General features: G+C 44.4%; 1 protein-coding gene across 1 annotated transcript; it reads right to left on the bottom strand.

The window, feature by feature from the left end:
* Nucleotides 1-16,104: 16,104 nt before the first annotated feature.
* On the bottom strand, nt 16,105-62,220 carry LOC130477051 (chondroitin sulfate proteoglycan 4-like). Its single transcript, XM_056849044.1, is given in 11 exon segments — nt 16,105-16,224; nt 16,227-18,157; nt 19,238-19,421; nt 20,180-20,352; nt 27,951-28,082; nt 30,630-30,828; nt 43,264-43,440; nt 45,571-46,038; nt 48,427-51,999; nt 53,674-53,837; nt 62,151-62,220. Coding segments are annotated over 11 exon segments (7,125 nt in total). The 3' UTR covers nt 16,105-16,170.
* Nucleotides 62,221-72,089: the final 9,869 nt, after the last annotated feature.

Below are 72,089 nucleotides of genomic sequence, written 5' to 3'. Positions count from 1 at the left end.
GAAAAGCCATGCTGGATCAGACCAAGGTCCATCAAGTCCGGCATACTGTTCACACAGTGGCCAACCAGGTGCCTCCAGGAAGATGACTGCAGCAGCATCCTGCCTGTATTCCACAGCACCTACTATAATAGGCATGATGCCACCATGCCCAATGTTTCCTTGTTCTGCCCCAATTCAGTGGCTGATGTTTGCAGAGAACATGTCAGATGTGATAATATCACTCCATAGAAACATGGAATCCTTGAGTTGGAAAGGGCTATCTATATATATAAAATTTATTGTGGTCTTTGACCAGCATAACAAAAGTTATCACAAGATTTAACAAAAGTTCCAGCAAGAAAGGGCTATCAAGATAGACCATGTAACCCAACAGCCATTTTCTCCAGGGGAGCTGATCTCTGTAGCCTGGAGATCAGTTGTAATTCTGAGAGCTCTCCAGGCCCCACCTGGCAATTGGCTTCTGTTACTATAAGGCTCTGGCTGAAACTGGGCAGTTGGGAACACTACCTCTGGATATAATGGGAAACCTCCCAGAATTAGCCCTCATTTCCCGCTTCCACTTCATGGCGGCATTGATGTGATGCACCATGTCGCTTCCAGCCCAAAACCAGAAGTGACATCATCATGTTGCACTGACACTCTAGGATTTGCCCAAAACTCTATGAGTTTTGTGCTGGAAGTGATGTGGCGTGTTGCACTGGCGCTGGCACATTTGTCCCTGCCCTGTAAGATCTCTCTGCAATATGTAGGGTTGTCAAGTCTGGCCTGGAAAATCCCTGGAGATTTGGGGGTAGTGCCTGGGGAAGGCAGAATTTAGGGAGGAAAGAGAGTTCTGCAGGGATGTGATGCTGCAGGTTCTTCCCCCCAAAGCTGCCATTTCCTCCATGGGAACTGATCTCTGGAGATCAGTTGTAATTCCACAAGAACTCCAGGCCCTACCTGGCTGTTGGCAACACTAAGAGCACAACAGAGAACATGGTGTGTACCAGGCCCAAATGCCAGCTGCATCTATCTTGACCAGCCACAAGCAGCCCTGGGGTGTGCTGTCCGTGGCACCTATGGTGCTGGCCGGCCACCAATTATATAAATTATTAGCAAAATAGATGTTAAAAGATTCTGGAATAGGATACATTCCAAACCGCAATTAATAATGTCACACTCCCCTGAATTTCCTTTTTTCATGGCATACTTTCATTCATTCGTTTTTGTATTTCCTTTCTTCTTCTTTAAACACTCCTTCTTTTCCTTCAGCTAAGACTGAGAGTGGAAAGAGGATTTGCAACATGAGACCGGAAATTCTGAACTGCACATTCCAACTGTAAATTACAACAGTCTGTAGTTTGCCGTAGCCTCTGACTGCAGACTGCAAGTCCAAATTGCACAACCAGGCACATTTCTTCATAAAAGAGCAATACAAGACTATCGCAACCCGGAAAGGCTTACGCCATCAAATTGCTAACAAAGGGAACGAGAGTGTTAGTCACTGTCCATGTCGACTCCAGAGAGGCTAACACAATGTCAGCCTAATTTGGGCCAGGTTTTGTATGTGTGAAACTGATCTGTACCTCTGATCTTTCTCCTTGCTACAAACTGATTGTGTGAAAGCCAGATTTTCATTGAAAAGGATTTTGAACTTTGTTAGGATATGTGCTGCTGTACTATTTTTTTTTTAACACAGATCACGACCAAAAAAATAACATGTTATGTGTGAAACTGATCTGTACCTCTGATCTTTCTCCTTGCTACAAACTGATTGTGTGAAAGCCAGATTTTCAATGAAAAGGATTTTGAATTTTGTTAGGATGTGTGCTGCTGTACTATTTTTTTAAACACAGATCACGACCAAAAAAATAACACATGGCAGCAGATCATCTAGCATAATTTAATGGGTGCCACCAGTCAGTGGCACCTATCCGGATAATCACAAGTTCATAGGGTTGCCAACCTCCAGGTACTAGATCTCCTGCTATTACAACTGATCTCCAGGTGATAGAGATCCGTTCACCTGGAGAAAATGGCCGCTTTGGCAATTGGACTCTATGCCATTGAAGTCCCTCCCCTCCCCAAACCCCACCCTCCTCAGGCTCCGCCCCAAAAATCTCCAGGTCTTTCCCAACCTGGAGCTGGCAATCCTACAAGTTCAGCAGAAGGCCGTGTAGGCCAGGCCTAGCTTCTCAGTTTGCTTAGGAAAACTTTGCAGTTGTATTGGAGGGGGGGAATTGTGTGCAGTGCAGATCACATGAAGTAATAGAATACCGCAGAGTCACCTCACCTGTGCTTTCACAAGGTTTTGTTTGTTTATTCTAAAATGTACATTCCACATCCCCGGAGACCTGCTTGAGGCCTCTTAAGTGTTCTTGCACTGTGGAGGCGGGCTTTGTTGGCTGGCTCAGGAGGTCAGGAGCCCTATGCATTAACGTTTCAGGGGACTGGCCATAATGCCACCCACCCACGGCTACACTGCACTGCACTTATGTTCACACAGTAAGGTTGCCATCCTCCAAGTGGTGACTGGAGATCTCCCATTATTACACTTGATCTCCAGGTGACAGAGATCAGTTCCCCTTAGGCTTGCCAGGCCCCGCAGCTCCACCGGTGGGAGCTTTGTGGGGCCGTGGCATTAGTGCGCGATGTGCACGCGTGCCTGGCATGGTGCGCCCGCGCGTGATGCGCCGATGTCACTTCCGGTTTAACCCGGAAGTGACGGGGATGCTCTAGTGACCCCAGCCCAAACTCTATGGTTTCCATAGTTTTAGCCGAGGGTGCAAGAGCGTCCGCGTCACTTTCGGGTTTACCCAAAAGTGACGTGTGAGCTGCGTCTGCACGCGCATGTCCGTAATGCCCGCAGGCCCTCAGCTGGCCAGCGGGCAGCCCGGTGGATGGGCGGTAGTTTACCCGCCACCACCGGGCAATTGGCAACCCTAGTTCTCCTGGAGAAAATGGCTACATTTATTTAAATGACTAACAGTGTAGTCTTGAAGGGGGGTGCAAAATGGGAAGGAGGTGGCATGACCCATACTGTGGCATAAGAGCCACTTATGCCGTCCAAAACTGCCATGGAAGGCAGCGCAGGGGCACTTACACTGCTGCAGGGGAGCCGCGCAGCAGTGTGAGTCACGGGTGCTGGTGCAGCCTCGATGGCATCGTATTTCTGGTGTAAGTATTTGTGCTGGCACCGAATGGGGGGGCCCAGGGGCGGAGATGCCTTTAGGCAGCTTCCAAAGCCCTTTTGGCCTGGGAACACTACTTTTTGCAGGCATTGAGTTACACCTGCAAAAAGGCAGGTGTAGCCCCGTGAAACCTACGGAGAGTTTCACAGGGTTTTCTTTAAAATACCATTTTCGACTTGTTGCGCCTGGCAGCAAACTGATTGGGGGTGGCATGGCTGTGTTGTTCCCGAGCGCGCTGCAACCACCCCCCTTCAGGAATGGGCTGCCTGTCCAACCCAAAGATTCTTAAACAGCTGCATTTTTATACCTGTCAAGAGATGGTTGCTACTGTGATTGTGTGGGCTGCATGTGTGGGGAAGAAGGAAGAAAAAGGGCCTAGATTTAGTCACAGTCCTAACTTGATGATCAATATTGTCAGAAATTAAAGTTTCAAGCATCTATTTGGTGCTGTACATGTGGTCTGTGTCTAGCCAGGTAGATTGTGTGCAAAGCTTTGTATACAGAATACAGAGATCCAGAATGCCGCTTCTTGCTTTTGGCATATAAGGGCACTTTCACACATGCTGAATAATGAACTTTGTTCCATTTTCAATGCACGTTAATAATCATTTGCAAGTGGATTTTGCTGTTTCGCACAGTAAAATCCAACGGCAAAGTGCTTTGAAAGTGGATTGAAAGTGCATTATTCAGCACGTGTGAAAGTGCCTTATATCTACCTCCAAACTCTGGACATCAGGTCTACTACCCATTAAAAATAACATGTGGCATACCTAACCTCCAAACTTTAGAGGCCAAAATATTGTCGAAGGCTTTCACGGTCAGAGTACATTGGTTCTTGTAGGCGCAGATCTATTTAAAGGCCCCCCCCGCGCGCCTTCAGGGGGGAGGTGCAGAACTATTCCAAAAAAACGTCCGATCACAGCGGCGGCAGAAAAGAAACTGGGAGGCAGGGGGCTCGGCTCCTCCAAGCACGTGACGGTTTAGGCGGGGAAGCCGTCTGTGCGCTCCGAGGAGTTAGCACCCCCTGGTGTTGCGGAGCTAAAAAGTCTTATCCGGTTTAGGCGGGGAAGTCGTCCGTGCGCTCCGAGGAGTTAGCACCCCCTGGTGTTGCAGAGCTAAAAAGTCTTATCCGGCAGCAGGCCTGCGCAGGCGCAGGCCCAATGTGGGGCTGCACGAAACCGTAGATGAAAGTCGGCATACAAAAAACAACTCTTCTTCTTCTTCGCCAAGCCGGTTCTTATTTTCCACCAGACCCATAAATGTGCAACTAATTCTGTTGCATTGCTTCATGATTAACTAGTTATTAGTTTGAAGATTATAATGAGGATTGGGAGGGGAGTGTGTTCTGAAGGAGAGCAAATTCTCACTGTGTTGCTACTGAATCTGCATACTTAAATGAACTGGGCATGTGGGGCGGGGGTAGTTGTTAATTTCCAGTATTGTGCAGGGGGTTGGACTAGATGACCCTGGTGGTCCCTTCCAACTCTATGATTCTAACCCTAGCTGCTATGAGCCCCAACCTGGATAGCCCAGGCTAGCTCCATCTCATCAGAGCTTGGAAGCTAAGCCGGGTCAGCCCTGCTTAGTATTTTTTATGGGAGACCACAAAGGAAGTCCAGTGTTGCTACGCAGAAGCAGGCAATGTTACACCACCTCTGGTTTGCCTCTTCCCTTGAAATCCCCACAGAGCCACCATAAATTGGCTCTGACTTGACAGCACTTTCCACCACCACCAGCTCCAGTGATCACAAACCTTGTTAAAATTGCATTCATCCTGAAGAAGACTGACTTTTCAAGGGAGAAGAAGAGCTGTTCATAAGGCTGGGCAATAATGATGATTACAAATCAAGTAAATCTGTTTTTTCAGTTTCCAGCTGATTCACACAATAGACTCATAAGAACATAAGACCCTTGCTGGCTCAGACCAGTAGTCTATCTAGCTAGTGATCCCGTTGCACAAAGCAGCCAACCAGTTGCCCTAGCGAGCCAACAGATGGGATAGTTGTGAAGGCTGTCCCCTGATATTACCTCCTAGCCACTGGTTTTCAGAAATCTACTGCATCTCAACATGGATGCTCCCTTTGGTCATCATGTCTAGTAGCTACTGGTGGAGCTATTCACCATTAATCTGTCTAACCGCCCCCCCCCCCCCATTAAAGCTATCTATGCCAGTGGCAGTCACTATGTCTACTGGCAGCGATCTATGCCAGTAGCCATCACTATGTGTACTGGCAGTGAATTCCACAATTTAATAACCCGTTTCCTTTTGTCCTTCCTGAATCAGTTCCTCCAAAACTTCATTGGGTGCTCCCCAAGTGCTAATATTATGGGAGAGGGGAAAAATATTTACCTTGTCTACTTTCTGTACTCCAAAATTATATGAATATGTGAATCTAGAGCTGTGGAAACTGGGCACATGAGGGCCAGTGGGAAAGTCTAAAATTGAGGGAGTTGAATTTATGGATTAAAGGCCCCCTGCTTGTGGATTTATGGATTAAGGACTTTCAAGTAAGCAAGTTGGATCTGGACTAAATTTTCCAATGGCATAAGGAATTTTACTGCCTTCCCCTTCCCACTGCAGCCCACTCAGCTTCATGAAATGCTGCTCTTGGGAGATAGGAGATCCTGAAGAATGACATGAGAAGGGTCTGAAGGGAAAATGGGTTTTGATATCCAGTGTAGTCTGGATCCACCCAACATGTGAAGGACTATAGCCTTAATAGAGCTTAATTTAACTAAGTTAATTTACTTAAACTATGGTCTCATTAAATTTTGGGTTTACATTTGTCCAGAACTAGAAGTTAAGAAGTCTAAAATAGCTGTGTGATTGTTAGGGAATGAATGACAGCATCTTTCCCAAGGGTGATTGAAGCAGTTTTTGTCAGTTTGCAAATTTCTGGTTTTCTTAGTGGGTCAGCAAACCACTACTGAATTTTAGGGAAACAGCAAATAGAGAAAATCTGGAGTACAACAGTTGGGAACGAAAGGTCTGTGTGAGGGTTCCCGACCTTTCTGTGCAAACTCCATAAAATCACTTGCTCAGACAGTCATGCAGAAACAAGGAACTTTAATTGGAAGCTTCAGATGATACAGGTCACACACTGGTAAAGTTGCAAGTGAATACCATTTCACAAAGACAGAATTATAACCCCTACAGGGAAGCAGATGCCAAACGTATGTTATGGGAATCTACGAGATAACTGTGCATGGTACAAACCATCAAAGAACACAGAGCTTGTTAGTACTATCTACCCACCAAGGCCATGGCTGGTGGAAGGGAGTCAGCGAGAGCAAGGGAGGGGGCGTGGGAAGAGGGAAGACATTCCAACCTGGGGCCTGTCAGACGCTGCGCCTGAACCAAGGAAAGGCAAGAGGCCTGAACCGCTTTTACGAGTCCGGGGGGGGGGGGGGATCATACAAGGCAAAGGCCTTACCCAAGGCACGGCATACAGACCCTCACAGTCTGAAGGGATGGGGGAGATGTACTTTGAGAAGCCTCCTTGCCAAGTTCTAAGGGTCTGCCTCCTGTGTGTGCATGTCGGGGCGGGGGGAGATTTGTATGGATTTTAGGTGGTACATTTCTAGACTATCCCAGAATTGGAATTCTGGAAAAGTGCAACGCCGCCCCCCCCCCCCTTTGACCAACCCTTCTTCCAATGCTAAATTAGAATCCTTTGAAACCTCCAGGAGGGTCTCACCCCACCCGGCATTGAGCAAAGAAATGGGATTTCTTAGATATTAAATATCTTAGCAAAACCTGCAACTCCCCACCTCTAACAAGTGATAAATAAATTAACAAAATTATGGAAAGGTCTCTGTACTTCCCTTGACTAGATCCGAATTTTACAGTTTGCCTTCCACACTGTTCCTTCCTTCATTTCATGGCTCTTTTGCCCCCCTTGTTAAAAAATGTCATACTTCCCTTATAAAAGGTCTGCTTGTGGGGAGCCACTCGGTTGCATCTGAAGAAGTGGATTCTCCTCCCTCAAAGCTTACCCTGGAGTAAAATGAAGTTTGTCTTCAAGGTTTATTTTTCTTTGTCGAAGGCTTTCACGGTCAGAATTCATTGGTTCTTGTAGGTTTCCGGGCTGCGTGACCGTGGTCTTGGTATTTTCTTTCCTGACGTTTCGCCAGCAGCTGTGGCAGGCATCTTCAGAGGTGTAACACTGAAGGACAGTGTCTCTGAAGATGCCTGCCACAGCTGCTGGCGAAACGTCAAGAAAGAAAATACCAAGACCACAGTCACACAGCCCGGATAACCTACAAGAACCAATTTATTTTTCTTTCTTTGCAAGATATTTCCTAAGTCGCATTTGATTGCTCTAAGGCAGGAACACAGGCAGGATGGTGCTGCTGCAGTTGTCTTGTTTGGGGGCTTCCTATGGGGTTGCTGTAAGTCAGTTGTGACTTGACAGCAAACCACACACACACACGTCTCTAGGTGATCAAAGAGCTACTGACTGTATTTGCAGGCTACTGTCTGTATGGAGTGAGAGTCTGTCTGATCAATGGGGAAAGTGACCTCACAGGAAGTGGTGGGATGAGGTTGTCCTGGGAGTGACATCACTTGACCATTGACCTGGAAGTGACACCACAGGATGGGGCCTCACATTGTGAGGTCACATCCTTGATAAGCACCGCCCCGTTTATTCACGCATGGCCCGGCCCGACCAAGTGACATTTATGTCATATCCGGCCCTCCTAACAAATGAGTTCGACACCCCTGCCCTAAAGGCTTCTTTACGTTTTGGTATAACCCAAATCATTTGGGATTAAAGTGTGGTCTGCATGGGGTTTAACTTCAGTCGTGTGCAATGGGTTCCACTCATTTCATTTAACTCTGCAGCCATTTGTTTCTTTTCCAAGTTCTAAAAATTCCAGTAAAGCTTCATTCCAGGACTTAATCTTCACAGACTCCTTTCCTGCAGCCCTGCTTGAGGCTTAAAGTTTCTCATACTGTGTGAGGTCAAGGAAACATGACTCAGTTTAAACCTTTCAACTCTCAAGCAAACAGATTAATCAGCAGTGTGTCCCCCCCCCCCGCCCCCAGTAACTATACCATAATGCACTAAAGGAACAATGAAGACACTCCAGAAATGGGGGAAATGAACATGTTGGGGTGGGGGAGATTTTGCCACAATGTCTTTTCTCGCAAACAGTTTTATAGCCAGGGGTTCCACAGACTGCAATCAAAGGATGCTTTGTGCTGTGACTAAAGAATTTTAGATAGGCTGTTTTGGCAGGAGCTGCGTATTTCATTTGAATCTTTGAATCAAGTTTATGATTAATAACAGTACTCATTGTGCTTGCCAGGACAAGGATGTTCAGCTGGTTCAAAACATGCATTCAATTTTGTTTAAAATAGAGATATTCAGGGAAGAGTCTGTGTTTCATTTCTTTAAAGATCAAGAGATATGCCCTTTAGGAGGCTGAAATTGTCACTCTTTGATTTGCAGCCCAATAATGTTTTCTAAGAAGTTAGATGTTGAGTTCAGTGGGATCTACTTTCTCTTGGTGTGTTTAGAATTGCAGCCTTTTGGACTTAGTAAAAGGCTTTATTCAACTTCAGAAGTGATCAAGGCTGACCTTGGCTGTTTATTTGCACCAAAATTGAAAATAAAGCCATAATAAACTTTCACATCAACCTGGGCACAGAGGCAAAGGAATGTGGTGTAACTTTGTTTAGGATTGTAGTGGGAGGCTCCTAATTTGTCATTGCAACAAACAGTGAGATAGAGGGAGAGACATAATTGAAGCATCAGTGGCGTCAGAGATCTGTATGCTCCCTCATCTATTGGTTACAGGAAGACAGGTAGGGTTGCCAGGTCTGGGTTGGGAAATACCTAGAGATTTTGGGGGTGGAGCCTGAGGAGGGTGGGATTTGGAGAGGGGAGGGACTTCAATGCCATAGAGTCCAATTGCCAAAGTGGCCATTTTCTCCAGAGGAACTGATTTATGTCGCCTGGAGATCAGTTGTAATAGCGGGAGATCTTCAGCCACCTCCTGGAGGTTGGTAACCCTAAAGACAGGGTTAGAATAGCCCATGCAAGTACAACTGATTTGAATCTAGACTACAACCATTGGCACAGGATATGGTAAAATATAACTGTGACTGCATTACAGAGTAAGTTCTAGCTAGGGTTCTTTCTGTATGTCATTTGAAAAAGTCAGAGGAACTTGATATTAGAGTTTTATTTGTAACACGATAAAATAATACCGCATCTTGTTATTACAATTTTACTCGTCATAAGTTATTTAGGAACAATTTCTCTCATATAAAATATAATTTAAAAAAAAACCTGCACCACAATTCAGTGTCGCAGTTTAGTGGTAAAGCAAAGCATACCTTAAAATACCAGTACAGGGAAAAAATGTACACATACAGTTTTTTAAAAAGGCACAATCCAGCCAGTTAAACATTTTGAGGTCGCATTGATTTAATGTGCTTAACTATACAGTAGTGCATACTAGGGTGTTGTCTTTTCTTCCTGCCAGCTCTTTCCACTGCATGACAAAATATGGCTTTGAGATGCAGGAAGCTGCTTTCCTTTAAAATAGAAAAAAAGGACCAGTGAAGAAACGTTTAGCAAACCTCTCTGCTCTGCACGGTCTCCACTGCAAATTGCTATGTGTGGATCTAGCCTTGTGCAACTTTGGATGGTCACTGCCAACTGCAAAATGTTGCTTTTTTAAAAATCAGCTACTTATTTTTCAAATACTAAATTTTGCAGATCTTAGGAAATACCATCTAGGACACAGGGCTTTTATGCATGGCTGTTTCACTCGCCATCACCCCTCTGAAGACTTCGGGTCATTGTTTTGATTATGCATGCCGTTTCCGATCGTCAAGAGGTCGCCTCGCTCTCCCCCTGTGTTTTCCTGTGTTTTGCGAGACCTGTTTTACCTCGAATTTGAAAACGCGGGCAAAACATGGGGAAATGCACAGGGAGAGCAAGGCGACCTCTTACAGTCAGAAAGGGCAAGCATAATCAAAACAAAGACCTGAGGTCGTTGGAGGGGTGACGCCGAGGGAAACAGCCATGCATAAAAATAATACCAGCAAAGAGAACTCTTTGTTTACAAAACACTGTACAGTGGTTGGGTCTGGGGTCCCCACTCAGTGTCCTGTGTTAGAACTGTGGGTCCTCAGTTCCAGTGTTTGTGGTTCCCAGTTTGGATCAGGACTGTGTTATAAACGTATTTCAGAAAATACATGGGTTTCCACAACAGGACAAATACGCCCTAACAGCCCCCTGGGATCATTTCATGATACTGTTCAGTATCAATAAATTTTACGGTTTTGTTGTCTTTAAGATTTGACTCCCGGTAGTACTGCCCTGCTGTGTAATTCAGTAATGGATGACCTATGCTCAGTAGTTTAGGGGTCAGCAGGCTGGCTGTGGTTGATGTATATAAATTAATTAAATTTGCATCCCACCCTTCTTTCCCCTAAGGAGTTCAGAACCAAATTAAATTAACACTGCAGTTATATGCTGTGCTAGCCTAGCAGCTGTCTCTCCCCTGCAATATGCCCTCAAATGTGATTTGTAGCAGATAAGCAGTTGACGAGAAGTAGGGTTGCCATCCAGGTTGGGGAATTCCTGTAGATTTGGGGGTGAAGCCTGGGGAAAGGAGGGGCCTCAGCGGGATATAATGTTATAAAGTCCACCTGCCAAAGCAGCCATTTTTTCCCAGGGGAACTGTTATCTGGAGATCAACTGTAATTCCAAGAGCTCTCCAGGCCCAACCTGGAGGTTGGCAACACTAGGAGGAAAGGATTCATAACCCCTGAAATCTGCACCCAAGTTACTTCCTCACACCCTGCAGGTTCCCAAAACAGTATTGCAAGAGAGAAGCAGCCATGTACACTAGCTACATACGGTATACAGCTCCATTTTAATGTTCTCTTTGGCTGTCAGATTTCCCGCCATTCCATGAGGAAGAAGGTGGCTCTCCAAAGCCAGACAGAATTTCACAGAACAGAAAGGAAATTGGAACATGGGTTTCCCACAGGCAAATCCCAGATAAAACATAGATTCAGTGAGTAGATCCAGGCAATTTTTTCCTTCATTTAACCCACAAATGATGTCACGTTAAACACAAGAAATCACTATGAACTGAAGTATTTTAATGAAGTGTTTGGGAATGGCAAAGTGGGACTCTGGAGGGTCGGTGTGTGGTAAGGAGGTGGGACGAGGCCGAGGAATCATGCTGGACCGGCACTTTTCACATATTCTGGAATCCTCATTTCAGAATCTCAACGTTGTTGGGTTTTGTTCAAAGTTCTTGTACCAGAATTTGTGTGTGTGTGGGGGAGAGAGATTGCTGCTTCCTGCATCATTTTCTTTTCTCTCACAGCACTAACGAAGTGTCTGGAAGCAGAATGACTGCAAAAATGTGATTTCCCTCTGCCACCTTGGGTAGCAGTAACCCAACAAGAGGAAGACCCAACAAGAGATGGATTGATTCAATAAAGGAAGCCACAGCCTTCAATTTGCAAGATCTGAACAAGGCTGTCAAAGGTAGGACATTTTGGAGGACTTTCATTCACAGGGTCGCCATGAGTCGGAAGCGACTTGACGGCACTTAACACACACAGAAACCCAGGCCTATTGGCTGCTCCTTATATCCATCTTAGTTTAAAACAGTTTTTCCTGCCATTTTGCAATAATAATAATAATAATCCCTCAACCATTTACAATCCCCTGTTGTACTGGCTCTGAGCACAATCCTCTTAGCCTCAAAATCTTCCCAGTTGTGTGCTTTTTTGGTTTGTTTTTTGAGGTTAATGTGTGTGGTCCCGATTTGGATCAAGGCCATGTGGTGCTAGGAGGGGAGGTTTAACCCCGTCACCTCTACGCATTTCGCAAATCTAAAGCGGGCTCTTTGCTGTGTTGTAGAAGCCTCAAAGAAAAAGAGACGAGGGAAAGACAGACACCCATCTCCCCCCCCCCCTTAAAATGCTCCTAACAGTGCTGGGGTCTGGTTTCAGTGCATGGAACAGTGTAAGGCTGAACCTCCTCTATCTTTCCTATGTAGCCCCAATTCAAATCCCTGTCTTGAAAGGACCGGTAAAGATCTATGATCTCCATCATGTCTAGTTTGATCCCTAAACTACCAAGCAGGAAAAGCAAGGAGAAAGAAGCCCCCTCTCCTCATACTTCACTCTCTTAGGGGCATCTGGACAGGTGCTCAAGTTGTGGAAAATTCTCCATTGCCTCTAATCTCTGAAGCTCTCAGATTCAGATTTACCTGCTAGAAATGCTACCTACCATGCTTCCTAAATTAGTGCTGCTCTGATCAGCTCTGAATTCTCACATCTGTGTACAAAAATGTAAAAGGTCATGCCTCATAAGGAGCATCTTAACTCTCACACACTTATGAAAATCTGAGCATGTCTGGCCACAAAATGGGAGTTCCTTTTATTCTTCATCTTCTCATTCAACACAGACAGATGCCTCCTACTAAGTATGACCAATCAGTTGACTGTTGAAAAACTGTCCCTCCTTGCACATATTCTGACATTTTATTGATTGATAGAACACATGAAGCTGCCTTATACTGAATCAGACCATCAAAGTTCATCAAAGTCATTATTGTCTACTCTGAACGGCAGCGGCTCTCCAGGGTCTCAGGCAGAGGTCTTTCACATCACCTACTTGCCTAGTCCCTTTAACTGGAGACGCTGGGGATTGAACCTGGGACCTTCTGCATGCCAAGCAGATGCTCTACCACTGAGCCACAGCCCCTCCCCAAAGAACACTTTGTATGTAGACAGAAGCACCTCTGCTTGTTTCTGCTCCTTTTGAAACCAGTGCAAATTTTGTCATTAGCTAAATGAGAGTGAGAGACTGGACTCTTCAAGCTATACTGGCCTGAATGTTTCCTTTAAAAATCTATTTGTCTTAGAAAGGATAATTACTGCAAGTTTGCAAATTTAACCAAGCTAGAATTAAATAAAATTGCTGTGCTATACAGGGAGGTGGCTCTAGCCAGCTTTTCCACTTGTGAAAAAGGAGAGAGGGAGCCCCTGTGGCTACCCAAAATGGGACCTGCATGGACAGGGGCCACGTAGGACAGGGGCTGCAGTAAGGGGGAAATTGAACAAAACTGGGAAAGACTTAGCGAAAAAATAAGCTGGATCTAACCCAACTGTTTCACAGCCTTTTAAACACTAATGTTAAGTCAGGCCTACACAGGTTGTGGCTCACCAAGCTGCACATAGCCCCCCAAGCATCAGTGGTAACCTACCAAGACTTGGTAAACCTTTCATTTTAGTTTATAGGTTCGGACTCCAAAAATGCAAAAGGTTATCAAACACCAGGCAGGTCCCAATATATAACTGGAGGGGTGCCTTCAGCGTCATGATTTTACAGGCCTGTGGTAAGTTATGAATTACTTCCATAGTATCTTTCCTTTTCAGGTTTGTTTTAATTTTTTCCCCCAGTAGTCTAATGAAGCAAATTCTGTGACGGAGCGACAGGTCGAAATTTCCGCTCCCGGACCTGCTAGGGAGGTCACAGACTTCCAACTGCATCAATTCTACTTGTGTAACCCAGGCAGAATTTTGGTTGGACTCAGTGACAGACTAGAGGATACATTTCTCGTGACAAGACCGTAAACATAAAGATAATGCTTCAGACTGGCTGGCAGCCACACAGATTTTACCATATGGATGAGAGGTGAAGCATGCATCCTTCAACGAAACTGTCCATGTCCCACAGTTTAAAACGGTAAGTAAGGGGAAAGTTACCGTTCAAGGTAGCAAGTGTTTACATCATCCATTTTAAATGCTCAAGGGAATAATAGATTTCTTGCTCAGTGACCCAGACAAAATAATCACAGCTTTGTTTGTCTTACCACTTGCCTTCAAACGGTGCTGAGGTCAAATTGACATTGTAGAGATTAGCACCTTTTCAGTTATTTGGAACAGCATTAACATCCGTTTGAGAGCAAGTGGGCACAGGAAGCGACAGATGATTTAAAATCCCCCATATCAAATTTGACTTTTTAAAGTAATGTTGTTGCCTGGACATATATGCACACATTCCCATATTATTGCAGAAGTAAGCAAATCTTCTATAAATGCATAATTTTAAGCCCCAAACTGCACAATTACCCTTTGCATTCTCATTCCAAAAATATACATAAACACCACAGGACCCAAATTGATATACACTGACATTGCACCAAGGAAAGGCCAGAGTATTTGAGTCCAGACCTGACATTTTTGTTTGTTTGTTTCAAACTAGAGTCCCTTTATCTGTTGCTGGAAGTAGTCAGCATGAGAGCCAGCGTGGTGTAGTGGTTACAAGCAGCGGTTTGGAGCGGCGGTCTCTAATCTGGAGAACCTGGTTTGATTCCCCACTCCTCCACATGAGCGGTGAACACTAATCTGGTGAACCAGGTTGGTTTCCCCACTCCTACGCGTGAAGACAGCTGGGTAACCTTGGGCTAGTTACAGCTCTCTTAGAGCCCTCTCAGCCCCACCTACCTCACAGGGTGTCTGTTGTGGGGAGGGGAAGGTGATTGTAAGCCGGTTGATTCTTCCTTAAGTGGTAGATAAAAACCAACTCTTCTTCTTCTAGTCTTGAGACAGACCTGAAGCTGGGATTCAAAGTGCAGTAGGCAGACCCCAGTGCTCTGTCGACCATAAAACCAAACTTGGTCAACCCAAAAGCTTTATACAAATAAGATCTGCAAGAACTGAGGTTGCACCCGTTCTCTTATGTACTTTAGGAGAGCTCCAAGGCCGGAACCTACACTGGCCCACTTATATCAGTGGCCTAACCTCAAGCCTTAACCCAAGTGTTCTGGTTCAAGGCCTGGAATCCTTAACCCTTTACAGATGATATTATGGCTGCTGAAATCAATGCACAAAGAAGGGTAATGGGCATGCTGACCCTGCCTCCCACCTATATGTGACCACTGGCTCGTAAACACAGAATCTGTGAACACACGAAGATTATACGTGTAGAATCCTTCTCCATGCTTGGGAACATTTGAAAAAGCAGCACTCCCAATCAGGGGGACGCTGCCTATACACATATGTGTATGTAGATTATGCTCCCAGGCTGGTGATCGCATGTTGGCAGGAGGCGGAGCCAGCATGCTTATGTCTGCTCCCCCTCTATGCCATTGATTTCAGGGTGTGCAACATCATCACTAGAGGGCTTCATACAAAGTACCATCCTAAGTAAAGCAAGTGGGACAAAATCCATTGTGCTCTATTGCAGTTTCAATCCTATTTTAATTCCACTGTTCGGGCACTGGCCCTTTCTACAGTGTGTAGAAAACTACATTTGGAAACAGCAGCTATTCCAGGTAAAACAACATGAAAACAGAGTGGGTGCAGCATTCCTGTTTCCACACCAACAAAAGTCGACATAGCCGTAGCTGTATATCCTATTTGCTGGACAGTGACCAACAAAACTGGTCCTCACATTGAGACTGAAACTCCACTAAAGCTAGAAGAAGAAGAGTTGGTTTTTACATGCTGACTTTCTCAACCACTTAAGGAAGAATCAAACTTGCTTACAATAACCTTCCCCTCCCCTCCCCTCCCCACAACAGACACCCTGTGAGGTAGGTGAGGCTGAGAGAGTGTGAATGGCCCAAGGTCACCCAGCTGGCTTCATGTGTAGGAGTGGGGAAACAAATCCAGTTCACCAGATTAGCATCTGCTGCTCATGTGAAGGAGTAGGGAATCAAACCCGGTTCTCCAGATCAGCGTCCACCGCCCCAAATCTCCACTCTTAACCACTACACCATGCTGGCTCTCATGGTGTAGTCAGCTACTACGGACTTCCCCAGGCTTCTAATGTTGGAAATGTCAACAAAGGCTGGTCTTAACTCAAAATAAACACGCATTACAAAGAACATTCCCATGTCGAAATCACAGTTCATATATCTTTCCATTGCGGAAGTGGCACACTACACCCAATACTGATTGCGTTTCAGAGTTGGGTTGGTTGTTCGACAGTGCTGGATCATTTCTGGGTCAAGTCTGGACCAACTGCTTTGCAGAGGACATTCTGCAGCTGGATTTGGTGGAATAGGATGAAGCTGTTCCTGTCTGATAGCCACAAACGGGACAGTCACCGTATTACTGGAGGCTTTTAACAGGGGTGTCACTGTGACGGTAGGAACAGTTAAGCTCCTTTCGGGACAAAAACTTGGGCTACTGAGAACAGCTGGTGGCTGGTCTGCGATGAGAGGTTTTGCCTTTTGGGGCTTATGGCACATGAGGAAGATGCAAACAGTGATGGCAGTCACAATGAATAAAACAGCAACTGAGATCAGTGGTATAATGATGAACAGTCGGTTACTGTTGCTATCCTGAAGCTGAACCACGGCGCTTTTGGAATTTGCTTGTGTAGTGGTCTCAGCCCATGCAGATCTGCCATGTGCAACTTCTGCCTTAAGCGAGGCATCTTTTTCCTTCTGCTGCTCCCAGAGATTCCACTTGCGCCCCAGAGTCGGAGCTGTCTGTCCTGGTGTTTCAGTGCACGTATTGTACTTCGTAAAAAGCAGAGGTTCATTCTTTGTGACGGTATAGCTCTTTAAAATGTTTGTGCTAGTTAAGAGGGTCACTTCTGGTGTAAATGTCTGGATCGGTAAAGGATTGTGTGGCACGATGACATAACGAAAGTGACCAACCGCGGGCTGGACATCATCTGCCCGCAACATAAACGTCAAGGAGTCGTTTAATACTTCAACACCTGTCAAGTTGGCATCTGCCTCAAGAAATATAACTCCATTCTCGATGTCCCTCTGTGTGAACGCAGACAGCTCTTTGCTTTTAACGGTGGTTAGTGGCTCCCTGACCACTCTGCCGTGAGCTGGAGGCACAATCACTTCAAATCTGGGATTGCTATTTGTTAAGATTGCTAGATCGGTAGCATCCAAGTCACTAGGTTTTAGCTTGTAAGCTATCTTATTTGGAATGTTTAGGCCAAGTGTCATCTGCACAAGAGGCTGTATTGTAAGGTTCAGAACCTGTCCTGTTAGATTACTGTCTGAGTTAAACACTGTGAACTCCAGAGTATCTCTAGATGTGGTGAGATCCATCATTCTATACAACAGTCTTCCTGCATATAAATCTGCTTGCCGGAACTTGGTTACCTGTTCATTGCCGATCAGTACTTCCCCATAACTGAACGGCCGTGTTACTTCAAAGCCAATCTCTGTGTTTTTTCCATTGGTTGTAGCTGAAAGGTGTGCGTTTGTAATAGCAACAGTATTCTGTCCCTGTGGAAGCACCACCTCAGATAGGTTGACCAGCATGACAGATGTGGGCGTTACTTCAAGAGTAAAGAGTTTGTATAGGGGATGATGTTTTCCATCTGTCACACTGAAGTAGAAAACCCCAGAGGAGGAACTTCCATCTTGTACGAACCAAACTCTGCCAGCATCAACATCAGCTTGTGTGAAATCACTGATGGATTCATTCAAATGAGTCCACCATGCTAGGTAGCCATTTTGGGGATTTCTGATAATGTTGTATTTGATCTCTTCTGGGATGTTATCTAAGTCTTCTACTTTCAGGCTTTCTGGTCCCACAACTGCTGTATCCCCTTGTAAAACATTCAAATACAGCATTTTGGTCTTCAGCTCTGGAGGCTGATCATTCACTGGAACAACAGTGATATTAAATATCTCTTCCAAAAAGTCATTTTCAGGTTTTGTTGAAGATTTGCTCTTTTGATTTAGCCACACAGCAAAAGTAAAGTGATCGGCGAGTGATTCAGAGTCATCATGGATATAAGTGATTCCAAATTTGTTGATAATGTATTGAGAGAAGTTGGGCTTCTCTCTAGTAATGTTTCTTTCTCCCACAACGATTCTGCCATGTTGTGGCAATGACGTGACTTGATACCATACTTCGTACTTAGAACGTTGTGCCCCAGGCAATTTAAACAACAGGTTTGATCCATCCAGGTTTGTTTTGTCAATTAAAGCTTTGCCTCCCTCCTGGACAACAATGCCTGCCAATAATGGAAAACAATGATTTCAAAAAGTATTCAGTGGCAATAATAAGAATACTTACCATTTATATAGTGCTTTCAGTGTTCAAAGTGTTTTCATGTGCATTATCTTGTTGCAATCTTTAAAACATCCCTGTAAGGTAGTCTGGTACCATTACCCACGTATTGCGCATGGGTGTCTGAACCTGAGGAGTTTACCTCACTAACAGTGCAATCCTAAGCAGAGTTACACCCTTTTAAAAACATTTATTTAGAGGAGTAAGGAGCCCTGTGGTGCAGAGTGGTAAGCTGCAGTAGTGCAGTCCAAGCTCTGCTCACGACCTGAGTTCGATCCCAACGGAAGTTGGTTTCAGGTAGCCGGCTCGAGGTTGACTCAGCCTTCCATCCTTCCGAGGTCGGTAAAATGAGTACCCAGCTTGCTGGGGGTAAAGGGAAGATGACTGGGGAAGGCCCTGGCAAACCACCCCATAAACAAAGTCTGCCTAGTAAATGTCGGGATGTGACGTCACCCCATAGGTTGGGAATGACCCAATGCTTGCACAGGGGACCTTTACCTTTTTATTTAGAGGGGTATAACTGTTTAGGATTGCACTGTGTGTTCACAGTGGACTTAAGTTTTGAACCTGGACTTTATTTATTTAAAATACTTATATCTCACCTTTTCACAATTCCCAAGGTAGCTTACAAAATGTAAACATACACAATTATAAAACATAGTTGACACATGAACTAATATATATCAAGTTAAAACACTGTCACTACAAGCTGCCAGAGACATTCATTAGTTACTTTCACTAAAGACTGGTTTAAATAATTCTGCTTTGCACCTTTTATGGAAATAAGAGAGTATACGAGCTTTCCATACCATGTCTGGCAGTCTAATCCAAAGTGTGGGAACAGCTGCTGAAAATGAGCATGCATGGGCTATAGTGGAACGAACCTTTTGCACAGGGGACCTTTACCTTTACCTTTTTTTCTTACTTGGACTCAAGGTGGATTACAGCACTGTATATATTCTGCCTGGACTTTATGGAGAAATTGTGAGATACACGTATGATTAAAAATTGTACAGTATTTTACCTGTGTTTGCAAGTAGCTGACTGTAATGACCATACCCTTTAAGTTCATAAGAAATATTAATATCAAACACTTGGGAACCCAAGACTGCTGGTGGGGAGGAGACTGTAAAAGTAAAACTATCTTGTGCGTTCCATCCAATGTCCTCCTTCTTGGTGTGCTCATAAACAATCAAACGTTCATCTACCTGCCCAGAGGAGAACAAAATGTGCAGCATGGCAGAAAATTAGACACATTCTCTGTTAAATCTTTGGCTTGCAGAAAAAAAGAATTACTTCACAGATGGAATTTAGCCAAACCTCAGGGTTAAAACCTATAATCCTGTGCAAGTACTATGGGAACTCTACAAACCGCAACATCTTAATTCTGTGTTATCCAAGAGATTTAGCCTTCATTTTGGCTGACAAATACAATGACTTACAAGAGATGAGTGCTTGGAGACCTTGGAGATTTAATCAAAGGGTGCTTTCAGAAGTGATTTAAATAAATCTATACAAAGTTGCATTTGACATACTGTGTACAATTCTGGTTGCCCTATCTCAAAGGCAGCATCAGGATCTGAATGACCATGTGCAAACTGAATCTTAGTTTCACAAAGTAACCATACTTAAAATAGATCTGTTTACAGCATTGTGTCTTAGCTGGGTCAGTTTCTGTATCTTTAGTGACTTTCTCTAACTTAACCTTGTACTCCACTAATTTTCTTGGATCCAGTCACTATTTACAATAGCCCAACCTACCCTTTATGTTATACTTGGAATACTACATGATATTATTCCTGGTTAGTTTCCTCCCATATTGATCAAACACAAACCATAACAACTTTTCTTTCAAAATATGGTCAAAACCCTCCTTATAAACCCTAAACTTATAAAAAATAATGGAAAGTATGATACAAATACATAAAGGCATTTTACCAACACTAATCATAAAACAAACACTTACCATAGATTGCGTAAAACTGGAAATATTCTGGGTGCTGTTATCGGAGAGTATTCTGATGAGTTTTCCAAGCTTTGGAGAAACTGCCACTGTAAAAATTATAGTTCTGTTTTCTGCCCCAACCACATCATTGGTGATGGCTTTCAGATTGTGGGATGCAATTTGTTTCCTAGATCCTGGATGGGAATACCAGGGTGCATTAGTTGTTTATTCATTCATTTATTTATTTTATTAACCAGATTTATACCCTGCCTTTCTGCCTTCATCAGGGCCACGAAGGCGGCTAACAGATTAAAAACGTACATAATGAAACACATCTTAAAAACCATTAAAACAAAACAAAAACATATAATTCAAATAATTAAAACCGAGTTAAAATACAATACAATAAATACACATATAGAAAAACAACATTTAAAAACAGGGCAGGAAAAAGGGATCACTGAGAGAACACCAGATGAAACAAACAACTATGGAGACTGAAAAACAGATAAAGTATTGGGAGACAAGCTGACCTACTTTGTACTTTATCTTTGTCCTTAGAACGATGATGCTTCAAATGTACGATGGATCGTCTTACGGAGGCATGGAAGCCTTGTGGAAGGCACATAACTTTCTTCCATATCCCCCTCCCCATACTATTTCCTTTCCCCCTCCTCCTGGAAACCCCCACATCCTCTCCCCTTCCCCTGATTCCTTCTCTCCTTCCAATCCACCTACCAATCTACCTTTCATCTGTCCCCATATTTTCAGTTATACTTATTTACTTCATTTATAACCCTCCTTACTCTGTAATGGGGACACAAAGCAGTTTAAATCATTCTCTCCGCTTCCATGTTATTCTCACAACAACCATGTGAGGTAGGTTAGGGTGAGAGAGAGTGACTTCTCCAACGTCACCCAGCAAACTTCCATGGCAGAGTGAGGACTCAAACCTGGGTCACCCAGATTTTAGTTTCACACTCTAACCACTACACCACTCTTTCAATTGTGTGGTAGCTGCTGTTGAACAGTAGGAAGTCACTGGGCTTGGGTAAATCTTGCAGGTTGAATAGTAGTGAGTTGTAAAGGCCAAAATACCTCTGGAAAGGGTCCCCCCCCCACTGCCTTTTACTGCCAGAAACCCAAGGCTTGAAGGCTGGCAATACAGCTATGGTTATCTAGTAGGGTTGCCAACTGCCAGGCAGTAGCAGGAGATCTTCTGCTAATTCAACTGATCTCCAACCGACAGAGATCAGATCACCTGGAGAAAAATGGCCTCTTTGGCAATTGAACTCTATGGCATTGAAGCCCCTCCCCTCCCCAAACCCTGCCCTCTTCAGGCTCAAAATATCCCGCCGGTTGCGAAGAGGGACCTGGCAACCCTATTGTCTAGCAACCCCCACAAGGATCACTGAGATTCTTAAGGTTACAGGCACTGCTTCTAATATTTTGTTTTTTTAACACTCACCCCAGTGGTTTTTTCTTTTTTTATATTTCACATTTTTCTGCAAACCTGAGACTTTTCCCAGGCTTGTAGAAAGATCTGCCTTGTCTGGTCATTGCCACAAACTCTGAATGTAAGTATCCACAGGTGGGACATTGAGAATTAGGTATATTGTTGCTTCCCTCTGTAAAAACTTTCCATGCATGGAAAGTTAGTATGTCAGATACAAAAGCTGTAGCTTAGCCCCATCCCTGATGTACTAGCTTTCCATACACAGGGCATTTATAGAGCACTAGAAGTAGGATTTTCTTCACCTAACAGTATAGACCAGAAAGGACTATATCATATTCTATTTCTACATGTCTGAATTAAACTTTTGTAACTGTTCAAACAGTCATTATTAGCAGAGGCTCGCCATGTTGGGAACAGATCAACAGGAGAGCTATTAAATACCTTAACTTTTATTCTGCCACTAAGTTCAGAGTATTAACAGGACAATCACCAAACAAGTAACTTGGTCTAGGATTGCACTGTGATCATAGTCTAAAAATGGGATGGCCAAAATCAAAGTTACAGAACTGACTAATGCACTGTTTCCAGGAAAATATAAATATAATCCACAATGATGTGTTTCACCAATAATAACATACGTGTTTGTGTGGTTAACAATTAAAACTTCTTTTTTGCTATGTCATGCACTCAACAGATGGTGGTTACATAATGCGCCAAACAGCCCAACCAGGAACCCATCCAAACTTACAGAAAAGTCAGCAAGAACAAAGAAAAGTAAAAGAAAACAATTTCTTAACTATCTAATCTTCAATAAGTATGAAAAAAGAAAACCCAAGTAATCCAGTATTGCCCCAAACAGCTTATATGAATCTTCACCGTTAAATGATGGACTGTTTACCTTTATCATATAAATTTCATCAGATACCAGAAGTTAAGCAGGATCGGCCCTGGTTAGTTCTCTGTCATCTCTTATCTTACCTTGAAAACCCTACAGGGTTGCCATAAGTCAACTATGACTTGATGGCACCTTCTACCAACAGTATAAATGAACAAGGAACAACTAAATGACAAAATATTGTCGAAGGCTTTCACGCTCAGAGTTCATTGGTTCTTGTAGGTTATCCGGGCTGTGTAACCGTGGTCTTGGTTGTAGGTTATCCAGGCTGTGTAACCAAGACCACGGTTACACAGCCCGGATAACCTACAAGAACCAACTAAATGACAGTTCAGAACATCTAAACTTTGTTCCCTTTCTTTCAACCTAAACTACTTCACAGGGTTTTTGGAAAGACAATAGGTGGGAGGGGGATCATATATAGCAACCTGAGCCCATAGGAAGCACAATATAAAATGTAACAATGGATAAATAAAATGTAGGCTATGCTGGGAAATTAAGGAAAGAAATGTAATGTTTTCCACATGTTAGACTTGTTATCTCACCTACAATTTTCTCAGATGGAAAATTTCCATCAATGGGAGCGTGACTTCCCCCTCCCGCTACAGCCTGAAATGTCCCGCATCCTGCTCCTGGGAGATGGGGCACCCCCATGAATAGATTGAGGAGGAAATCGATTATTTGCTGTGGAAGGGGAGGAATAAGTGGGGGGGGGAACCTTCCGCATAGTTGGAAATATCAGGTGGGATCCTCCCCACTGGTTTTAAAAAGCATCTATTTACTCAGAGTTTAAAATTCCAAAAGTTTCCCTTTGTGTATGCTGATAATTTAGATTGCTTGATTAGGGCACTGGACAAAATTCACAGAAACCGACACAGTGATCTCAGCTACAATTGCTCAATTTTTATTTTAAAACAGCCACTTCCCCTCAGGCAGGGCCAGAAAGATCAGAGTCAGGACAGAATATGGTGAGTCATGGGCATCGTCGGTAGTCTGTTGGCTTTAAAACCCCAATCATGCTACTTGATAGAAAACAGATTTGCTGTCCAAGCAATAAGAATACTATCTAGTTGGCAGTCTTAATCACAATAGGCCCAGAATCTCAGAAGCTTAGGGTTGCCAACTGCCAGGTAGTAGCAGGAGATCTCCTGCTAATTCAATTGATCTCCAGCCGACAGAGATCAGATCACCTGGAGAAAAATGGCCACTCTGGCAATTGAACTCTATGGCATTGAAGTCCCTCCCCCCAAAACCCCGCCCTCTTCAGGATCCACCCCCAAAATCTCCTGCCGGTTGCAAAGAGGGACCTGGCAACCCTACAGAAGCTGCAGTTCTTGATGAGCTGAGAGCCATCTTTTTTTTCCTCCTGGGCCTTTAACAGAGGCATAAAAAGTGGAAATTCAACAGGAGTTTCCTGGCATGAAGGGAAGCTCTGCCTGTTTGATTTCTGCCAGTCACATAGCTATTAAAAACATAGGACCCCTGCCAGGAAGAGACAGCAATATTGAGCAGAGCTGCTGAAAGCCAGACAAAGATTTCCCCTCTCATTCCACCCAGACCCAACACCAACATCATGTGAAAATAAATCACATGACTTGCCGGGTTCTTTGGACGACACACAGCAGCACAGGCCCACAGAAATTTCATCCTAACAAATACTAGAATATTAACATCACAGAACATCAACTCTAGCATATCCACTGACTAGAGTACCAGAAAACAAATGCTGTCCCCCGCACCTCAATGCTTGGAAACACCATCAGGAAATGGCTGTTCCATATCTGTAAACAGAAGCAATGCATACTGAAAGCCAGCGCTAATCCAGCGCAGAGAACTGCAAGAAGAATCTGCTGGACTCAGATTGGGGAAGTCCAGACTCTGGCCCCCACTCAACCACAAAGATTACTGGGTAAATCTGGTCTAGTCCGGGGAGGTACTCACTCAGTGCTTCACAGATAGCCACGTTCACGGTTGCCATCATCCAAAAGAGCCACAGTGACTTCCATTCCTGCCAAGGGGCCTGCACCTCAGGGAGACTTGCAGCTTACCTGTTCCTCCAGTAGTAGCTGTCTCAAGGTAAGAAGCACCTGCCAACCTGAAGTTCCCTTGGGCAAGGGCCTTGCCTGCTTTCCTGAAACATGGGGCAGGTACCACATTGGGAAGAGGTGCTCAGAAGATCCACAGGTTGCATGTCAAAGATCCACATGTGGTTCCAAGCCACTGAATGAGTCTCACTGGTCTAGTCATTCTCTCACAGTCCAATCTACCTCACAGGGTTGTCACAAGGATAAAATGGAGGTGGAGAGAATCACTATATGGCTGCCCTGAGCTCCTTGAAAGAACGAACACACACACACACACACAATTAAAATCAGCTTTAAAGAATACATCTTCAGCTGCTTATGGATCTTAGTACAGACTTGCATTCCCAACAATGTGACCTGCCGTGTGACTTGCAGAATCAAGGTCAATAACTCAGCAGAATTATTTTATGTAGAGACATGATAATAAGGAAACATGATTAGGGTGGGAACTCATCAGCACATTTTAGTGTTTAAGGACAAGATTTCCCTTTGCAAAAAACAAAAATTTAAAACAATCAAGGAGGAAAGGGGAGGGAATGAAGGCAGTTAAGAAGCCCCAAAAAATCCAGGACAACATAAGGTGAATTGTGTAGCCTAAGCTGTTTTTAATTTATATAAGCAATTTTCTAACTCAAAGGGAGAGAAAAAGCTCAGCAGCTATTGCAGGCTTGGCAGAGCATAATTTAAGGCGCTGAGAGAAATAGTATTCTTTTAATGTGGGAGAACTGGCAGAAAAAAAGGAATGACTCTGCCTTCAAAAATGCATCCAGCATCATTTGCCTAAAATTGTCTTTGGCTAACTATAAAAATTCCTAACAAAAGCTCATGCCTGAATCTTATGCACTGTGGGGACAGTGGTTTCAACTGAAAATCCTTGCAAGTGCATTGCAACTGGATCTCATTTATTCAAAAGGAAATCAAAGCCTCAAACTTGCTTTCTTTCAACTGCTGCAAAATCCAGTATTATTTTTTTTTAAAAGCCCCAAACATCTAAATTCCAAATACACTTGCTTTTGGCAACAAAGAAGCAGTTTACTTTTTCTTTCATAACAATGTAATGAGCCATATCGTGTGCGCTGGAGGTACATACATTTGGATGTGTTTTTATGTTGTGTGGAATCTTGATGCTTTGTGCGCTTAAGTATACATCAGTTCAGGCACTCTTATGGGAGTGGAGAACATGACTAATCACCAGGTAGTTTGGATAAAAAGATGTAGAGATGAGTGTCATCATATTGACAACAGTCTACTCTGAAACTGCAAATGATTTCTCATTAGGTCTGTACATGGAGATTGAATAGCATGGGGGATAAAGAATGAGCCTTGTGAAACCCTACAAGCAAATCCCACAGTGGTGACAGCTGATCTCCAAAGGTATCCCTCTGAGTCCTACTCATAAGGAACAATTTAAGCAATTCAAAGTGTGGTAGAACAGTTCTGTTCTGACCTGCAGGCCCTATTCCATGCCCTCCCAAGTTTTTCCCAGCACCTGGAGGGGCTGTTCTCTTTCTCTCTGTTCACCCGCTGCCACCACCTGGCATTTGTAGGAATTGCCCTCTGAGAGGGCCGGGGGTCCCAACTTCCCTTCCGTGTTCTGAGGCCTTGCCTCTATGTCTCTCACTATCCAGTGTCTGGTTACCACAGGGATAGCTTACTGCCTTGCATGTCACTGAGGGAGTACCCACTTTACAACTGACTGCCCCTCCTCTTCTTTCTGGAACTTCTTTTAAAAACAGCATGCCCAGAACGATGGAGGTCTGAGGTGGTACAGCGTTATATGGAAGTTATAAAGTATTTATTAAAAAGAAAATGTCCACATGCATACTTGCAGCACAGCACCAGATTGAGCAAGGGGTCCAAATGAAAAGGGTAAAATGCAATTCCTCTGTACCTGTCCCTGTACATGCCCTAGTTAGTATTCAACCTTGGGCAGGCTCTTTAGCTTTAAAGGTCACAGTTAAGCTAAAGGGTTCTCATTACTTTGAAGTCTCGGCTCAGTGCGGCAATGGCCGCCACCTACAGACCTCAGGTAAAAGTTTGCTGTTACTCTATCCGTAGTTTATTATTTAATGGCCACTTTGAAGATACACTGAAAGTTATCATCAAGTTATGCCTAAATGCTCATTTGCATACAGGTACTCTTTTTGCACTGGAATTGGAACAAAAGAGACCCTCCTCCTCGCTCATGGGACTTTATCATCCCTCTTTCTCCCCCCCCCCCCACTGACCAGGTCAGGCCAGGCCAAGGAAGCTTTTCCTGAAGTCTCCAGGAAAACTTCCCCAAAGCCTTTCTAGCACCTTAAGTCCTCTAAAACTCTGTTCCCTTTCTAGCACCTTAAGTCCTCTAAAACTCTGTTCCCTCTAAAACTCTGTTCCCTGGTAGACATCACCTGACTAGCATGTGGGAGTGGGTGGGTGCTTGACCATCCCATTGTATCTTGTTAGACCTTTTAGTATATCTAAAAGGGTGGCTAAGGTGAGGGTGGAAAGCACTTTGATTGACTCCTCCCACCCACGCACCCTGCTTATTCTCTGCCAAGAGAGAGAAAAACTTTGCAAGACTTAAGGTGAAGGTTCTGCTCAGTTCACACCTCCAAAGAAAAACGCATTTCTTCACATCAAGGTACATCCCTCAATCCAACTTTCTTCCTCCACGCAGTAAGAAGGCATGATCCATTGTATCAAAGGCTGCCGGCAGATCCAGTAAGAGCAACAGAGAGGCACAGCTTTTGACTGCAGTTAAACAGACATAATCAACTAAAGCCACAAAGGTTTTCTTCATTCCTTAGCATAGTCTGTGTCAGGCTTCAGCAAATGCACGGCGTTTCAGGCAATAGAACTCAAATCCAGACTGAAAGGCGTTTAGGACAGATGAGTTATCCATGTAGGCCTGGCTTTGCTGTGCTACCATCTCTCAGTCAGTTGGATCCATTAATCTACATCAGCAGACCAATTTGACCAGCGCACCTGCAGCGCGCCAGTGCCACATTTACCTGTGTCTTGAACAGGCAGTGGTCAGGCTGTGATACACACTGAACCTAATCCTAACCTCAACATGTGATTAGGAACCAGTTTCTTTGGGAGTAAGTTAACATTGCTTTTAATATTGTAAGCTGCTTTGGATATATATTAGTGAGAGAACAAGCAAATAAATAAGTTCTCCTGAGGTGAAACACCATGGCAGAATATTCATCATGGAAACATTAAACAACAGACAACACAAACTTTGGCAAATGCACATTTAAGGCATTTTATGCCCTGGCACGTGTTCTCTACCTAATACTGGTAGACACTCTAGTCCACAATTCTATTTTCCTATTTCCTGAATAAAAGTGAAATACAAATATGAAGTCCTACCTGGAAAGACTTCCAGCCCATTGTTATTTTCTAGGTGGATTACGAGCGCTTGAGCCGTGATACTGAAAATTTGTCGTGGCGCAAAGTTTACACCATCCGTCACCTGGAAATTGAAGCCTCCAGACATGGCTCCTAAAAGGGTAACAGCAATGAATTCTCGTAAGGCTATTGTTCCACTGAAAGGCTTGACAGTGCGAGTTAAGATGTTTACAAAAAGTAACATTATGTAGCCCATTTGAAATAAATCCAGGCGAGTTTCAATGAAGACTATGCATAGAATCTTGCATAGAATAGTTTCTTTTTTAAAGATGGACTCAGATGCCATTTTCCTTACTTTATAGGGACATTTTCAAGCACTGTGAAAACAGGCCTACTCAGAAGCAAGTGCCATGTGGTGCAATGGGGCTTATAACAGGAGTGCGCCCTTACAGCAGTAGCCTGTATCATGTTATCCATGGGGGATCTGAATAGGCCATGCTGCACTGCAGCTTTGGTATCATGACATTAGAGGCCATAATTAATTGTGCCGCCTTTCTACCTGATCAGGGCCCCTAAGGCAGCGAACATGAAAACATTAAAATATCTGAACAATTTAAAATGACATTTTAAATTATAAAATAATTTGATAAAAGTGCATAGACGTACAACACCAGAACGAGGAAGGAGGGCCAATAACCGTTATTGAGGGGTATGCCAAATGAAACACAAAGTCTTCACCCACTGGAAAGACACCCATATAGGGAGACAGTCGAATCTCCCTGGGGAGGGAGTTCCAAAGTTTTATCTATTATTAATAATTAGACATTTCCAAACAGAGATTTTTAAAGCAAAAGTCAGTACGCACAGCAGGAAGAGAATGTGGCTGGATTCTGCATACCTCTGATGTCATGTTGATGAGGGAACTAGCTTGTTCTTTGTTGTTCCAGAGACTAGGACACGGAATAATGGATTTAAACTAAGAGAAAAGCGATTCCACCTAAACATTAGGAAGAACTTTCTGACTGTGAGGGCGGTTCGACGGTGGAATGCGCTGCCTCTAAAGGTAATGGAGTCCCCATCTTTGGAGGTCTTAAACAGAGGCTGGATGGCCATCTGTCAGGAGTGCTTTGATTGTGGGATCCTGCATGGCAGGGGGTTGGACTGGATGGCCCTTGTGGTCTCTTCCAACCTTGTGAACTTGTGACTGTAGTCAGTCACTCTCAGAGATTCAGAGATTATGGTTGTCAACTGGCCTGGAGAAAAACGTCCTCCTTCTTTAACAGAGGCTTAACAGGATAATATGCACCAGGTAGTGTGATTTACCTCTATGCCATGAAAAACTTCAGCTACCAATTTCCATACATTCAGCCTCTGTTAAAGGGACAGAGCATTTTTCTCCAGGCCTGTTGGCAACCAACCAGACAGGAAAGGCCATTTCCAGCCTTTGCTCCCCACCATGGACCCTAATCTCAACTAGTCCAACTATTCATTCCAACTCTGCATGCCATTCTCTTTTTTTAAAGAGTGCTTCATAAGAGCAAATTGGCCAACAGTATGACGGCAAGGAAGGCCAGGAAGCATATAGATTCTGCTGTGGCATATCTGGGCAGTTGTGTCGTGTGAGTGGAAAAACACAATCTGATTCGGTCATGTGAATCAAGTCAGTGCAGCCTAGCCAACAACTTGGAAGGCCGTAACTATTTTATCATCCCCATTTTGCTTTCATTAAAGTAGCTTGAACAGTAGGGTCTGACAATACGGTTGCCAGGTCCCTCTTCACCACTGGCGGGAAGTTTTTGGGGTGGAAGCCTGAGGAGGGCGGGGTTTGGTGAGGGGAGGGACTTCAATGCCAAAGAGTCCAATTGCCAAAGCGGCCATTTCCTCCAGGTGAACTGATCTCTGTCGGCTGGAGATCAGTTGTAATAGCAGGAGATCTCCAGAATATGACTAATGGCTATGATATCTGGAACCTGAGCACCCAATGAAGTTGATGGCAGTAGATGTTGGACAGACAGAAGGAAGTACTTCCCCACACTACACATAATGAAGTACCTACTGGATTTTGTGATGGTCACACACTTTTTTTTATTGGGCCAGCAGCAGCTGAGGGAAACGTCCACTTAAAATTGAGTGGGGAGGGGGGCAATTTGGCTTTGGACCATGGTGTGGAGGGAGGAGCTCCTGCTTCTCCCCCACTTTGTCTTCTGGAGCCAAAGTGGCCTGGAGAGGGAGGAATGGGGTCATTTCAGCATGGGAAAACAGCCCAGAGGGAAGGCAGGAACCCTTCTTTCCTCCACACTGTGCTCTCAAGACGAATAGGGACCATGCAGAGCTTAAATGGATTTTCTCCACAGCTGCTGAGTGGCTATGAGTAAAGCAAGTCTGCTCTGGGCTCATTAAAAATGTCTTGAGTAGTTTGGCCCTCAAGTGGTTTTAAAAAGGGATTCTTCAACTTATATGTAAGATAGGTCCACCGATGCCTACCAACCAAAATGACTAAAAGAAACACCCATGTTCATAGGAAGTAAACCTCTCAGTTGCAAATTGCTGGTGGGTGGCAGAAGCTGGTGGGTGGCTTTGGCCTCTCTCTGTTGGAAACAGGATGCTGGACTACATCTACCAAAACTCTTATGTTCTCAGTTGTTACAACAGAATTAAAAACCTTCATATCATCTTCATATGAGCATTTCACTTACGTACCACTATGGACAAACACTAACTGGCCTTCTTCAATGTGAGCTTGGGTAAAATTGAGGATATTTTTGTTTGGAGAAGACTTGAGAGCTAGATGACCATTATTTGGAGGTGAAACAGAGTATATTAGTTCGGCAGGAGAGGAATCTTGATCTTCTGCACAGAGATCATTCACAGTTATTTCAGTGATTGATCCCACCCAGACCTTAGAGAAGAGAAAGAACAGGAAAATATTACACATACTGATTCTGGTTGCTGGAAGTTGTTAAATGTAAAACTTTGTAGTTGAAATGAGTGGATGAAGCTTTATAATTCACAGTGCAATCCTAACTAGAGTTGCACCCTTCTAACTCCATTGAAGTCAATGGGCTAAGACAGATGAACACATGAAGCTGCCTTATACTGAACCAGACCCTTGGTCCATCAAAGTCAGTATTGTCTACTCAGGATGGTAGTGGCTCTCCAGGGTCTCGGGCGGAGGTCTTTCACATCACCTACTTGCCTAGTCCCTTTAACTATAGATGCCGGGGATTGAACCTGGGACCGCCTGCATGCCAAGCAGAGGCTCTACCACTGAGCCACAGCCCCTCCCAGATGTAACTCTGTTTAAGACTGCACTGTTGGAATTTCAAATACATCAAAGCACACGCTGCAAGAATTGGTATTTGAAGGAACAGTACAAGAAATTGCATAGCCTGGGAGCATTTGAATTCTTGCTAAGATATTTGTATTACTCACTCTGGGAGCACTTACATAGCTACTTGTCTCAGCACTGACCGTGGTTTCATTGCAGTCTTGGATAGCAGACTGATCTATGACTGAAAGAAGCAGCACAAGAAATGGACCACTGCTAATGCTCTGGACTTCACAGAACAGGTCATAAGAAAGACGCCATGTTAAAAAGGCTCGGCAGGATTCCAAAACCAGTAAAGCCTCAAGAAATTTTCTTTCAACTTGATCCAGTTTTAAAAACCAATGAAGAAGAAGAAGAGTTGGTTTTTATATGCTGACTTTCTCTACCGCTTAAGGAAGAATCAAACTGGCTTACAATCACCATCCTTTCCCCTCCCCACAACAGACACCCTGTGAGGTAGGTGGGGCTGAGAGAGTGTGACTAGCCCAAGGTCACCCAGCGGGCTTCATGTGCAGGAGTAGGGAAACCAACCCAGTTCGCCAGATTAGCATCTGCAGCTCATGTGGAGGAGTGGGGAATCAAACCTGGTTCTCCAGATTAAAGTCCACCGCTCCAAACCACAGCTCTTAACCACTACGCCACACTGGTTCTCAGATTTTTACTGTAACTCAACATATTCTCACTATCCATCCCTTATACCCCTTTTTATCCCAATTCACCACTCCCTCTATAAACTTTACGGCAGAGATGTCCACCTTTTGAATTCTTTCGGACTGTTGTCTTCTTCAGACAGTCATCTGGGAGCTAGGAGAGTATTTTTGTCACACTACAAGAATTCTTGGGGTGGAGAAAACTGATAGGGAGAGCTTTTTCTCCCTTTCCCATAAAACTAGAACTCAGGAAATAGGTTCAAGACAGTCAAAAGGAAACACTTCTTTAACTTAACGAGTAATCAAACTGTGGGATTCACACCCAATGGAGATAAGTGATGGCCTTGAGCGCAGATGGCTTTAAAGGGGGATTAAATAGATTCAAGGACAGGAGCTACATCAGTGCCTTACTAGCCATGGTGACTGAAAGGAGCCTCCATCTACAGAGGCAGCAAAGCTCAGAATACCAGTGCTGGGGAGGGGGCAGCAGCAGGGGAGTGCCTCCGCCTCTATGCCTTGTTCGTTTGGCCCTCCAATGCAGGTTGGCCTCTGTGTGAAACACAGTGGAAGATCTACATTTTTGGGGCCCTGAAGCTTGAACTGTTATGGGGGCCCTTTTGCAACCAGAAACAATAGGGCAACATCTACAGTGAGGGGAAAAAGTATTTGATCAAGCCAGTAAGGGCTACAATAAATCATTTCAGGAGGCAGATCTGGCATTCTGGACACCACATAGCCATCTCTACAGGATACCTAAATTCTTCCTAGTAGTTCTTAGCAGAGATCCAGCCTTCTCTTTCTTCCCAAATAAAAGATCTGAACTGGCTGTCTAAAAATACAATTCTTCACAGCTTAAGTAATTCTATCATTGGCTGAAGCAGTTGCTGAGGTTTGCTCACGACTGCCTGTGTGTCCAGCATGGAGCAGCTGTTCTTCATTCGGCATGTTGATCCTCACAAAGGTGGGGAATAAATGAAGTTAATTCATTAATTAATTAATGTAGGGAAGGTGGACATCCAAAGCCAGATGCCACACATTCATCACACTTCTTCATGCAACTCTAATGGAAGATCAACCAGGGTTGTGGTTCTTTCACTGGCATTTGTATGCAACACATTGATGAATACAAAGGTGTTAACAGTGGGAATGCACCTTTATTGGCAGTGTGCAAAAAGAAAAAATCAAATACCACTTCAAAAGTGCACGTGCAAAAGACAAATTTGTTACAGTTTGACCTGGTAAACTACAAGCAAAGGAGAGCTTTTACACTAGCGAGATGCTAACGCCTGACCTTTGGCGATTTTACAATGCAGATTTAAGAAGCTTCAAATAACAGAATGGGTGTGCCCTTGTAAGTCGGGGGAATTGGAGTCTATAGAGCATGTTTTGTTCAGGTGTTCCTTCTACGAAGAAACTCGTTGTAAGCTAATCATTCCCCTGCTCAGCCAAATCACAGTCAGCTCAGATGAAGGGAGAATGAAAAGTCTCCTCTGGGAAGGGAATGCCCAGATGGCAAAACAGGTAGCCAAATTTTGTGCAATAGCATATAAAGTTCGACCCCTAATGTTGGGCAATTGCAATCATAATTTGGTCAATTTTATCTATTATAAATTATTTGGAAATTTTAATTAGGAATGTTTTTGCTTGAACTGCTATAATTTTTTACCTTTTGTATAAATGACACGTGTTTTAATGGCTTATGCTGTATTAATAATAAATCTGAATCTGAAATCTGACCTGGCAAACTCACTGCAAAAGGATTTCAGAGGAATAGCCCCTTTAGAGTGCAGAGGGCTTTGACTGGAGTAAGTTTGCATAGATGGCACTGAAACCTTGCAATCCTAAGAAGAGTTACTCTCTTCTATGTCCATCAAAGCCATCCTAAGCAAGTCCACTCATAAACCTACTGAAGTCTGCTAAGTGGGACTTTCTGTCAGGCAAAGGCTCTTAGGATCACACGGTTGGCCTGGCACAGCAAAAACCTAAAGGACACTTGTGGCACTAAAAGACTGGCACATTCTTTGTGGCAGATGCCCCTATCTCAGTGGCATACCGATGCTAAACAGCTGACAGCATATGACATGCCCTGTGCAAGGCACCATTTCCCATTCATCGGCCACGCTTGCCACTGCGTTGGATCTGCCAAACCCTGAACTCATCCAAGGAGAATATGACAAAAGAGGGAGACATTTTCAATGTGCTTCCCATTAAAACCAATTGAAAACTAAACTAAAATGCAATAACGAAGACCAACATGTATATTGACAAATGTAATGAAAACGAATGAAGCTGGGGGGGGGGAGCAAAGAGAACCGCATATTCCTATAACCGATCTCCACCCCATCAGCATGCTCCATATCAGAAACTGCTTTTGACACGTCTCTCAGTTGTGTGGTCTGGTGGAAGTACTGGATTGCTGTCTGAGCAACTCAAGTTAAAAGCCCCCATTTTCTTTGGCCATAATCTTTTGAATATAAAGCGTGGTGTAGTGGTTAAGAGCGGGTGGTTAGGAGTAGTGGACTCTAATCTGGAGAACCGGGTTTGATTCCCCACTACTCCACATGAAGCCAGCTGGGTGACCTTGGGTTAGTCACAGCTCCCTTAGAGCTCTCTCAGCCCCACCTACCTTACAGGGTGTCTGTTGCGGGGAGGGAAAGGGAAGGGAAAGTGATCGTAAGCCGGTCTGATTCTTCCTTAAATGGTAGAGAAAGTCAGCATATAAAAACCAACTCTTCTTCTTCTTCCCTATAGCAGAAAAGGATCAGACATCTAAGGAAACACTGTCAATGTCTGCAATCCACTTTCTTGAGAATAAACCTTATTGAATAAATGAGGCCTTACTTCTGAGTAGGCCTGTTTAGGATTGCTTCGACTATCTCCGTCTATATCTTTTTGTGTGTTTATTCCATCACATTTTATCCTATTGATCTCCTTCCCTCTAAGTAACAAAACAGATTTTAAAGGGCTGTTGGGTAATAAATGTTACATTGAACATTTAGATGGATCTGGTTATCTGATGGAGCCTTTGCTTTGGGAAAACAGATACTTAAGCGGTGAAATTCAATCACATAAGTGTGTTTTGGGGTAATATATTAAAGAACAAAGGAAATGGATATAGGGTGTTCCACAGAAATCAGACAGCCGGAGAGCTCATTTAATTTTGCAGTGCCGTCTCTCGACAGGAATCTGGTTTCTTGTTGCAGTGGGAAGCATTTGCTTCCCTCAAGAAGGGCTGTAGCTGGACTGTTCAATGACCTGAGCAGGCTTAAAAATCCATATATGCTACTGCTTCATAAGAACATAGGAAAGGCCCACCAAGTCCAGCAGTCTGTTCACACAGTGGCCAACCAGGTGCCTCTAGGAAGCCCACAAACAAGACGACTGCAGCAGCATTATCCTGCCTGTGTTCCACAGCACCTGATATAATAGGCATGCTCCTTTGATCCTGGAGCAAATAGGTATGCAGGGTCCTTCGATTTGTGAGCAAAAATGACGCTGTAATTCATTTGGATTCAATCCCACATATAAAATATTTATGACATTTTGAAAGGATGACTTTTTCATACTTGCAGGTGGAAAGGCCAGTACTTGGTCCCCCCAAGCAGTAAACAGGGTGTGGCCCATTTACCTGTGCTTCCCATTAAAACTAATGGAAAACAAATGGTGGGGCCATGGCTCAGTGGTAGAGCATCTGCTTTGCATGCAGAAGGTCCCAAGTTCTATCCCCAGCATCTCCAGCTAAAAAATGGTTAAAATAACATGAAATACCTCTAAATGATACTCTGTCTAGAGAGAGGCTGCTTGTCAAAGAAGATAGGGGCTTGGTAGACTAACATGGTAGATTTATATCTACCTTACCGCTGAACAAAACACAGACACTTTTTTCTTTCCACCCTTTGCTCTGTCTCATAAGCCAGACAGTAATGGGAACTGCGGAAGTGTGGTTTTTCTCTAACCACTGCCAATACAAAAGCTGTTTGAGAATCTACGAAGTTGTCGAGCACTTTATTTTAGCCTTCCTCTTTCTTAACAACAGCGTTTGTCTACCATAAAAGGGACAGAGGAATATTTTGCCATGTGGAAGACATCCAAGATAGTGGACCACTTATACAGAAGTTATTGTACACCCTAAGACACTACCCAATCCTGAATGCATCCTGACAAGGCATTCTGCACCAGCAAAGAGAAATGGTTAGTGTTGGACTGGGATCTGGGATACCCATGTTCAAATCTGCACTCTGCTATGAAGCACACTGAGCAACCAAAAAGCAGGCACCTGCTCTCAGCCTAACCTACCTCACAGGGATGTTGTGAGGAAACTGGGAGGGGAGAAACAAGTATGTTACTCTGAGTTCCTTGGAGGAGGGGCAGGATAAAAGCATAACAAACAGATTTTCTGAACAAGAACTCACCTATTAGGTATTGGGTTATTTTAATAAAGTCAAATTTTCATATTTAGCTCTGTTAGGTACCTAAATTGTTAGGCATTGATAATTTGTTAGGGATTGAATGTTCCGACCAGGAGTACCATGTAGATGGTGCTGTTTCTCCCTCTCATGCTAGCTTTAGAGAGAAGACCCCTGCAGAGAGAAACCTGCTTACACTCACAGATTGCTCTTGCTGGATCATAAACAGCCATTTCTCTGTCCACCTATGGTAAGAATTGCTTCCAGGTGACTGAAGAAGAGAAATGGTCGTAACCAGGAAAGATTTTCTTTTTCCAGATAGTTCAGCTGCAAAGGCCCTACTTTAATATGCACCAGATGGAGGGCTAATAAAAGATTTTGTAGGCTGGTTAACTTTTGTAAGCATAACTGCAAAGCTGCAGGGTGCAACCCCCTTTATCAATATCTGCACTTTGTTAAATATAACGAGGCTATCTTAGAAACTGTTTCATAAGTAAGATTTGGGGGTAAGCTGTGTTTAAGATAAATTAATCGTTTCCCTCCAAATTTCAAATAATCTCCAAAACAACAAAAAAGATACTTGTTGCACCTGACAAATGAACACATTTATTGTGTTGTGTGGCCTAAAGCCTACTCCACCAAATGGGGCAATTCTACAAAAGCCTATGGCATCATGAATCCATTATTCTTTAAAGAGTTATAAGAATCTTTGGGCTGGATCCAGAGGTGTGCTTCCACTTACAGACGAAGTCCTTCTGTGATCTGAATGCTACCTTTGGAACGAACCCTATTGGCTTGGATCCAATCTACAGTTGTTTCCTCTGAAACACTTCGATTAATGCTGTGCAATTTTGTACAATCCCAACAGAAGTCAGTTTCAGGTAGCTGGCTCAAGGTTGACTCAGCCTTCTATCCTTCTGAGGTTGGTAAAATGAGTACCCAGCTTGCTGGGGGTAAAGTGTAGATGACTGGGGAAGGCTATGGCAAACCACCCCATAAATGCAGTCTGCCTAGTAAACGTCGGGATGTGATTTCACCCCATGGGTCAGTAATAACCTGGGGCTTGCACAGGGGACTACCTTTACCTTTATGGACATAAAGCTTCAGGTACTAAATCCTCTGGCAAACTGGAAGACGTGTGACCTGGCAGTTTTGCTGAAGCTAAGTGGGTCAGAACCTCAGTGGGAGACCTTCTGGGAACCTTATTTATACCACCCGGAGTTCCACAATGGGAGAAAGGCAGAGTACCAATAAAATACAAACATGGCTTGGTACTAGAAAAGGATCTAGGTAAGCAGTAGGAAAAAAGAAGAAATTGACTAGGGATCCCTGAAATATTGGGAATATTGGGAATGATGGGCTACTTTCTGACTCCATCCGCATTATATAGGGTGGCGGTCTAAACATCTGTATGAAGAACAGAATGAAAAATGCATAGACAGCATCTGCTGTCCTTTATGCTTATTCTTCTTTGCTGCTCACTTTGGTCAAATACAATAATTGGGCATCTAAAAACATCACATGTTATGCCATGGTACAAAGGTTGTTTTGGGACCTTGTTTGTGAGGGTCTAAAATGCACTAAACAGCATGTCACAGTATATGCACAGTCCAATTAACTGATCAGTTTACACTTTAAATTGTCAGGTCATTACTTCCAAGCAAGCCCCCTGCTCCGAATGGAATTTGTTTATACACAAACGCTTGTAGATTACCATTTTAGCTGTGTGCAATTTTTGTAATTCCTCTCTACTGGGCAATTAAATTAAATGCTATAAGAACCTGAACAATTTTTAATGAATGGAAATGCTTCCACACAAATGAAAATATGGCCCCCTTGTGGTTATAGCTCTGTACAGTAGCTGAACTACAGTTCTTTGTACCGTACTTAAAGATTGTAAATGATGGCCAGAAAGAAAGAATTGGCATTTTTGCTAAATTGAAGCAAGATGGACATGAAAAAACAACTCTGGTATGGAAGCATTCAATGTTTTAATAATCCAAAACACAAGCCGAATATATTAATCACTCCACAAGAGGCCCATTCATCGAGAACTTAAGATGATGTGGTCCATTTAGTTACAATGGTTCACTTAAACATTCCCTAAGACTGATTATTCCTCCAATACGTCTCTCAGTGAGGGGGAGGTTTAGTTACTACAATTCTGAGCACTGATAAAAGGACAGAGACAAACCCATCCATTACCTAGCCCCTGGGTAGCTCACCTATGTGCCACAAAAGCTAATAAGGTGGGGAGAGCTGTGGAAACACCCAGAGAATGGTAAGGGGACCTATAGCATAGAGACAGTCCTATAACCCTTTCACCCATCATTGGTTGAGTAGAAGAAAAGCCATGCCAATATGTGTGGAGGGGCCAGGGAGGGGTGTTATGTACATACACTGTACTCTAGATTGACTTGTGCTTGACTTATTACATGTTTTCTGTTACACTATTCTTCCAATGAGCTCACTGTAGCATATACAGTTCTCCCTTGCTCCAATTTATCCTAATACCAACTAGGTTAGGTACCATAATCTGAGAGAAAATGACTTTCTCAAGGTCACCCAGTGAGCTTCATGGCAAGAGGAGATTTGAACCAGGGATATATCCATTCCTGACGCTTAGTCAAGTCACAACACAATATCAGCTCTAAAATACTGGTGGCACCCATTCAAAACAGGTCACAATTTATCTAGCCAGAACTTCAAAATATCAGAATGGATGCAAAGCAAGTTGGAAAGGATTCAGGAGAAAGTTAGAAAAATTATGAAGGGTTAGGAGGGCAAATCCTATGGATAGGGCTGTTGATTCGGTTCGGCCCGAACTGAAAAACAGCCGAATTTCCCCTGATTCGGTGGTTTTTAGTTCGGGACGAACCAAACTCAAAAATGGCGGGCAACCGGGGGGGCCGAATTCAGCGAGTTCGGGAGTTCACGAATAAATCCGGCAAATTCGGGCCGTCAGTAAGCAGCATAACCGTCAGTAAGCCGCATTCTCCTCCCCCGGCCAATCGGTGGCCAAGCTGGGTCTTCTTCTGGCCAATCAGTCAGGATTGAGTACTGGAGGAATCAGCTGATGTGCGGCCCGGCCGGGGAGAGAGAGAGAGAGGGAAATCCTTGTGTGTGTGGGGGGGTGCTTGTGCACATTCACTCCTTTCTGTGGCTGCAGGGGGCGTATTCTTTGGACTACAGACCCCAAACTTTCAGCAGAGATTCAGACAAGCCTTCTTAAGAGACCACCCAAGTTTTGCAAACATTGGGTCAGGGGGTCCCGAGATATGGGCTCCCCCCTTTTTTCTTTCCATGGCTGCAGGGGGTGCGTTTTTGGGGGTACAAACCCCAAACTTTCAGTGGAGCTTCAGAAGAGACTTCTTAAGATGCCCCCCCAAGTTTTGTAAACATTGGGTCAGGGGGTCCCGAGATATGGGCTCCCCCCTTTTTTCTTTCCATGGCTGCAGGGGGTGCATTTTTGGGGATACAGCCCCAAAACTTTCAGCATAGCTTCAAACAATCCTTCTTAAGATACCACCCAAGCTTTGTAAAGATGGGTTCAGTGGGGGCAGAAATATCGGCTCCCCCCCTTTTCTCTTTCCGTGGCTGCAGGGGGCGCATTTTTGGGGGTGCAGATCCCAAACTTTGAGCGGAGCTTCAGACAAGCCTTCTTAAGAGACCACCCAAGTTTTGTAAACATTGGGTCAGGGGGTCCCGAGATATGGGCTTTCCCCTTTCCCCTTTCCCCTATTGGGATGAATGGGATCCTGTATGCATCTCCTTCAGAGCAAAACGTCCCGTGCCTAAATGGAAACGTCTTGGATTACCCAGTCCTCCCCAGCCCCTCCTGATGGAACAGAAGACAGCCACAGTAAGACCCCTTTGGGGGCTTTAATCTATAATTTTTCTCCTGTGTGTGTGTGGGGGGGGGGAAGCAGAGTCTGTGTGTGTGTGGGGAGGGAGCAGTTTCTGTGGGTGGGGGGGGACGCCAAAGGGGGCTTTTGCCGGTTCTGCCTGGGGTGTGTGTTCCCCCTTGAGTCTCTCTCTCCCTGGTTTGAGGGGGAGTTTCAGTTGTGTGTCTTCAGGTTTTCCCTCATTCATAAAAAACTTCTCAGCTGTTTGTCGGGGCTGGGAGCTTTGTGCGTGGGCGGCAAGCTCTGCTCAGAGATGCACATTAAGGGTGGGGGGACCCCTTTCGGGGCCAATATCTCAGCCCCCCCCCGACCCAATCTTTACAAAACTTGGGGGGTCTTTCAAGAAACGTCCTTTGAAGCTCTGCTGAAAGTTTGGGACCTCTACCCCAAAAAATGCCCCCCCCAGAGCCGCGGAAAGGCGCGGTTGTGTTTTTAATGGCTTTATTCGGCCGAATTTTTTTCCCGAACTTTGAATTCCCGCCGAATTGCATGGACCCGAAGTGGGGGAGTTCGGACTTCGGCATATGCCGAATCTAAACAGGCCGAATTCAGCCGAATCCGAACTATACCGAATTTTTTTTAATTCAACAGCCCTACCTATGGAAACTGATCGGAGAGCCAAGAAGGATATTCTTAAATTTTATCATTTTTAACTGTGAAAAGAAGGAGAACAGCTCTTTGTCTTATCCATTGTTGTTATAACAAGGTGCAATCATTTCGTGACTACAAGGAAACAGGCTCAGTTGAAAAGGAGAAGAGGGAAATTTGCCGCAGTCTCATTCAAATCCGCTCTCCCAGCATTAGGCAAGCGAGATAATTCATGATTATTTGCATGACTGAGCCAGCTAAGAAGTTTAAACCACATCGCCTTGCATATCGAAAAGGTGTGATGACTGTTGGTGCACATAAGATCTAGGAAGCAGCAGGGGCCGAGGAAGGTGGCTGGTGTAGATGAATCTGGTGTTACTGGAGAAGTGTTACACATGCAAACATGATCACATTTTTTAAAAATGCAAGACGTAATAAAGTAGTACAGCCTTCTCGCTCAGTCTTTTAGAGAGCAATCCTAAGCAGATCTACCCAGAAGTAAATCCCATTTTATTCAATGGAGCTTACTCCCAGGAAAGTGTTCTTAGCATTGTAGGGTAAATCAGAACACACTGCAGTCTCAGTTCTCCCAGCATATTTAAAAGGTAAATGTCAGGTGCACCGGATGCTTGTATGAATTGGTGCAGATGGTGAAGGGAGAGGGAAGTTAATGCTTTTTAGAAGAAGAAGAGGAGGAGGAGGAGGAGATGGCTGTGGCTGTGGCTGTGGGGGGAGGGGCTGTGGCTCAGTGGTAGAACATCTGCTTGGCATGTAGAAAGTCCAAGGTTCAATCCCTGGCGTCTCCAGTTAAAGGGACTAGGCAAGTAGGTAATGTGAAAGACCTTTGCCTGAGATCCTGGAGAGCTGCTGCCGGTCTGAGTAGACAATACTGTCTTTGATGGACCGATTCAGTATAACGCAGCTTCATGTGTTCATGGTTTTTATACCCTGCTTTTAGGAATTCTCAAAGTGGTTTACAATCACCTTCCCTTCCTCTCCCCACAACAGACATCTTGTGAGGTAGGTGGGGCTGAGAGAATTCTGAGAGAACTGTGACTGGCCCAAGGTCACCCAGCAGGCTTCATGTGGAGGAGAGGGAAATCAAACCCAGTTCTCTAGATTAGAGCCCACCTCTTTTAACCACTACCCCACACTGGCTCATTAGCCCTGCACATTCTATCAAAACTGTTCCCTCCACTCTTTATATACCGGGGGGGGGGGGAATACTGAGCAGCATCCTTTGCCTACTTTTGAAGGCTTAACAGGAGAGCCGGTGCTGGTTTCAATGAACAAAACTGCACATGGATGGAAAGCAGGATTAAACTGGGTACAGATGGCAGCCCCACACTCATTCACTGAAGGCATGGGGAGGGAGGGCAGGCACAAGTGCCCTGGTCCTGCCCCCTGCCTCCATATGATTGCCTCGTCCATCTGCAGGAGTGACCAAGCAGAGGAAGCGGCCACATGAACTCTCCCTCTTTGTGATCAGCAACATTCAGAAAGCAGCATCACTGATCACTGGGAGGGGGCTTTCATGTGGCTACTTCCTCTGCACAGCTGCAGATGGCCAGAGGACTATAGAGAGGTACCACCTCACTCATGAACACGTGAAGCTGCCTTATACTGAATCAGACGCTTGGTCCATAAAAGTCAGTACTGTCTATTCAGACTGGCAGCAGCTCTCCAGGGTCTCAGGCAGAGGTCTTTCACATCACCTACTTGCCTAGTTCCTTTAACTGGAGATGCCGGGGATTGAACCTGGGACCTTGTGCATGCCAAGCAGGTGCTCTACCACTGAGCCACGGCCCCTCCCCACACTCATGCTTGCTGTCTCTCCCTGCAAGTTCAGTGACTGCATGGGACGGTCGTATGCATTACCCTGGAATCTTTAAGGTACTACAAGATTCCTGGTTTACTTCTGCTGCAGCAGGCTCATGTGGCTGTACTTCTATAAAAGAAGAAGAGTTGGTTTTGATATGCCAACTTTCTCTACCACTTAAGGCAGAATCAAACCGGCTTACAATCACCTTCCCTTCCCCTCCTCACAACAGACACTTTGTGAGGTAAGTGGGGCTGAGAGAGTGTGACTAGCCCAAGGTCACTCATCTGGCTTCATGTGTAGGAGTGGGGAAACCAATCCAGTTCACTAGATTAGCCTCCGCCGCTCACGTAGAAGAGTGGGGAATCAAGCCTGGTTCTCCAGATCAGTCCACCACTCCAAACCACCACTTTTAACCACTGCACCAGTCTGATACAAAGGAAGTTCAAGCTCTCTGAGGCAAAAACAATACTGATGTGAGCTGCGGTATTATGCTATCTGCACAGGCAAGTAATGTTTTCATACATGTGAAATAATTCTAAGGGACTTACAAAGGCCAGATCGCAACGCTATAAACATGCATTTTATGTACAGTCAGGAATTATGCCGTTGGAAATTTAGGTTTTAAATTTACTTACCCTGAGTACTTTGTTTCTCTTTATACGAGGAGACTCGTCATTTATTGGTCTTATAGTCACAAATATCATCCGAGGCAAGCTCTGTTTCCACAGTTCTGTGCTGTTTGCAACCATGGTGAAATTGTCAAGCAGCTGTTCGCTATCATCATGAATGTAGGAGATTAATCCTTGTTCCACCTAGAAAGGGAAAGCGGAGAAACTGAGAATCCTGTACATACTGCAAAGATTAAAAGCGTAAGAACTCAACCAGTTCGTTTGCTCAATAATCCTTATTTTACCTTTGCGCACAGTTCTTGTCCCACATACACACAACCCCTCTTCTCTCAGCGTCTACATGTGGTTGTTCAGCTTAGCTAGCTCTTAAAAGAAACAAACATAAAGCATAGGAAATTAAGGAGCAATGGATCTGGTCGGTGCCTGGATAGATCTTCTGGGAAACGCTGTACGCCATCTTGAATTCCAATATGGAAAAAGGTGGGATGTAAATAAACAGAATAACCACCAGCTTCACGTTTCCTAAAGCTTCAAGGTTAAGGGCTACGGGCAAGTCTGGCTGGGAAGGCCATTTCAAATCTACATCACTACAAAATGGCAGTACTGTAACACACTTAAGGCTGAGTTATCTCATATACAGTGGACCTTTTTTCTGAAGAGGCAAATTGGGGAGGGAATTGTTTGAGGCAGAGGAATGTATGGGAGGTCCATGTGGATGTTTAACCCTTTTCACACCCAACTCTTCTACTCTCGTAGTTGTACCCCCTCCACACACACACACACACTTCTCCTGCTGCGAGGTTGCAAATGTGTTTTCTTTCCTTGGGATGGAATTTGGTCAAAAAGGTTAAGCCCCACTGTTTATCTCCTTCTCCAAAGCTGCTTGGGGAGGCCCATTGGGGGTGAGTTACGCGTGTTTGAGTGAAATGTCTAGTTGTGCCCTAAATCCTCCAGGGAGACTGACAATACAATAAAGGCAGGGTTGAGCTTTCAGCTTCCAGCACAAACTCATCTTACAATCTCGACAGATGGGAGGTTCTTAGGAAAGTCCCAAAGCATTGCACAGTAAGACCAGAGAAGATATTGCAAAGCAAAGAAAAGGAGACATTAATTTAGAAAATACTAACATTTTATCAGAATCTAAGATAATACATTGTGTAGATCAGGGGTCCCCAACCTTGATGAACCTGCAGGCACCTTTGGAATTCTGACACAGTGCGGTGGGCACAGCTACAAAATGGCCGTCACAAGAGGCGGAGCATGCCATAAAATGGCTGCTACAGCTGACCCTCAGTCACATAGTGAAGATCTTTATGCTGTGATGCCAGACGCTGCCAAAGCAATATTTTAAAAATTGTGCAGTCAATCAACTTTCTAATGGCCAATCAGAAGCCCTGCTTGGCAAAAAAAACCCACCTGGCCCCACCCAATTTCTAAAAATACTTGGCAGGGACCAGGAAAGGTGTCAGTGGGCGCCATAGCGCCCACAGTCACCACGCTGAGGACCCCTGATGTAGATCAGTGGTTCCCAAACTGTGGGCTAGGGACCCCTGGGAGCTGAAGAGTTATTGCAAGGGGTTCATGAATCCATCCAGGCTGGGAAGATTCTGCTTTCCCCTACCTGGGCTTCATCTGCCACCCTGCTTGCCACAGTTTGGCCATGCCTCCCCAACTGCCTCCTCCATCCAGGCAGGCGGCATCGGGCCAGCCTCAGCCAGAGGTCCCCAAGCATGCTCCTACTTGTGAGGAGAGCTGCTTCTGATGTAAATAAGTGCTGTTGCTAAGTCCATGTTGGGGGAAGCAACCAGGCATCCTTTGATCACGCCTGGACCAGCACAATTGAGCATTACCTCCAAAAGGAACATTTTGTATTGCACTTTAATGACACCTGTATTGCACTCTAATGATACCTGTATTGCACTTTAATGGTACCTGCGAGCTCCTTTGGAAGCCAACTTACCAATGAAAAGCAGGGTATATATAAAAAAATAAAGATTAACTGTTATGCCAGTAACTCCAAACTGTACAAACCTATGAAAGCATCTGGAATGAACTTTAATATATCTCTCGCATATATGTATTACTAGTTTTTTAAATGTACGTAGATGCTGCTGGGATTAATAAAACACAAATTCATTTGAAAGAGTTATTACTGAATTCATAGTAGCTTTTTGCCATTCAGTATTTTCTCAATCAACAGATACTAATAGTACAACTGCTACCAAGTGGGTGATTGTGAAATTTTTTGCTATTAAAAAGGGGTCTTCGGGGGGGGGGGGAGAAGAAGCAGAATTACATTTTGAACAAGCTTACCTGTTGCCTGCTAAATTTAGTTAGTGCCAATCCAGGAAAATGGGAATTAGCAATACGCCCATGTTTTGGTGGTTCAAGTAAATCAAATTCACAATTGAGCCCTACGAAATGGCTAGTAGGAATTTTTAGAAAATCTTCATCCAGTACTTTTGAACCCCCTTCAGCAACTGTGAAGTTCTGTACTTCCAATGGGATGAGCTTTGGAATGATGTCTACAGCAATTTCTATTCCACTGATTGCCTGGATGCCATTGGTCACGTCCAATGAAAACTGATCTTGCAGCCGGTTGGGAGTAGTCTGCACATACTGGATATTACCGTCATTGATATCTTGCTGGGTAAAACTCAGAACTGGATTTTCTTCTCCGAGATAACCTTCCTCTGAAGTAAACTTCCGAAAGAACCCAAAGACTGGAGGTGACCTTACTGTGAACTTCATTTCTGATGGCAAACTGTTTTCATGAACAACCTTAACAAGGTATAACAATACTTCATTAAAAACATATGACAGGTATCATCTTTTAGTTTTCCACAATTAACCCTTAAGTGCAGCCAGAGTATTCATTATTATATGAGTTTGTCTGGACTCCCTTCAGAGTGGTGCAAATATTGCATCTGCGCCATTGTAGAAACATGGGACACATCACCTTGACAAATGGGATGTTGGTGCTGCTTTGTTTATCACTACTCTGCCATTTGGAGAAGGCTTTGATGGACATCAGTCTAGATCAGTGGTTCCCAAAGTAGGCAGTACCCACACCACCCCGGGGGGGGGGCGGTGAGATTACCTAGGGGGGCACTAAGAGGCAAGGGGGCAGCAGGGGGCACTAGAGGTGGGCCCCTTCAATTGTGTTGTTGGATAGGGTAGGGGGCGCTGGGGTTGAGTTTGTGGAACTCAGGGGGAGGTGGCCCAAAACGTTTGGGAACCACTGGTCTAGATCTTCCACGTATATGGAGGTTACATGTACTGTCCATTGCTGTCCATTCATCACATACAATCTACATTCCAGCACAGATTATACTATCATATCAAGCAGTCTTATATTGAGTTAGATTACTGGTCCATTTAACCCAGTACTGTCTACTCTGACTGGCAGGGTTTCAATCAGGGTTCGTTTCTCAGCACAGCTACCTGAGAGCCATTTAAAAAAGGAATACCACGATCTGGAGATGCCAAGGCTGAATATACTCTGCAAGCAAAGCATGTGCTTTACCACTGAGCTGTGACCTTTATGGTACTAGAAACACTAATAACAACTTGGGGGTTGTTGCATGGGAACCCCCAGAGTGTAGGGTCCAAGATCCCCTATCACATAACCAAGTCATAGCTTGGCTCAGGGTTACAAAAAGATTTCCAGCTGCAAAGGGAAGCCTACAGGCTAAGGATAAGATTGCTAAATTGCACATTACTGGAAGATGCTCTGGTTAGGTATCTGGACACAAGTGATGTTGAGCAATTTGTGGTTAAACTGGGCAGAGTTCAGAAGTTTATTCTTAGGGGTTCTTCTGCATGATCGTCTGGGAAATTGGGGAAGCTCTTGTGCAAAGGATTACTCAGAACAGAACTGCTGATTGAAGCAACATGCAAAAATAGTCAGGGACATGTGAAAATTAAGTATGCTGTGTGGTTGAAGCACATGCAGAAGAGACAATGGCAAGAAGATTGTGTCATTGACCTTTTGCCTTGCTCTTTGACACAATAGAAACATCATCCTTTAAATTTGGACCGCTATGCTAATGGAAGCTCAGCATAGCTGAAGCAAAGCTAGTCACAACTGCATCTGCTAGACTTGTGCATGGGAGTTTGCTTCATTTCTTTCATTTTTGTTATTTATTAAAGTTTGTTATTAATTTGTTAGTAATTCTTTCATTATTGTTTCTTTCCTTATTATTGCTCTATTTTAGTAATTCCATTTCTTTATTATTTTCCACTAGTTTCGAAGGAAGGCCCCCACCCTTTTTCTTGGGTCTGCACCTTACGGTTTTCCATCCAAATTGGACAAAACTCAGAGGGATTTTAGCACACCCCCCCCCCAAGACATCCACACTGGCAAATTTCAGACAGATAGAATAACCTCTCCCCTTCTTTGAAACAGTAAAAGGCATTGAGTTTAATGTTAGTCTATGGAAAAATTGATAGGAAAGCTTTCAAACAGCACTGCAGTCACGTAGCTTTGAAGAAGAGTAGCATAAGAAAGAGGCAGACTGACAAAGCAGGGACATTTAGTGGTCAAAGGAGGTAAGGTTGCCAGGCCCAGCAGGAGGTACATGGAGGCTGTCAGTGATGGTGTGACATCACTTTTGGATTTTCCCCAGAAGTGATGTCATGTATCTCTAGAAATCACCTGAGACTCTATGGTAAAGCCACAGAGTCTCAGGTGATTCCTAGAGAGGACTGAGGTCACTTCCAGGGGAAACCCATCAGTCCCCTCTAGAAATCTCTGGGAACTTACCATAGAGTTTCCAGCAATTCCTAAAGAGGTGTGATGTCACTTCTGTTAGTAATAGTATTTTTATGGATGTACACCATAAAACAAAATTAACAGAATTTCATTTTCTTATTTGTAAGTCCTTCTTTCCTCCATTCAAACAAGAGAAAAAGCACCTTTAAAACTGGCTATTATTTAGAAATGAGAACACATTGTGAAAACAATTATCCTGCCAAAAGTCAGTATTTAAAACCCATTAATTAGCAACTTCAGCATGAACTCTAAATTCCCATCTTGAATTGGATATAAATGAATGATACTTTAAAATGCTTGGTTTTGATTGTACCATCCCTACAGTACACAAAAGAAAATATATTTGAAGTACAATGCTATAAATAACCCAAGAACACATGAAAACCTAGGCTTACCAGCAATTTTCCATTAGTGATTTTAACTGGTTTTCCTTCTTCGACCAAAAGGTTGCCATTCTGTACAATTGTAGGTGGGCGCTGATGGCTTTCTAAGTACATTCGAACATGTATTCCAGCATTCAACTGGACGTCTTTCACATAAACTGTAAAGTTAAATGTGTCAATCAAATTGTTACTGTCATCGTGCTTATAAGTTACCTGTCCAATATTGAGATCATGCTGAGTGAAAGTGCCCAGTGCTGAATTATTTACAAAGACTTGCCCATACTTCGGAAACAAAAACATCTCAAATATAATTTCACAATCACTTCTAATGTCTTGGTTTGTGGTAGCACTCAAGTTAGCAGCCGTGATTATTCCGTCTCTTCCTTTCTGGATCAATAAACCCGTATTGTTTACCAGATGAACGTAGGGATCTGAAGCACTTACTTCTAGCAATGATGATGTATAGTGCTTCCCATCAGTTACGAACAACACAAAGCGACCATAGTCTGCCCCACGGTGAGTAAACAGGACTCGGTTTTGGGCCAGGTCTTCTTGTTTGAACTGATAGAGTCTGTGAGAGGTTTCATTGGCAAGAACCAAATCCCCATTAGGAATGCCACGCCTGGTATACAACAGCTTCTCATCATCAAAATCAGTATCAGGATCATGGTAGCAAAGATCAGCTAGGGTCAAGAGTCTCTTCCCATACTTCACTACATGAAACACCTTATCTACCACACGTACTGGTTTCTCATCATTTTTCAGCTGGATAGAGATGTTAAATTTGATCTCTGCTGATAAAGGGGGTTCCATTTCTGCACTTGAACTCATCTGTGCCTCAGACTCTAAAGCCACTGCTGTAATATAAATCTCATCACACAGAGTCTCAGAGTCATCGTGTATATACATAAGACGTCTACCAATTATATCCTTATTTGTGAAACTACTTAGATTACCGTTACTTGCCAGAGAATCTGAAAAATTAATAAGCGATAATTTCCCATGACGAGGGCTCCGTGTAACTTTATATTGGAAGGTCTTATTGTTGAGGGTCTGTGCAAACAATTCTGATCTTGTTATCAATTTTCCTTCACCCTCTGTAACAGTGAGGCCATTGTTTGTCAAAAGAATCTGTCGTGGGTCTGTTTTAATGTTGATTTTGAAGTCATAGATATTTGAGATCACGTATTTTGTAGAAATGAGGAATCTAAATGTATCCTGAGTTTCCTCGTGGGGCCTACTGATTAAATGATATTCTACTTTATAATCAGAAATATCCTGTCGGCTGAAGGTTGAATTGATTTGCAAAGGTATGTCATTAAGCAGAATATTTCCTTTCTCAGGCAAGGATTGCAACTTGTAATAAAATTCATTTTCTGGTACCTCTACTTCCTCTATCACAGCAAGAAGTTTATCTGAAGTAAGGTACTCTTTCTTGGTTTTATCAATTACTAGTGGTACATTTCTCTGTAGATTATACCTCAACCATTTCACTGTAACTAGGAACAGAAACTCTTCACTTGTTTTGTTGAGAATGTTGACTTTAAACATGAAATGTTCTAGGGCATGATCTTGCTGCATCCCTTTGAAGGTACAAGCATATCTCACACGACCACGTCCAACGGAACGCTGAGAAAAAGAGTATGTTTTTTTCCATTCTCCACCAGCATGGCGCCTCTGAATTTCTCCATATCGGGGTGACTGTGTGATCTCATACCGTATCTCCAGGTCTTGTTGGAACGCATCGGTTTCAACAGCCAAATGGCTGAGTGTGATCAAAACTGTATCACCCTGCAGAACCTCAACCCCTGTGTTGTTGACCAATTTATAATTCAAAGGAACAGCCATGATACGCAACACAACTGTGTTGCTGACTTTCTCGCGGTCGCTTGCTCGCAGGACAATTCTGGAGTTCTTTACACCAGTGTGGACAAAGAAAATATTGCCATGTTTTAAGTCTTCATAAGAAAAGTCAGTGATAGCCTTTCCAGGGCTCTGGGAATTTTCTAAAAATCCTGCATCTGTATTCAGATTTCCAAGGACTGAAATACTGAGGTCTGCAAAACTTGTATCTGTGTCTGAAATATTTACTGAATTCACATTCAGACATTTCTTGGAGTGTTCTAACAAAGTAAACAAGTTTCCATTTGGGAGGGTGAGTTCTGGGGCATCATTTATCGGTCTGACCGTAATGGTAAACATGTAGTCCTTCCTGCCTTGCAGATATAGAGGCATCTCTTTTTTACTGCTTGTAGAAATAGAAAAAGTGAAGTAATCATAGCTTTCTTCAGAGCCATCATGCATATATAGAACTCTACCTTGCCACAAATCTAGCATGGTAAATGTGGACTCCTGCTCCTGCTCTGGTTCAACATCCAACCTCAACAGGCCATGAGAAGGGTGTTCTTTAATTATAAAAAGTATCTGTGACTGACGAATCCCTAATTTCTTGAATTCCACATTTACTTTAATGTGCTTAGATTCAAGTGTAGCCTGCCCACCTTCTGGAACAATCAAATTGTTTACCACCAAAAAATGGCCATAACTGTCTTTCTTATGGCGTTTGGAGTCCACAGGACCAACGACAGAAGCAGGCCCTACTGTTCCAGCAAGTTGTTTTTCAGGGGCTACGACAGGATTTTTATCAAAGGTACTCTCAGTTCTGCATCCCACTGAAATATCCTTAGTCACAAGAACATTCTTCAAGGATTTCTTTTCCATGTTTATTTGCAAATCTCTCATGCAGCCTCTGAAGGATCCTCCTTGTGCATATTTCCCAGATAACGAAGTTAATCCTAGTTTCATAACTTCTACCCGGATATGATCATCTACTCCACCTATATAAACGGGGCCTTTAAGAATAGGAAGCTTACTGTTCAACGGCAGTAACTTTTTCACTGTTTGTTTTTCTATTGTGAGTTCAATGTATTTTGCAGAAAATTTTAGTTTGACAGAATGCCACTGGTTACCATGAACAGGACTAAGAGAAGAAAGCTGAATTGTACTCTTCCCCTTTCCAATGTGAGCTTTAATCAGACCATTTTCAATCTCCATTGCGACAAAGTCTCCCCCTTGCCCAGAACTGTAAAGCAGCAAGCCTCTTGGAGCTGTGGGTTGCACTGTACAATCCCAGATTCCTTCCTCCTGAAGATCCCATGAAGGAAAAGAAATATAGGACTTGGAACTGAAGAAACTAATGGGATCGTCTTCACTAGCAAAAAATTCATCATTGCAGCTCTCTGAAACTTCGTGAACATTTTTTAATCTCGGAGAAGGTCTGAGGGATGCTAGGAGGTTGAGCTTGTTAAATATCACATCTTCAATGCATCCTCGGAAGTTAGCTTGCCCACTGTGAAGGTAAGAGACATTAAGGCTGCCACTGCCACCAATATAGAGGCCATGTTGGGTGTTCAGATCAAATAGAACACCTGGCAATTTTGTCCTAGTTTGATGATGCTTGTCAATTGCCAGTGTGACGTCATCGGTTTCATGACGAACTTCCACGAGGTGCCATGCCAAATTATTCAGCTGGGAATTCCTCTGGGAATGCAAAACTCTCTCACCAGCTCCGAGGTTCATTCTCACCTGCAAAAATTATTTTTAAAAGTCACTGCATGCAAGAATGAAATACATCTATGAATGAAAAGACAATGAAAAGAAATGGAATGCTCCAAACAAAATACTTTAGGGCTAGATTGAAATACTCGGTTTTGCTAAGTGAGAGCCTTTCTTTAATGAAGGAAGTTTTCCTCTTTTAGAGACAATTCTTTTGCTTGGCAGCTTTTGGATCTCATTCATTTATTTATTTTTTCATCCAATACTTTTGGGAAAGATGAAAACCAAGAATACAGACTCTGCAGAATTTGATATACATTGGATATGGGCATCTTAGCCTGACCACTTAGTCTAAAGCTTCGTTAACTGCAATTTAAACCCTGATTTCTTTATCTTTATTATATTAACTATATATTACCTAAACTCTGGATCTCTTAATTGTCTTTTCTGTTGCTGTTACCATGGTTTTGATCTGTAAAATAATAATACTTTTAAGACTTTGAAAAATAAATCTTCCTGTACAGTTACTCTGCAAATTGCTGTATGTATCATTGTCGTTGAATAAATATGTCACAAAATCAGCTCTATGTTTCCCCCAAAGTCATTCAAAATCATTCAAGCAGCACCATTTCATCCAGCCAATACATCATCTCAGGATGTCACTTGATACAGCTCACTCGACCAAGGTGCTTGCTCTGTGGCAATGGCTATAATTCTATCCACTTGCAGAGCAAGCCCTGACCACAAATACAATTACACTTCTGTTATAGAAGAACAAAACCTAGTATAATTGGTGAAAAGTGCCATAAAACTGCAGCTGACTTATAGTAGCCCTGTAGGGTTTTCAAGGCAAGAGACGTACAGTGGTGGTTTGCCACCTCCCGTCTTTGGGTAGCAATTCAGGACTTCCTTGGTGGTCTCCCATCCAAACGCTAACTGGGGCTGACCCTGCTTAGCTTCTGAGATCTGACGAGATTGGGCTAGCATGGGACACCCAGGTCAAGGTTTAGCATAGTTAGGGAGGAAGGGTGGTTAAAAGATGTCAGGGATGGCATTGAATGACTTTATCCGCCTGCAGAAATGACAGATGGTTTACTTTTTGCTTGTCTATCATGAATGTATACATAAATTGCAGAGAGGAGGAGGAGATAGTTTTTATATGCCAACTTTCTCTACCACTTAAGGGAGACTCAGACCAGCTTACAATCACCTTCCCTTCCCCTCCCCACAACAGACTCCCTGTGAGGTATGTGGGGCTGAAAGAGCTCTAACAGAGCAGTGACTTGCCCAAGGTCACCCAACTGGCTATGTGTGGAGGACTGGGGAAACAAATCCAGTTCACCAGATTAGCCTCCGCCGCTCATGTTGAGGAGTGGGGAATCAAACCTGGTTCTCCAGATCAGACTTCCACCACTCCAAACCACAGGTCTTAACCACTACACCACACTGGCTGTTTAATCGCAGAATAAAGGAGCCGTCAACTTTAATGGAGACGAGCACAGGGCTCAGTATCAGAGCAAATGCTTTGCACGCACGTAGTCCCAGATTCAGTCTCCAGCATGTTCAGTTAAACAGGATCTCAGAGGCACAAATGGGAGGCTGCACAGTGTGAGAACCTGGACAGCCACTGACAGCAGGCTGTTCTGGGCCAGAAGGATCAACAATGCAACCATTAAAGGCCGATTCATCGGCTTATAATCTTACCTGTATATTTCCAGAATGTAATTCCACCAAAAAGTAACTTTCTGTTCCTGCTGCAAGAAAAAGCAATCCGGTTGGTATACCTGTTCGAAATCGTAATTGTAACGATGTCGTGGAGGATGACTCAGCAATACCGAAGTGTACATAGCTTGTACCATAAAAGAATACTGAAAAGAAAGAAACGATTAACTTATTGAATGTTTGCTTATAAAACATGCTTTCTTGATATTTCGCTTCGATGGAGAGTCTAGCACTCTGTTTCCCTCGCTTGTCTACCAGAATTACTATTCTGAACTCAGAATTTCTAGTCTCAGATAATCTTACAAGAAATAGCACCATTGGTCACTGATGATGTGCAAAATCATTTTATCGACAGGCTAATGACAAAAAAAACCTTTTTCCGTAACCACTCAAAAGAGGTTGGGGCTATGGCTGCCTATTTAGCATTTGTGTCAAAAGTCAAAAAATTGCTGACAATGGGCCCTTCGTTAGCTTTGTATGGGCTACTGGTCCCATCCCTGCTTTCTTCCTAACCTACTCGAGGTCATCAAGTACCACATGATGAGGTGCTCAAGGATGTGGTACAGTCTTCCCAGGACTGTCATTTTAAAACACTGGTCATCTGAATGCACGCACATAAAAATCCAGTGGAAAGAAAAAGAGTTGGTTTTTATACCCCACTTTTCTCTACCTTTAAGGAGTCTCAAAGAGGCTCACAATCAGCTTCCCTTCCCCTCCCCACAAGACACCTTGTGAGGTAGATGGGGCTGTGAGAGGTCTGAGAGAACTGTAAGTAGCCCAAGGTCACCCAGCCGGCTTCATGTGGAGGAGTGGAGAAACAAACCCGGTTCTTCAGATTAGAGTCCACCACTCTTAACCACAACGCTGGCTAGAATGCTTTGATATCGTTACTCCACATAAGCAAGAGATTTTAGGCACAGGGCACTTTTATTCATGCAATCCAACACTTGTTTTCTTTTGTAATAATACTTTATTATGTTTTTATTATATGGAGAAATTACCATAAAATGCTGCTGCAAACTTATGAAATTTAAACAAAATGAATAAAATAATGATTCTGTATGGAAAGGGTAATGTTTAGGAATAAGATTTGTTAAAGTTACGAGGGACAAGTGGGTTTCATTTTACTTCCAGGAGTAATTTTCAATGCTATAAAGTTATGGAGGCAACCTGAGAAGTAGTGGAGCTGCTTAATCAAAGGAACTGTTCTCTTTGGGATTTACAATAGTATAATTTATGTATATATGTGGGATCAGAGAAAATCCAAATGAGTCACAAATGAGCGGCAAATCCACTGCTCTCATTGGTCTATCACTAAGAACCAGTGGTTCTAAGAGTTGGTGGCCTAGTGGTTACGGTTGCAAACCTCCAGGTACTAGCTGGAGATCTCCTGCTCTTACAACTGATCTCCAGCTGTTAGAGATCAGTTCCCCTGGAGAAAATGGCCACTTTGGCAATTGCACTCTATGGCATTGAAGTCCCTCCCCAAACCCCACCCTCCTCAGGCTCCGCCCCAAAAACCTCCAGCTGGTGGTGAAGAGGGACCTGGCAACCCTACTAGTGGTACTGCAGTACTGAACAAGGCTAGTACACATGTGTGTCTCATAAACACATCTCAAGAAGGCAGCCATTGCCCTATGTCCTTCCAGATCAGGGGTTCCCAATGTGGCACCCATGGGTGCCTATCAAGTGCTTTTGGAAAGTGGGTGGGGCCACGTTGGGCTCGTGCCAAGCAGGGCTACCAATTGGCCACTGGAAATTTGATCGGCTATGAAGATTAAAACAACCTTGTTTCAGCGGCAGCTGCCACCACACTGTTGATATTCTCTCTCTCTCTCTCACTCCTGTTTCCAGGTGTTTCTAAAATTACCTGCCTTCTCCCTGCACTTGGGTTTCCTCTGTGTGTAAGTTTATCTACGTGGCTCCGCCTCCCACGGCAGCCCTTTTGTGGGTGCGCCCACCACCCTGTGTCAGAATTCCAAATGTGCCCACCGGCTCAAGAAGGTTGGGGGGCCCTGTTCTACAAGGATCCCCTCCTATATTCTGAAATGATAGTCAATAGGTAGGCAGCCGTTTTGGCCTAAGTGCCCCCTTTCCAAATGCAACATCAAACTATGAAGATATTGGTGTGTCAGCAAACAAAACGGAGATGGGAGACAAGGTCCTGACACCCCAATCCCAGCAGCTCTAGCAGTCTCTCGGGGATTCACCTTGGACTTGGCTGGTGGCGGTGGAGATCTGGGAGGCAATGAGAAACATGGGACATGGTGTACCTGCCAGCGTGCACGCTGGGAGCTGCCTGCTCCTGTGATTGTACCACATCTCTAAATGTTAAATCCGTTCCGTGTGAATTATAAGCTGAGGAGTGGTATTTCTCAAGAGGAGGGTAACAGTGGCTTTAAACATTAATGGATCCCAACGCTATTTCTGAACGATGATAAGCATCTTTGGCGATGTGTTCACACCGCTAGTCAAAACATTGCCAGGAATGTTTATATCTCAAGTGGGAGCCAATCTATGCTAGGAATTAGCTACTGGTGCTCACTTGTGGCAGCAAAATATCCAATGTATTTTCCCTACCAGCAACCCCCTTCCTTCTTTCTACAGTGAAGCCCCTCCTAAACTGCTTTTTTTATCCCTGTAGCCTATGAAGCTGTTTGGAGGCTGGTGTCGGGTTGCCAACCTCCAGGTGGTAGCTGGAGATCGCTTGCTATTACAACTGATCTCCAGGTGACAGAGATCAGTTCACCTGGAGAAAATGCCCGCTTTGGAAGGTGGACTCTACAGCATTGTACCCTGCTGAAGTCCCTCCCCTCCCCAAGCCCTGCCCTCCTCGGGCTCCACCCCCAAAATCTCCAGGTATTTCCTAATCCGGAGCTGGCAACCCTACGTGAACAGTTGAAACATCCGTTCCCATGAACAGTTTCCCTACCAGTAACTCTTTGGACAGAAGATCACACTGCTCTCCTTAAAATTAGTGGAGTTTTAAAAACTCAAATTGGGGATGCTTTTGAGACAGGTAATGCTGGTAAGAAAATACTGCAAACAACTTCTGTGAACTGTTGGCATGTCCTTCTGAATCATGCCCAAGAGTGCAATCCAAATCTTATTATGGTCAATGGTGGGGGGGAACCTACCAATGACTGTAATGTTTTGGATTGTTTCCCAAGTCTTTTAATTATGTATGAAATTAGAGACAGCAGATGCACTAAGTTGCCTACTATATCTTAGCCTACAAGTGGCAACAGATCTTCCACCCTTTGCAGGCAGATGTTAGTGAGTCATTCATAATACCATAAGGGCTATATCCGGCATGATTTAATTTAGAATCTCATTACGTAGAAAGCTGATCTTGTGCATTCTTTGCCCAGAATGGAGAACTGCCTCACAAATAGCTCAATTCACAACCAGTTTGAACAAAGTACTTGCTTTTCAACTGACACCATCTTATCAAAGGAGCCAAACTGGTCCAACGATGCATTTTATAGAACCAACTATGCCAGTGAGGTTAGCACGCTTTTGAAATACACAAAATTCAGGGAAATTGTGTGAATTCTGCCTTCTATCACACCAATGCAGCTTGACCAATAATAGGATACGAGCTGGGGGGGAAATCGGTTGAAACATCTCACCTTGTTTCATGAAAATGTAACCTCTCATACTATGCTCTCCCTCTCTCATGAAGATAAGTGGAAGACCTAAACTCAGATGCAAGGCACCAAGTGGATACTTCACACACACACCCCGAAACTGTAAAAGCAAAAGCATCTCCCAGGAAGACGAATCCACTTCAAATGGGTGACAGTACAGAGGAATTCTAAGTGGGAACTTGAAAATGTGGATCTCCCACTTGGGCTGTAGACAGTGAGACAATACAGTGGGGGCAATTTAAAACACACTTTACTAATGTGTGCATGCCATGAACCAATTGTGCTATATGCAATGGATACAGTATATGTATATTGTGGAATTGGTGTACTATGTATGCACAGCATACACAAGCTGGCACACTGGTGGCACTTGTGGCTTCCCAATACATGCACAGTATGCAAAATAAAGTGGACTTCTGTTACAAATGGCAATCAAAATGTGGCTCACACGGTTTATTTTCTACAGATAAATATCCTCTGTGAAGGCAAAATCCTATCTGAAGTGGCCCCAAGTGCTGAGGATGCTGAAGCCCCAAAACTTGGAACATAACCTGGTCACCTGTTTGTTTGTTTGTTTATTTACTTAATTCATTTGTACCTTGCCTTCCCAAAGCGGCTTACATCATTCTCCTCTCCTCCATTTTATCCTCACAACAACCCTGTGAGGTAGGTTAGGCTGAGACAGTGTGACTGGCCCAAGGTCACCCAGCAAGCTTCCATGGCAGAATAGGGATTCATACCTGAGGCCATTTACGCAGGGTCAATTTTGTGACCTTTACAATGCCTGTTTAAGGTCCTGATGCAAAAGGAGAAATTTCACCCCCCCCACACACACACACACACACACACTCGCCTGTTCCTTCTCTCCTTCATTTGCATAGACACTGGCAATGGTCGTTTGCATAGCTAAGCCGCGTTTGTGACTTTTCATGGTTCCTTCAGTAAATGCTTAGGTGCAGGGGCGGAGCAAATACAAAATGTTGTGTTAAAGGGGCTCTTAAGAAATGCGAAGCAGGTATGCGCTGGCTTCGCAGTCACTTCCTAAATGACGGTTCAGCATGAAAAACTCAAAAAAAATATGCGGGGCACTTTAGCCTGGAATGCTCTGCTAATTACCTAGCATAAATGGTTTCTGTCTCTTGGATACTAGTCCGACACTCTTAACCACTACACAACACTAGCTCTCTGCGCACTTGTGGTTCACTCCAGTTACCAGCAATCTAATGACACCGAAACGAAACAAAAAATGGTTCCTTTTTCTTCTTCTAAATTACAAATATAAGAATGTGAGGGCACACAGATTCAATTGCATAGCTGTGGTTAAAGGTGGACTACAAATAATATAAATAAATATTAAGTTGTGTATACAAATTGATCTGCGGTATTTATACAGGATGAATATCCCTTATCCGGACATCTGATATCCGGACTGATCCAAATACCCGACCCTTTTGAGCCGGCATGCAGGCATTACTCACAGGCCCTCAGCAGTGCCACTGATGTTTCAACGCACACAAAATGAATTAAAATATTTTCTAAAATTACATGGCTATGTGTATAAAGTATATGTCAAACATATATAAAACATAAATGAATTTTGAGTTTAGACTTGGGCCCCATCCTCTCAGATATCTCATTATGTATATGCAAAAATTCCAAAATATTCCAAAAGACAGAAAGATCGGAAATACAGAGCACTTCCGGTCCCAAGCAGTCCGGATAAGGGATACTCAACCTGTACTACAATTAGAGTTGCCAGGTCCCTCTTCACCACTGGCGGAAGTTTTTGGGGTGGAGCCTAAGGAGGGCGCAGTTTAGGGAAGGGAGGGACTTCAATGCCATAGAATAGAATTGCCAAAGCGGCCATTTTCTCCAGGTGAACTGATCTCTATTGGCTGGAGATCAGTTGTAATGGCAGGAGATCGCCTGCTACTACCTGGAGGTTGGCAACCCTAACTACAATGCACTTTATGAAGTGAGCTTTGGCTCATGAAAGCTTATGTTAGAAGAAATGTTGCTAGTCTTTAAAGCAGCACTGGACTCATTTTATTCTTTTACAGACTAACAGGACTACCCATCTGGAATTAGGACTGTAACAGTGCAGTCCCATTGGTTTCAACGGATTTGGTTGGGTTTAACTCTGTTTAGGAATGCACTGTAGGTACCTCTTAAAGAACTACCCTTAATTATTATCAATAGAATCATAGAGTTGGAAGGGACCACCAGGGGAGAGATGGGTGTGGAGAAATCAGCATTGGCAATGAGCCATGAATGCAAGGTCTTTATTCAGCCCAGGTAAATGCATTGTCTTTAGTTTGAATATCAACTGTAATTCAGCAGTTTCTCTTTCCAATCTCCCTTTGAAATTCCTGCTACTCCTAAATCTGCAACAGAATGTCCTGGAAGGTTGAAATGTTCTCCCACTGGTTTTTGAATATTGTGGTTTCTGATGTCAGACTTATGTCCATTTAATCTTTGTCTAAGAGACTGACCTGTTTGTCCAATGTAGATTGTGGAAGAGCATTGCTGGCATGTGATGGCATAAATCACATTAGAAGATGAGCAGGAGTATGAACCTGAGATAGTATGGCTGACATTGGTGGGTCCAGAGATGATGTTCCTAGAATCTATATGAGGGCAAAGTTGGCACCTTGGTTTGTTGCAGGCCTTGGTGCCAGAGTCCATGTTCCTGTTAAGTAGTTTATCATCATGGGTGAGAAGTTGTTTTAAGTTAGCCGGCTGACTGTAAGCAAGAAAGGGACACCCCCCCAGTGCTTCAGCGAGGGAAGTGTCACAACCAAGGACCTACAGCCAATGCTGGATTGTGACCCCTCGCTGAAGCACTGGGGGGGGGGCGTCCCTTTCTTTCTTACAGTCAGCCGAATTACAGTTGATATTCAAACTAAAGACTCCCCTAGACATCACAGACTCTTCTGCATACCACACCTAATCCCATCATGCCTGCTATTCACATTTACATACTGTTAACATTTACATACTAATGCTTGTCTGAATTCACTCTCCTCTACTTAAAGACAGATGGATTCGCATTCTAGCTGTATCTGAAGAAGTGTGCTCTGGCTCACGAAAGCTCATACCCTGCCAGAAAATATTTTTGTTAGTCTTTAAGGTGCTACTGAACTCTTGCTCTTTTCTACTATTAAGGTCATAGAATCAACATTGCTGACAGATGGCCATCTAACCTCTTCTTAAAAACCTCCAGGGAAGGAGTGTTTACCACCCCCCGAGGAAGCCTGTTCCACTGAGGAACTGCTATAACTATAACCCTGATACCCGCAACTACATAGTAATGCACAGAATAGCTGCAGGGTTCTAATTAAACATTTGCTAAGGCATGCCTAAACGTTCGAGGGCTTCTCAACAATTATTCAATCGGGGTTTAATTTCTAGGCTAATTCTACCAGGAATAATTTGAAAATCTGTTTTCAAATTCACGGCTCACTCAAGCACAAGAAGCAATAGCCAGGAACGCCTCTGTGCCTTTGCACAGTACGTTTTTCCAACTGCTGAATTTGATCCAAACACCTGGGATTAAAAAACAAAAGCTCTGCATTTTGGAACCCCCCCGCTCGCAAGCACCTCTGTTATTACAAAAGTTCAGCTACTAAGCCAGCCCACTTTATTTTGACGCCCTTTAGCACCAAAGCTCATTTGCAAAATGTTTGCGGGGGGGGGGGGGCGTTGTTCCAGAAAAGATCGCAGGAAAGACTCGTGTTGAGATTTTGGCCAATTATGCATGGGAGGTTTTGCCTCGGATTTGCCACTGATGCACATTTCCCCCATCCCAATTCTCAAAACTCTTAGTGCCATTTATGCACGGGAGGTTGTGCCTCGGATCTGCCACTCTTTAGATCACTGGTTTCCAACCAGGGGTCAATGGACCCCCAGGGGTCCACGAGAACTAAATTAAGGTCCGCAAAACAAAGTTCTAAACCCATAATAAATTAATATTTTCATTTAAAAGTTCTCTATTATAATATATATATATATATATATATATATATATATATATATATATATATATATATATATATATATATATATATATATATATATTCAAATATCATTCTAGGTTTAATGTTTAACTAACAGTTATGATAACAGTTTATTTTCAAATTCTCGGAATTTTTATGTTGAACCTTGGGGTCCCTGCACCGAACAAAAAAGTCCTAGTGGTCCCTGGTCAAAAAAAGGTTGGGAACCACTGCTTTAGATGCACTTCCCCCCACCCACCCCCATCCATATTCTCAAAACTCAACCATAAGCCCCCATGCAGAGTTTTGAGACTCTGGCTGGGGAAAATGCGCATCTAGTGAGCGGCAACTCCAAGGTAAAACCTCCTGTGCCTAAACGGCCTGTTTGTTTCGTTCGCCTTCGTGACGCTTTCGTTCAATTCAGAGCTCCACCTGGCCCGGCCGCCGCGACAAGCATGCATTATGCCCGAATCGTCATTATTATTATTTTGCCTTTCCCCAGCTGTCTCCAGCTGCCAGGCCACAGCTGGCACGAGCCAACCCAGGCACCGCAACGCCGTTCCAAGCGCTGCATTCCTGCAAGGGGCAACCGCGACCGGCCAATCCCCTCCAGGCTGGTGGGGGGGGGGGGAGGGAAGGAGAGGGGGGGAGGGAAGGAGAGAGAGAGGGAGGGGCGAGGAAGCAAGGCGGCCCTCCCCATAGAGGGGCGGCAAGATGGCCAAAGCGCCGCGCCCGCCCGCCTGCCTTCCCTCTGCGGCTGCAGCCCAGACGGCCCGGGCGGTTTTCTGTCCCGCCGCAGGATTTCACGCCCTACCTGCGAGCGCCTCTGGGCTGATGGCGACGAGCAGGAGCAGGGCGGCGGGGTGGGCGCGGTGCGGGGCCATGCCGCCCCGGCCCCGGGGAAGGAGAGCAGGCAGCGGGCGGCCGCCGGCGAGCTCAGCCCGTTTGCGGCGCCAGGGCTGGAGCTCCGCCCGCCGACAGCTGCTGGCGCGCTTGGCTCAGGTCGGGTTACACGGAGGGGGGAGAGCAGGCTGGGCAGGAGTGAGGTTTTGCAGAAGCAGGCGGTGATGCTGGTGATTTCTGCCGTCGCCTCTTTTTTTGCACCGCTTTTAACTTCTTGGCCCACTTGAACTGGTTTTGTTTTGTTTTGTTTTTAATTTTTTTCTTTCTTTTTTTTAATGAACTGTAATAGGCACCTAGGGTTGCCAACCTCCATGCATTTGTCCACTTTGAGACCTACATGAATTTTTTTCTGGTCCTGTTTGAGACTGTGTGTTTTTCCCTTGCGCTTTACGGATACATATAGCTGATGAAGCCATGAGCGAAACGTGATTTGGATCTAGACAACGTGTCCTGACAGCTTCCCTCTGTGGCTCTCGCCTGGGACATCGCTTTCTAGCAATCTACAACACATAGAGAAGTCTATATTTGATTATTAAGACTGACTTACCTGTTACACAGGATGTTCAGAATTAAATACTGACTTACCTGGATATTTATATATTGAATTTGTTCTTCTGCTGGACTGCCATTTATATTCATATGTGTATCTTATTGTTACCTTGTTGTATATATTGTTCACTTTTGCACCTACTGTCACCTTTATAAATTATTACTTTATTATATTGTGTAAGTGCTGTCTGGATTCTTTCCAACCTCCAGGTGTTAGCTGGGGATCTGCTGCTATCACAACTGCTTTCCAGGCGATAGAGATCAGTTCACCTGGAGAAGATGGCTGCTTTGGTCATTGGACTCGATGGCGTTGAAGTCCCTCCCCAAACCCCACCCTCCTCAGGCTCTGCCCCAAAAACCTCCCGCCAGTGGCGAAGAGGGACCTGGCAACCCTATATGCATGGGAGGGTTTGCCTTGGGTTTGCTGCTCTCTAGATGCACATTTTCCCCATACGAATTCTCAGAACTCCCCATGCAGAGTTTTGAGAAATTGGATGGGGGAAACGTGCATCTAGAGAGCAGCAAACCCAAGGCAAATCTTCCCATGCATAAAAAAAAAATCTCAGCACCCCTTTTCACCTTTTGATGCCCTCTTAAGGCATCAACTCCCACTCCTCCCTCTCCGGTCAAGACTTTGGCTGTTACCACACTAGGTATTCCCAGCGATGTATTAAGAGTTTGAAAATGTTATAAAAAATACTGTTCGCACTTTCTATGTATTCCCACCGATGTATTACGAGTTTGAAACTGTTATAAAAAAATACTGTTCGCACTTTGTTTGGCCCCTTTAGCTGTGAAGACGTCTTCCAACCATTTTTTTGCTGTGGCATCCAAAAACCCTTTTAATGCGATGTTTTTTATAACATTTCCAAACTCTTGATACATCGCTGGAAATACCTAGTGCAGTAACAGCCTTTGACTCATTCGTCAATAAATAATAAAACGGGGGGGGGGACCATTTGGGATCCCTCTTTCACCATTTTCCTTTTCTTGCAGCTCTTCTTATACCTCCTTCAACTCTTTCCTCCGTGTTTTTCTTAAATATATATTTACTTAATTTGTACCACACTTTTCTCCCCAATAGGGATGCGAAGCCGCTTAACATCCTTCGCTAGTGTTTTCTCATAACAACCCTGTGAGGTAGGCTAGGCTGTGAGTATGTAATTGGCCCAAGATCAAGCTTCCATAGGGATTTGAACCTAGTCCTTCCAGATCCTGGAAGAAAGGTCAGAGGAATTATTTTAATGGTAGAAGAAAGGTGGGGTACGAATGAAGTAAATATATAATTAAGAAAGACACAGAGGAAAGAGTTGAAGGAGGTATAAGAAGAGCTGGTTAGAAGATTCTAACCACTGCACCACACTAGAATTGCTAACTGCTTGGAGAGAGAAAATGCTCTGCCCTTTTAATAGTTGCTTTAATATGATGTTATTTACCAGGTGATGCCCCCTGTACCTGTATTCTACCATTAAAATAATTCCTCTGACGATGCAAAACTCCCTTCTAAATCCTTACACTGGCTCTCTGTGTACAGAGCACAAACTCATAAGAACATAAGAAAAGCCATGCTGGATCAAGGCACATCAAGTCTGTTCACACAGTGGCCAACCAGGTGCCTTTACAAAGGCCACGAGCAAGACGACAGCAGCAGCATCCTGCCTGTATTCCACAGCACTTAATATAATAGGCATGCTCCTCTGAGACTGTAGAGAACAGGTATGCATAATTACTAGTATTCATTTTGACTAGTAGCTATGGATAGCCCTGTCCTCCATGAACATGTCCACTGCCCTCTTAAAGCCTTCCAAATTGGCAGCCATCACCACATCCTGGGGCAGGGAATTCCCCAATTTAACTATGCGTTGTTATCTCCAAAGCCCCCTAGTGCCTTCTCCACCCCTTGCCTCTCCACTCTTATATCCCCATACATCCCAGTTCATGGCTTTTGTTCCTCCAGTTCTGTTACCCTCAGCAACCTAAAGGTCACCTGCGCTCTCAGATTACTCCTGGTACCTGGATCTCAGAACACCTGCATGATGCTACATGTGTCACTTCCCTTAAAATCTTTCTTTGAAATACATCTTTTCCTTGAAGTATTTGCTACTCCTCCCTCCACTTCCCCTGCTGCAGCTAAGCACCTCTCTCCCTGTTTATCCCCACTTCATTATTGGTGTGCTACTACTGTGTTTGCTCAGGAAGACACATACTCACATCTATGTGAATGAGGCCCACTTACTGCCAGCATAGAGTGCTGCACTGAAGGGCTGAGCTAAAATCTAGGATACCTGGGTTCAGATCCCCGTTCTGCTATAGAGGCTCCCTGGATAACCTTGGGACGGTCATTCTTCTTCTGCCAATGTACCTCTCAGGGTTGTTGTGATGATAACATGGAGGAGAGAAGAATGATTTTGTAAGCTGCTTTGGGTCCCTGTGAAGGAGAAAAGTGGGATATAAGTATCTGAGGTTAAATAAATTCCTCATTCCGGGAAAGCTGAGCATAAGAGAAAAACCTCTGCAATCTCGCACTCTTGTTCTAAAGAAGCCACAAGTTTCGTTTTAGTACCTGGTTAACAGGAACGGCATGAGAGCCAGTGTGGTATAGTGATTAAGGTGTCAGACTAGGATCTGGGAAACCCAGGTTCGAATTCCCACTCTGCCATGGAAACTTGCTGGGTGACCTTGGGCCAGTCATTCACTCTCTGCCTTGATCCTAGCAAGTATTTGGATAGAAGACCTCCAGGGAATACTAGGGGTGAGAGGTGGAGCCTCTGAACGTCTCTTGCAATGAAAACCCTACGGCATCACCATAAGTCAGCTGTGACTTGACATCAAAAAAAGGGGAATGGAACCATCTTCTGAGGGATAAGCCCTGAGGCACACTTGGAAGTGAAAGCAGAATAATAAATAGGCCAAGAAATTTATGCTGTCAAAGTAATATTCAGGTATATTATATTTTATTGCATTGGCTCAAAGCCACAGCAAAACAAATTTTAGGTTGCAAGCTCTTTGGGAGCAGATACTCTCTATTGTATCAGACACATTTATGGTATTTTATAAATTATAAAGCACTCCTTTGCTTTAAGCATTTTTTTTCCTCTTCCGGCTCAGTTTTGATACTTCCCTCTTACAGAAAACAGTTCTAGCAGGTTGACCCGTACAACAGGCCTATTTTCCCAACCTGAAGATTAAGCTGCATTCATGGGTTGGGTGCTGTTGTATTTATCGGCTTCCCCATTTATGTACTTGCTGCAGACAGATACTTTTTGCCACAATTCCAGCTCTGCAGAGGCATGCATTTTCTAGCCGAGCATATTGTCTGGGTGGAAAATTTACTCATGATCTATGACTCCTGTTTGCAATATGTCATACTGGAGTTGTCAACTCAGTATCATTTTTACTGTGGTAAAACTGCACCTGCTTTATTTCTGTATATTATCTGTACAGAAGAGCAAATCAGAAGCTCATCACCGTTGCTCCGAGCGCTACAGAAATCAATGAACCAAGTTACGTCTATTTGTTCAGAACCTTCTCAGTGCTACACAGGGCCGACAACATCCAGGTGTCAGAAAATCTCAAATCTTTTTTGTGTACAAAGCTCAGAGCTTCGCCAGGCAACACGGAGCCATCTCAGCTCTGTGTCTGCTTTTCGCCATCAAAGGTACAGGCAGACGTTCCTGAATGATGTAAGCCACCTCGGGTCCCAATTGGGGGGAAAGGAAGGGTATAAAATGAAGTATAAATAAAACTAATAAATAAAATACATTCACAACATCGCTATAAGATAGGCCCATATTATTCCCAGACTGCAGATGGGGAGGTGAGGCTAAGAGAAAGTGGTTTGCCTGTGCCCACCTAGTGAAGTTGTGGTAGAGACTTTTTGTGAGGCCCTCCTGGACGACTTAGCCACTAACTTCTACTGTGCCAGGAAAATTACCAGTCGAAGGCAGGCCATCCTAAGAAAGCGCACACAATGGATGTATATAAATATGCATCAATAACAGATGCTAAAAAGCTGTGTTCTGCTGATATATATCAGCATGTACACTAGAGGGCAATATTGGATCGGTGACAAGGAAATACAGCAGGAAATAATTATTTTTTCCACTGAAGAAAAACAGGAGAAATGAGGGCGAAAACGCACGGTTGCTTTAGCCTCCTTTATTCCCTGTTTCAGCCAGGATCGAGCACGCGTTCGGCGAAACGCATGCGTTCGATCCTGGCTGAATCCTGGCTGAAACGGGGACTAAAGGAGGCTAAAGCGACCGTGCGTTTTCGCCCATAGGAAGGGTGCATCCATATGCTACCCCACACACTGCATTACGTTTCAGTGTTGTTCACTTTAAATACCACTGCATTTGTGAAATGCTGTCCCCAAGCCTTTGCATAAGAAAGGGAGACCTTAAAAATAGGATTGTGGGTTTTCTGTGAAGTAAGTCAGACGTAGGAATGATCAAGATTAAAACAGTGAAGTGAACAGATAAACGGATGAAAAGCCAATAAATGCGTACGTACAATGGTTGTCTGGCCCCAATCGCAGCGTGAAAGCATCAGGAAGTGGATCTATAAACAGTGACAGATGACAGCATTCCTGTATTGACTGTGACCTCTCTTTACATGAGTATTGGTAGCAGATCACAACAAGAAGTGCCACTCAGAATGCATCTCCAGAGAAGCTTGCCCCCTCATGTGTGCCATGGTCCCAATCCAAACTGTGCCTATGCACTTTGTAGTTGTGTTCACAACGTTGGACTCATAAAACAGTATCTGTGAAGCTTCATCGGTGAGTGCAATCAGTAGTTTAAATTCCTGTCATATCCAGTTGAGGGACCTCTGGTAATATGGGGTGCAAAAAATAAAAACGTTGTCTAAAACCCTGAAGAGCTGTTGCCAGTTCAAGTGAACAGTACAGAGCTAGATGAACCAGTGGTCTGACTCAATGAAAAGCAGTTTAATATATCAAATATTATCAACATCACTGTTACAACTGTTGAATGTGTATGCCATGGATTCTCTGATGGAATATTTCTAACACAGTCATTTAAACATCAGATTTTAAAGCCTACAGCTGTTCATACTCTGTGTAAGCTGCATAAATATTTTTGCTTAATGTTCGTGAAGAATTCAGAGTACTGTTTCCTGATTCTAACATAAAATGGTTATTATTTCATTATAACAGGCATTTATCTTTTTCCCATTCTAAATAAAAGTTTCATCTTATTATAAATACTTTTTGCTAGAATAAATAAATTGCATTTGACAGAAGATTGCCCATAAAAGTTAATTCAAAGACTTGGGGAGAAAAATCATGTGAACTGGACCGTCACAGTGCTTTTATTAAGTTCTTGATGTGTGTTGTCTAATTTCAACAATATTGCTAGTGCCTAGCTGTGAAGACTAAATAGTTCTTTGCATAAGGGTGATAATTAGAACTTGATGTGGAATTATGTCCAAACTGCATGAGGAATTCCATTTTAAGTATTTTCTGGAAGCAAAGGATTTGTGCATACAATCTACTCTCCCCCACTTTAAATTTCAGCATTTTTTGTTTGTGTTGACAATATCAGTGCAGTCCTAAACAGAGTAACACCCTTCTAAGCCCATTGACTTCAAAGTACTTAGAAAAGTCTAACTCTTAGAATTGCACTGTATTTCACCATAATCACTTGAAGAAACAGCCGCTGATGTGTTAGTATAAGTCTATTTTTGTCACTGTGGCAGTGCACTGTGGGTTTTGTAGTATTTAAAAGGCACTGCATAAACAAAAATAATTCTGCATACAACAAAAGCATTTTTAGAGCATCATGGGGATAAAACACTAAAGCAATTCTTGAGGACATACTACGTGGCAGATTTGGCCTCATTTTTAACTGCAGTTTTAACTGAGTTTTTTTTTTTTAATTGGGTAGTTGGATGCTTATGAAGTATTTGTGTCTTTGCAGCTCTTGATGCTTTGTTAGCTGCCTTGAGTCTGAGGAAATAAGGGGCTATACATGTTTTAAATAAATAAATATCACTGGAGATTGAAGAAGATGGCAGATTCGATGGATGTTTGTGGATTTCATCAAGTGACTTAGAAGACTGTTCCACAACTTTAACTACATGTGTCTTTAAAGTGTTAATGGGCATAAAAGGTGCATTCTAATTTAGATTATTACCAATCTTGATAGCAAGCAGAAATGCTTCTTCAGACTTTTGACTTTCTGCCTTAATCTTTGCAAATCCAGGTGTAAATGTGTTAAGTCCGCGTGGGAAGGATTCACGAGGTCAGAGACGGAGTTCAAACAGCAACGCTTTATTGTGGTACAGAACAGAACTGGAGAACTGTGCAAAGGGCCCTGCTTATATGCCCCCCTGGCCGCCTGCGGCCACTCCCCCCCTGATCCGTGATAGGGGGAAACAACCCCCGGAGTGCCAATGGCATGTCCCGGCTTAGGGCCAATGGGGCGCTCTGACAAGGGCCAATAGTGTGAGCAGGGGCCAGGAGCCTTCGTTGGGGATTCAAGCTCCTGGGTCCCCCCTGCTTACTACCCAACTATTTACATACATAACACCCCTCCCCCCTAAGTCCGAACAACCCAGGAACATACATAGTCTCTGAGGTAGCTCGGCTGTGCTCGTTGGGAACGGCGAGGCGTGGGGACAGAGGTTGGTGGTTGGTCTGCGCGGGTTCAGGGTGGCTGTTGCTCGCGGCAACCGGGTTGCTCACCATTCCGACTTCGGGCCGGGCGGTCTCGCTGGCCGGTGGAGAACAGGTGGGTTGATCGGGTGCCAGAGTCTCGGTGACTGCTTGCTCTCAGATGCTCGGACCCTGGGCCAGATCGGGAGCGATGTCGAAGTCAAGCGAGTCTGCAGGATGGTGGCGCAGTTGGTCGATGTGCCGCCGCAAGACACGCCCATCCAGAGTGGGGACCCTGTAGGAGACGGGGCCAGTTGCTTCCTGGATCGTGGCCGGGATCCAGGCTGGGCCCGCGCTGTAGTTCCTTGCGTAGACCGTGTCATCCTGTTCCACTGCCCTGGGCATGGAGGGGCTGCTTTGGCAGGGTTTCTCCGGAGCAAGGTCAGGGTGCAGGCGGTCGAGTAGTCCTTTTGGCCGGTGACCCATCAAGAGTTCCGCAGGGCTTCGGCTCGTTGAGGACTGGGGTGTGATGTGCTGAGTCAGCAGGAAGTTTGCCAACCGCACATCCCAGTTCCCGTGGACAATGCGCCAAAGTGCGTCCTTGGTCGTTCGGACCATTCTTTCTGCCTGTCCATTGGTGGAGAGGTAAAATGGCGCCGAGGTCACATGGCGGATTTAGTTGCTCGCCATGAACTCCTGGAACTCAGACGATGTGAATTGAGCCCCGTTGTCCGAGACAACAGTGTCCAGTAGCCCGTGGGTGGCGAAGAGTCGGCGCAGTTCCCGGATGACGGTCCGCGAGGTGAGGGACATCACAGCCACGACCTCTAGCCATTTGGAGTAGGAATCCACAACGACTAGACGGGTCTTGCCCTGGAAGGGTCCCGTGAAATCGATGTGTAGGCAGGACCAAAGTGTGTGGGTGGATTCCCATCGCTGGACTGGAGCCTGTGGCATCTCTGGATGGGACTCTTGACAGGGCTGGCAACGGCTTACCCATTCTTCAATGGCGGCATCAATGTCCGGCCACCAGCCATAGCTGCGAGCTAGCGCCGTCATGTGGACAGTGCCCAGGTGGCTGGCGTGGAGCGCTTCCAGGACCCTGGAGTGGAGCTTGCACAGGACAACGACGTGGCTTCCCCAGAGCAGGCACCCCTTATGGAGTGAGAGTTCATGCTGCCGGCTTGTGAAGGGCTTGAACTCCTCCCCTGGCCAAGCCGCAGGCTACTCCTTCCCCACCCAGTTAAGGACACGGGCGAGGGTGCAATCCTTCGCTGTGTGAGCCACGATGTCTGAGGCATGTAGGGGCAGCTCTGGCAGCGACTCGATGAGCAGCACTTGGTGGGCCAGGGACTGGTTGGGGTCGTAGCCGGAGTCTTTGAGCGGTAAGCGGCTGAAGGCATCAGCGTGGCTGATGGACTTCCTCGGACAGTGTGAGAGGCTGAAGTTGTAGGCATTCAAAAAGATGGACCAGCGAAGCATCCGAGGCGACAGGATTGGGGCATCTGTCGATCCGCGACGAAAAGGCCCAGGAGCGGCGTGTGGTTGGTGACAATCTCGAACGGCTGGCCGTAGACGTACTCATGAAATTTTTTAACACCGCAATGACAGCAAGCGCCTCCCGGTCTATCTGGGCATAGTTCCGCTTGGCAGGAGACAGAGTCCGGGAGTAAAATGCTATCGGGGCTTCCTGACTGTCAGGCATGCAGTGGTTGAGGGCTGCGCCGATTCCATAGGGTGAGGAATCGCACGTCAGCACAACCGGTAGCCGCTTGTCAAAGTGCACAAGCAGGCTGGAGGACGAGAGGAGCCCCTTGGCGGCCTCAAAGGCCTGCTGCTGAGTCGTGCCCCAGGACCACGGGGTGGACTTGTCCAGGAGGAGGTGCAGCGGCTCCGCAACCAACGCCTTATTTGGCAAGAAGGCGTGGTAAAAGTTCAAAAGTCCCAGGAACGACTGGAGCTCTTACTTGCACCTGGGCGGGGGGCCGCAGTGAATGGCCCTGATCTTGTCGTCGGGTAGATGCCGTCGGCATCAATCAAGTACCCCAAGAACTCAACTTGGGGCAGGCCCAGCTGGCACTTCTCCCGCTTCACCGTGAGGCCTGCATCTCGGAAACGGCTGAGCACCTGGTGGACCCGCTCCAGCAGCTCACCCTCGGAAGTGGCGGCGACCAGGACGTCATCGAAGTAGGGGACGACACCGGGCAAGCCCTTGAGGTCTTCCATCAAGTTCTGGAAGATGCCTGGGGCCGTGCTGACCCTGAACTGCAGTTGAGTCACCCAGAAGGCGCCCCTGTGGGTGACTATGGTCTGCGCCTCGGCCGATTCCGGGTCCACCGGCAGCTGCTGGTAGGCTTGTGCAAGGTCCAGTTTGGTAAAGAACCAGTCCCCGGCGAGGGAGGCCAGGAGGTGGCTGACGACAGGCACCGGGTAGGCATGTGACTGGAGAGCCTTGTTGAGGGTGCATTTGTAATCTGCGCAGATGCGGACGTCCCCATTGGGCTTCAGCAGAGTAACAATAGGGGTCTCTCACTTCTCATTCAGCACCGGCAGCAGAACACCCTGAGCAATGAGACGGTCGAGCTCGGCATTGATGCAATCCTTGAGGGCGAAGGGGACCCGGCAAGGCTTCAGGAGGATGGGGGTGGAGGTGGGGTCGATGTGAAGACGAACAGGCGGCCTCTT

The sequence above is a fragment of the Euleptes europaea genome, chromosome 4 (genome assembly GCF_029931775.1).
Source record: "Euleptes europaea isolate rEulEur1 chromosome 4, rEulEur1.hap1, whole genome shotgun sequence".
In the NCBI taxonomy this organism is placed as follows: domain Eukaryota; kingdom Metazoa; phylum Chordata; class Lepidosauria; order Squamata; family Sphaerodactylidae; genus Euleptes; species Euleptes europaea.
Note: the sequence above shows the minus strand (reverse complement) of the source record. Positions and strands in the feature narration are given on the sequence as shown.